The sequence below is a fragment of the Antechinus flavipes genome, chromosome 2 (assembly GCF_016432865.1).
Source record: "Antechinus flavipes isolate AdamAnt ecotype Samford, QLD, Australia chromosome 2, AdamAnt_v2, whole genome shotgun sequence".
Classification (NCBI taxonomy): domain Eukaryota; kingdom Metazoa; phylum Chordata; class Mammalia; order Dasyuromorphia; family Dasyuridae; genus Antechinus; species Antechinus flavipes.
Window position 1 is genome coordinate 4564730 of NC_067399.1, and position 70915 is coordinate 4635644.

The 70915-nt window shown below is 47.2% G+C and overlaps 1 protein-coding gene and 1 long non-coding RNA gene across 2 annotated transcripts; both read left to right on the top strand.

The window, feature by feature from the left end:
• Nucleotides 1-25101: 25101 nt before the first annotated feature.
• LOC127552320 (uncharacterized) lies at nt 25102-31911 on the top strand. The gene is made up of 3 exons (XR_007951328.1): nt 25102-25314; nt 27272-27519; nt 31517-31911. It is a non-coding gene; the product is annotated as an uncharacterized LOC127552320 (long non-coding RNA).
• Nucleotides 31912-39744: 7833 nt separating this feature from the next.
• Nucleotides 39745-51020, top strand: OSR1 (odd-skipped related transcription factor 1). Its single transcript, XM_051974105.1, has 3 exons — nt 39745-40065; nt 48147-48829; nt 49634-51020. Exons 2-3 carry the CDS (start codon nt 48168-48170, stop codon nt 49767-49769), a joined length of 798 nt encoding a protein of 265 aa, XP_051830065.1. The 5' UTR covers nt 39745-40065; nt 48147-48167; the 3' UTR covers nt 49770-51020.
• Nucleotides 51021-70915: the final 19895 nt, after the last annotated feature.

Genomic DNA, 70915 nt, shown 5'->3' on the forward strand with positions numbered 1-70915 from the left:
CACTTTTCATCATGAATTTGTTGGACTTGTCTTGGTTTTTGATATTGCTGAGAATAGCTAGATTATTCACAGTTGATGAGATGATCAAATTTCTGTTGCAATGCACAATGTTCTGGTTCTACCGATTTTCTTTTGTATCAATTAATATAAATCTTTCCATGTTTTTCTGAAAGCATCCTGCTTTTCCTTTTCCTTTTTTTTAATAGCACAATAGCATTCTGTCACAATCACATACTACCTCAATTGACCAACAAATCCTTAATTTCTAATTTTTTGGCACCACAAAGAGATCTGCTAGCAATATTTTTGTACAAATGGATCTCTTTCCTTTTTCTCTGATCTTTTCTGGCATACACATCTATTAGTGGTTTTCCTGAATCAAAGGGCATGCAGGTCAAAGGATATGTCATTTTTCTTTTTTGTCATGTTAGCTTATCTGATAGATTTGAAGTGATGACTTGGAGTTGTTTTAATCTTCATTTATCTAATCAATAGTGATTTAGAGTGTGATTATTGATAACTTTGATTTCTTCTTCTGAAAAATGCTTGTTCCTATCTTTTGACACTTATCAACTGGGGAAATGGCTCTTACTTTTTAAAAACAAATTTGACCAGTTCCCTACAGATTTGAGGAATTAAACCTTCATCAAAGAAAAGTCCTTCAAATCCCCCCAAATAATTTCCTGTTTTTCTTCTAATCTTAGCTGCATTGATTTTGTTTGTGTAAAGCCTTTTGAATTTAATGTAATCCAAATCATCCATCTTACATTCAGTAATGCTCTTTATCTCTTCTCTGGTCATAAATTCTTCCCTTATCCATAAATCTGAAAGACAAACTTTTCCATGATCCCATAATTTGCTCACGGTATTACCTTTTATGTCTAAATCATGTAATCCACTTTACTGACTACTTCCATTTTATGGATGAGTTCATCCCATTCATATTCACAGCCATGAAAATTGATTGTATTTTCCTTCATTCTACTACCCCCTCTCCATTTATTCTTCTTTATCTTTACTTTTACCCTTTCCTTCCTCAGGAATGATTTGTTTCTGATCACTGCCTTCCCTAATCCTTCCTCCCTTCTATCAAACTCCTCTCCATCTCCTTCCTCTCTTACTTTCCTGTAGGGTAAGATAGATTTTTAAACCCAACTGCATGTGTCTGGCCCTCTTTGAGCCAATTATGATGAGTAAGATTCAAGCATTACTCACCACCTCTTCCATCTTCTCCTCCATTGTAAAAACTCTTTTGTGATACTTTTATATGATACAATTTACCCCATTCTACCTATCCCTCCCTACTTCTCCCAATACATCCCTCTCTTCTCACCTTTCATTTAAATTTAAAATTTTTTTTTAGATATCATCCCATCATAGTCAATTCACAGTCATGATCTCTGTCTATGTACATTTTTTCTAACTGCTCTAAAAATGATAAAGTTCTTAAAGTTACAAGTATCACATTCCCATATAGGAATGTAAATAGATTAACCTTACTGAATCACCTATGATTTGTCTTTCCTTTTTATCTTTTTATGCTTCCTTTGAGTCTTGTATTTGAAAGTCAAACTTCTTATCCAGTTCTGTTTTTTTCATCAGACATTCTTGGAAAGTCCTCTATTTCATTAAAAGATTATTTTCCCCCTTAAAGCTTATGCTCAGTTTTTGCAGAGTAGATGATTCTTGGTTATAATTCTTTGTCCTCAAAAATATCATAAATAAAATATCATATTCCAAACATTTAGATCCTTCATTATAAAAGAGTCTAAATCTTGTATGCTGTGGCTCTGTAATATTTGATTTGTTTCTTTCTGGTTACTTCAATATATTCTCCTTACTTTGAAATTTAACTATAATATTTCTGAGTATTTTCATTTTGGACCTCTTTCAGGAGGTGATTGATAGATTCTTTCAATGACTATTTTACTCTCTGATTCTAGGCAGTTTTTCTTGACAATTTTTTGAATTATGATACTTAGGTTTTCTCTCTCTCTCTTTCCTTCTCTTTCTCTCTTTCCCCTTTATCATAGGTTTCAGAAAGTGGTTCAATAATTTTTAAATTACGCCTCTTGAATCTAATTTCCAGGTCAGTTGTTTTTCAATGAAGTACTTCACATTTTCCCCTATTTTTTTTATTCTTTTGACTTTGATTGTTTCTTGTTGTCTCGTGGAGTCATTAGCTTCCACTTGCCAAGTTTTTGTACCCTTTCTATTTTGCCAATTCTACTTTTAAGGGAATTTTTTTCTTTAGTGAATTTGTATGCCTCTTTTGACCATTTAGTCTATTTCACTTTTAAGATGTTATTTTCTTCAGTATTTTTGTGCCTCCTTTACCAAGCAAATGGTTCATTTTAAAAAATGATTCTGCTACATTACTCCCATTTCTTTTTCCAATTTCTTCCCTACATCTCTGATTTTTAAAATCCTCTTGAGATTTTTCTAGGAATTCTTTTTTTTTAACTTTAACTTGAGACCTTTCACATTTTTCCTTGAAGATTTGTATGTAGCTGTTTTGACATTTTTGTCTTCTGAGTTTGTGTTTTGATCTTCCTTGCTACCATACTTACCATTTATAATCAGGTTCATTCTTTTTTTTTTCTTTTTCATTGTTTATTTTTCTCATTTTCCTAGTCTATTTCTTGACTTTTAACTTCATTAACCCATGCTTTAGGCTTTTTTATTGATGTTTTTAAAACCAATTCTGGAAGTTCATAAGTTTTCAATTCTTGAAAAGTGGTATGATCTAAGGAGAGGTTTGGTCATTGCTGTAACGATCCAGGCTCTGGTCTGTGAGTGACCTCGAGCACTTTTTTCTACTCTGTCACTGTCACCAGGGTCCCTGGTTTGTCTAGTGCTTTTTTTCATACTGTGGCTGTGACCTAGAACCATGTATGAACAATGCAACAGAGTCCTGCCCACATTGTCAACAAAAGGTCCTCCTGCAATCTTCTTCTGATCAATTGTCTTGAAACATTTGTGGGTTTGGTTCCCCTTATCATTTGTGGGTTGAGGTCCAGATGCCAATTCAGTCCCAAGGTCTGTTACTGGTTGAGGTCCGGCCTGCACTGGACCATACTCCACTCTCACCTCAATAAGATAGACCTTCTCTGCTGACTTTCTTGAGCTGGGAAATTATTTCACCTCATTCTTTTGTTGATTCTGCCATTTCAGAATTCATTTTTAGGCATCATTTTAAAGTTGTTTGAAGGGTAATTTAGGACAGCTCAGGTGAGCCCCTTTCTCAGCTGAGTCCCCCTCCAACTCCATCCATTGTTTTTCATCAAAATCCTATAGTATTCACAAGCAAATTGTAAATTTCATCCTTCCAAGGATCAATGACACTTCGAAGATGGAATATTCACCATTGGGTCAGGATTGCCTTGTTTATTATTGATTCATTTGTGAGACCCTGGGTTTGATAGTTAGTTCTGTTCTTAGATGGTGTCTCTTATGAAATATTGGTCCTTTGCCCTGAGATCCTTCTGCCTTTGCTCTAATTTACACTTTCTATAGAACCATGCTGGGCAGTTCTAGCTGGTAAGGTTCATCCTTCTTGCTCTCAGTTGACTATTCACCAGTCTGCAAAAATTAGCTGACAAATAGGGTTTTAACCTATTTAACAATAGCTTATGGTAGAAGTTGTACATATCAGAACTTCAGACTAGAGCTCAGGACTTCATGGGAGTTAGCAAGAGCATATGGTTAAAGTGACACACATTGGTTTGTGTGTGTGTGTGCATGAAGCTAAAAATAATCCATGTTTGGGTCCTAAATCTTCTTAGAAGGTGTTACTCCAGATACCATGGGCATATATTGGAGGACATTTGCCAGTGAAGCCAGATGAGAGAAACAAGCCTTACTCAGGTCTCCTAGTATATGGTCTCCAACCCAAGCAAAGCCTAGACATGGTTGGCTGGCTTTGAGGTACATTGGAAGATGCTGTCCAGACTTTCTGTCAATATTTCAAAGGCAGTTCCATCACCCAGCCCTGAGCAGTGCTAAATTAGTTTGGATTTCTCCACTCACTGAGCACAGGTCACCTTCTCCCACTCCTAGTGCTTCCAGATAGGGATTTAGCTCTCTTTCCAACAGAAGTCCAGCAGCTTCTTCCTCCCTGATCCCCTCTGAGATCTGTGACCTCCAACAATCATTCCCAGTTAGTGATAGCCACAAACTTCCCTCCTCCAGTTTTCCGGGGCCCCTGTTCTTAAAATAACGAAAGCAGCTCCCGAGCCTTTCCTTACCATAGTCTTGGAAAGTCAGTCTGGGAAGGATTCCAAGGTACCCTCTCTTTTGCCTCCCATGTGCTACTCTCTGGACTGTGTCCAGGAGGACAAAATCCTGTGTCCCACCAAGAATAGGTTCTAGAACCTCGCAGCTGGAAGGACATTCAGAGCAATGTTCTGGGTAAAGCAACTGGGTCTCTGAAAAGTTAACTAAATTGACTGGTAGTGATAGAGATTTCTATCTTTTTTATTTCTACCTTATTTGGGAAATATTTATATTTTTTGGCCTATGTCCTTATCAGCTCAAGGGAAAGCATAGATGTTGTTCTTTTAAAAACTATTTTAGTTATTACTGCCAACATAACCCCTTTGCACATAGTGGGCATGAAATAAGCTGGGTTTTTTTTTTAATAGAATGAGCAGTTTACACAAACCTAGCATCAACTGGACATTTTATAAGGCAAATAAATTGGAGTCTCAGTTACCTTCTCAATATTGATGGGGTTGGATGAGATCATCTCTAAGGTTCCTTCCAGATGTGACAGTTTATTTTCTTCATTCTAAGGTCTCTTCCAGATGTGACATTCCACATTTTATGTTCTAAAGGACTCTGCATTTTTATCCCTAGCATGTGGCACAATGCCCTAGCACATGATAGGAAGTGAAAAATGTGTTTTAATTTGATTGCACGAGTATATGGTCCCTCCCAGTCGTGGGGTACATTCTACATTTTCCTTTCATCACAGCCTTCGTCCCATGCCCTAAGATCCCTCCCAGATCTGACAGCTAGAAATTGTTGTATGGCTAAACCTTAAACCTTGACTCCATCAAGTATCCATTTCTGTGTTTTGGAGGTGGGGGTAGCATTTGTCTTCCTCCTTTTCCCTTAGTAGTCATTTCATTGAAAAACTCAGACCTCATCTTGCAGAAGCTGAGTGGAAATGGAAGGAAGCCCCATCTGCTGTAAAAAGTCTCCAGCTGAGGTAAGGAAAGCCAAGCTAGCAGCAGGACGTTGTGTGTGACCCGGGGGGAGCACTGGTCCTCTCTGAACAAAAATCGCCCCAAAGAGGAGGCGGGAGGAGGAGCAGGCTTTCATAAGTGTTATTGAGGGGTTCTCTACATCTTTGTCTCTTACGTGGAGGCTCCATCTCACTAGTCATTTTGGTCAGAGATAGAAGGGGATGGATCGGTGACCCCTGGTGTTTGAGCATGATGGCAATGACCCAAGTTTCACATAAAATATGTTGGGATGGGATGGGAACAAGGATGGGAAAGAAGAAAAAGTCAGGAAGGAGAGATTCTGGGTCAGCTGGGAAACTATCTCTTTCTACCTTGGGCTGCTATTCTTTTTTAATTTTTAAAAAATTTTTTATAAAGCTTTTTATTATTTTTTTAAATTAAAGCTTTTTATTTTCAAAACGTATGCATGGATAATTCTTCAACATGAATCTGTGCAAAACCTTGTGTTCCATTTTCCCCCCTTCCCTTGCTCCCTTCCCTAGATGGCAAGGATCTTGAGGAGGTCTGGGATTGTTTGCAGTAGTTTATTTTCAAAGAGTAGTTGAGAATATCTTATTAGCCACCTGGACTGGTGGGGACAGGGAGGAAGAAGACTAACCTCTTTAAACCACCCCCGGGGCAGGGAGGGGATAAGTCACACAATGTCCCACCAGGGGATGCTCAGCACAGGAAATACTGAAAATCACAAATGATTTCTAGATTCCAACCTAGAAGGGATGTGGGGATCAGACCCAATTCAATCCACTAAATATTTATTAAACACTTAACGTGTCACACACTTTACAAATATGATCTCATTGAATCCTCACAATAACCCCGTGAGTTGGTCTCATTATTTCCCATTATAAGGATCTCCCATTTTGCAATTGAGGAAATGAGGCAGAGAGAGGGATAGGGCCTTGCTCCGTGTCACACAGCGGGGAAGTGTCTGAGAGGGGATTTGCAACCAGGTCTTCCTGCCTCCGGTTCTAGTGCTGTACCCACGGGCCTCCTAGTATTTATTACGTGTCTCAGTGTCAGGCTTTCAGAACAAAAGCAAGGCAAAAGCCCGAAGAAACAAACAGCCCGTTTTCAAGGAGCGTGAATTCTAATGGGGAGAGACGGCTCGAGCCAGCCACGTATGAAGGGGGGGAAGCTCAGTTGAGTTAAATGGTCAGGAAGGACCCTGACGGTGAGCCCCATCCCCAAATAATAAGAGGGAGAATGGACTTGCCCTCGTTGGAGGTAGAGACCGGTGAGCTAGATCACAGAAAGGAGGCTTGTTGGGGCCTGAGTCGGGAGAGACGGCCTCCGAATGTCCTTCTGGCGCTGAGGTTCTAGAACTTATTCTTGGTGGGACACAGGAGTTTGTCCTCCTGGGCCTTGGGACCGCAGGACAGAGAGTAGCCCATCAGCTATGGAAGAGGGTCCCCCGAGCTCCATCCCCCAGGACCTTGTGGGGCTCCAGCACCCAGAGGGCAAAGTTCCTGAACCTGGTTAGGCTTCTGCCGTGGTATGTGAGGGAGCTAGATGGGGGGGTTAGAACCTAGATTTGGGGCTCAGAGGCCTCTGGTCCAAGCCCTCCATCGCCCAGAGAAGGGAGGATCTCTACAAGTAACTTTCATTCTGCTTCCGCCATTCTGGGGCATAAAAGCCACCCTGTTTTCCTGCCCTTGCACTGGGTATGTAATAGCGGCATGGGGGGTACGGAGGCTGGTCCTTGGTTCTGATTCCCATCCTTGCTGGGATATGCTGAGCCTAAGGGGCTCCCCCTCAAAAAGGGAATAAGCCACAGTGAATGCGTTTGCACATTAGGTGCTGGCTGATCACTAAGGGAGGAAGTCCCAAGGACCTTCCTCCCCCTCCCGAAGAGCCAGAAGAGACTCTTGTCCATCTTCAAGCCAACAAAAACCTCCCTGAGCCGAGTAAACAAGCTTTGGCAAGCGTGCTTCGGAGCTTCCTGCCCAGAAACAGGGGCTGATGGGCCTCCTCTCCTGCGCTAACACTGTGCAGGCTCTGAGGGCTCTGGGAAGGGTCTGACTGATTCCCATCCAAGATGTGGGGAGAGAAATCAAACTCTACCAAGAAAACCGTCTCCACGAAGCAACTTTATTTGTGTTTGTTTTGACCTGGCTTTCAACTCCCTCTCCTTCCCTGGCTGTGATGAGACCCCGGGGACCTGCCTACAAGCCCAAGAATCTGTGTTTATTGATATCTGGCCTCCGCGTGAGAGCCGAGCTCCCACGTATCCGATGGGGAAAGCTGGAGGGGCTTGGGGAGTCTTCATTAGGGAGACACCCCAGGCTGCGGAATGCTTCCAGAACTAGAGAATCATGGAAGCCTGGGACCCGAAGGGACCAGAGATGGCCAGGGACATCCCCCTCATTTTACAGATGAGAACACTGAGGTCCAGAGAAGGGCAGTCTTCTTCCCAAGGAGCTACGGGGCATAAGGAGCAGAACTTCTATTCATACTTAGCTCCTAGAAATCCAAACCCAGTGCTATTGCTCCACATAGTTTCCCCTTTTTATTTCTTTTTTCTTTTTTCTTTAGCACTTCAAGATAATGGTAATTCACCAGTTTTATTTTTCAGTGAATTTTAAGTCACCTCCATGACTCCATTTGGGGTGTTCTTGGCAAAGATTCCTGAGTGGGTTCCATTTCTTCTTCAGCTCATTTTGCAAATGAGGAAACTGAGGCAAACAAGGTTAAGTGGCTTGCCCAGGATCACCCTGGTGTTTGAAGCCAGATCTGAATTCAGGAAGGTGAGTCTTTCTGCTCTCTACACCGTGGCACTTCCTAGTGTCCTATCAGCATTATTACAATTGGGCTAATTGAATTTAATTAATGTCCAGATCTAGTCTGAATGGGGAGTCCTTGGTTATCCCCTTTTGTTCTGTGTTTCCCAGACCCAGCACGCGGCACTGACTGATTTCGTCACAGGTACATCGCACTTGGAGGCCAGATGTACGGTTTCTTCTCCAAACTCCTCGGTCTTTCTTCCTTCTGGCCCAGAGGTTTATTCTCACAGCAATATTGCTCCTGTGGCTCCTTCCATGGGTCCTCGTCCAAAAGCTCTCCACCGCCCTTCCCTGCCACGCAAGATGAGACGGCTGGAGCAGCCCGGCCCTCGCAGTGGCCCCCCAGAACTCAGGGCTTCGCCTCCGGCCTGGTCAGCAGAGCTCTGACACAAAGGCCTCATTGAGACCAACGGGAGAGGTGCTCTGGTCGCCACGGAGGGGCCGGCCCTTTGCCACTGAATAAATAAGCTTCATTTAGAATTAGCCCACGAGCTGTTGATAGGTAAAGGGGCTTGTTAACCTGCTTCAAAGTCCTTACAAATTACTCTGACTAAACACTGCCCCCGCGAGCTCTTTGGCTCTAATCAGAGTGGCGCAGACCCCCTCTTAGGGCACATGTCAGACATTAGCTGTCTGACTATCAGAGCTCCGGCCTTAATGGGCTCCAGATGAAGGAGTTCGCACGCTATCTCCAGGCCGGCAATGACAGTTAGCCACTGCGGGAGCCATTTGTCTTCTTTTTAATTTCACCGTCCATGGCTGGTGCCCTCACAACCACACGGGCTCCCCTTTCACAAGCAAGTATTGGGCAGCGAAGGTCAGAAAATGAGCCCAGGGCTGCCTTCACACGGCTTGAAGCCCGCTGAGGGAGGCGAGAGGCGGGGAGGAAGCGGTAGCTTTGTCAGCAGAGGAGCCGGTTCAGGTCCAGGGTCCCTGGGACCCAGGAGGACTTCACTTTTACATCTGTGAAATGGGAATGATGATGCTTTCAGCGTCCACCTCCCAGGCTAGTGAGCATCCATCACACTGAGGATCCAAACTTGAAGGGGGGCTTGGAGAACAGTGAATGCACCTCCTGCTTCTAAGCATGAGGAAAGGAGTGGGGAGTGTGCTGTCTGGGGTCCCACATGGGGGGGCTGGGAAGCCATTACAGGCCTGGGCGGCAGATCCCGGCTCTTACCAGGAGTGGCTGAGGTCAGCACAACTGGGCCCGTCTGCCTGATGCTGCATCCCAGGGACCGGGGGAAGGGCCCGAGGTCACCCGAGACTGGGGCCAATGGGATTTCCCAGCTGGTCAGCTCTTTTTATGCATTTAGGCAATCTCACAATGAGGTTTTCAGGAGCTGAGAGAGGGCAGCAGGGCAGGCTTCGGGGCCTTGAAGCGGCCGTGAGCGGAGGTCTGCACTTTACCCAGGGAGCGTGAGACATCACCGTTCACCAATAGGAAGAAGCCGGAGAAGGAGGCTGCCAGAGGAACGGGCGTCTGGCTGAGGGCCGACGGTGGTGAGAGCGCCAGGCCTGGGCTCCGGTTCCGTCCAGTCTCAGGCACTCGCTGGCTGTGTGATCCCGGGCATCACTTCACCTGGTTTGCCTCAGTTCCCTCAAGTGAAATGGCCGGAGGAAGCAATGGCCGACCGCCCCAGGATGTCGCCAAGAAGACCTCGAGAGCAGTCACAGAGCAGGACGTGACTGAACAACAACGTGTATCCTGGACTGAGCTAGAGCAGAATTGTGGAGGCACATTTAGGGGCCTCCTGATGGGAGCTGCCCCAAAGGGAAGTGGGTGGCTCTGGGCTCCCTCAGAGGCAGTGCTTCGGGCCGAGGCTGGACGTTCATCTGCGGTTTGTGCTTCAGAAATGCTTTGGACCGAGCCCGAGCTTCTGGGATTCTTTGGCTTGGAGAGCAGAAGGTTTAGGGGAAGGAATGGCATCCCAGGCAGGAGACACAGCCCGAGCAAAGGCACCCTGCCTGGGAGGGGTTTGGGGCAGGGCAGGAGGTTACCAAGTCCAGGGAGGAGGAAGGAAAGGGGGACAAGCTAGAACAGTCAGGACAGACCTGACTGAGGAGGGACCTGCAGCTCTGGCCATTCCCTTCCCTCCCATTCCCTCCCTTTCCTCTCCCCTTCCCTCCCCTTCTCTTCCCTTTTTTCCCCTTCCCTTTCCTTCCTTCCCCTCCCCTCCCTTCCTCTCCTTTCCCCTCCCCTTTCCTTCCCTTCCTTTTCTTCCCCTTCCCTTTCCTTCCCTCCTCTCCCCTCCCCTCCCCTCCTTTCCCCTTCCCTTCCCTTCTTTCCCTTAGAGACAAACTAGAACATCCAGGACAGATCTGTGTGAGAAGGGATCTGCAGCTCTGGCCATTCCTGTTCTTCCTCCACTTCAGCTGGCAGTGAAACTCTGCTCTCCAACCCTTCTCCCTGCCCCTTTGCTGGGTTGGAGATCCTCAAGAGAAAACATAAGATCTGGTTTAGCTACATCTCCCTCCATGGTCAGACAAGTGAGTACATGGCCACGGTGCTCGCACCTCTTGTGTAGGAACTGCAGGGTGGCAGGCAAGCGGCTGCTCCGAACTCAGTAATTTTTGTGGCCTTTGCGTATGGTAGGTGCTCAATGAAAAGAGACTCAGGAAGGGCAATGGCCAGAAGGGAGACTGAGAGACAGAGGGATAGATACAGAGACAGAAAGTCAGAGAGGGGGGAGGAAGGGAGGAAGAAAGAAAAGGAAGGAGGCAGGGAAGAGGGAGGAAAGAAAGGAGGGGAGGAACAAAAGAAGCAAGGAAGGAGGAAAGAGAGAAGGATAGGAAGGAAAGAAGGAAGGAAGGAGAAAAGAAAGAAGGAAGGAAGGAAAGAAGGAAGGAGAGAAGGAGGGAGGGAGAAAGGAAGGAAAAAAAGAAGGAAAGAAGGAGGGAAGAAAAGAAGGAAGGAAGGAGAGAAGGAAGGAAAGAAGAAAGGAAAGAAGGAAGGAAGAAAGGAAAGGAAGAAGGAGAGAAGGAAGGAAAGAAGAAAGAAAAGAAGGAGGGAAGAAAAGTGGGAGGGAGGGAAGAAAAGAAGGAAAGAAGAAAAGAAAGAAAGGTAGGAGGAGGGAAAGAAATGAAAGCATACTCTCCTGAAGGGCAGGCCAGTGCTAATGTTGACTCGGTGTGGGACTCCCAGCATGAGCTGCGCACAGCGGGAAAGCATTGGGACTGAGGCGTCCTGCTGCCTCCCTTCTCTTGGGGCAGCCCACTGCCCAGCCTCGCTGGGAAGGGCCTCCCTCACAGGCCGTGGCCATGTTGCTGTTGCCTGGGGTGGTTGCCATGCGAACTTGGCTGCGGGAGAGCGGAGGAGCCGGCTCCAAACCCCAAACACCTCTGCACATGCTTGTTTTATGACATGGTCTCCAAACGCCAACATCACAGTTTCCCAGAGCGTGTAGGATGTGGCAGGAGACTAAAATAACACCGAGGCCTTTGAACCCTTTAATCTGAGTTTCACAATTTTAAGGCTTTCAGACATTTGTAACTTAACCTGTGGGCAGAATCTCGCGGTGAGGGGACTTGGGTAAAGACGTTAGCAATGGGGCTCAGAGAGATTGGACTGGATCGAATAACACAGGGTTTCCAAAGGAAACGAAATCTTTTTAAAACCCTCAAACATCAGTTTAAACTGTTCACTTCAATTTTATTTCCAATTCATGTTGGAGTAATTGCCTCAAGATGGGATGAGGGACAGTCTCCCTTGGGCTGCCCACAGGCCTCTGAAGCCATCAGTTATAACCATTTCACCAGGAAAGATTCCAATCTCTTTGTGATTAAAGTGGGAGGGGGGAGAGCTAATGCTTCCATTCCATTTGTCTTAGAAAAACAAAAGCCCCCCTCTCCTGGACTCGGCCTACTAAAGGCCCTGAGCCTACGGAGAGGAAGGGAGAAGGGACAGACCCCATCTAGGGCAATTACTTTGTGCAAAGACCCCGGAGGAAAAAGGTGAAATGGAGAGTCTCTGCCAGCCTCTCCCCGCCACCTCCTTGGTCTGGGAGCGTGTCAGTAATTAGAACCTCCCCCCACCAGGCAGATAAAGGACTTATAGCTGCAGGGGGTCTTGGCCCTCATCTGGCCCACTTTTGTTTCATAGAGGGAGAAACTGAGCACAGAGACGTGGGATCGGGTCCCAGTCACACTGGTAATTAATGGCGGAGTCAAGCTTAAGCCCAATGCCTTTCACATGAGAAGCAGTCTTCTTTCCAGTCCGTCCCACTAACAGCCTCTTCTCTTTGGATTGGTTTTCAATAAGTGAAGACATCTTATTATTTATACTGCTGGATAAAGGCTGTCCCTTACCCCAGCAGGGAAGCAAGACGTTGAGGAGTTAGCAGAGGAGATGAAAGCATCCACCCAAGGTTCCATGATGGTGCTTTCCCAAAGCACCTCCTTGAACTCAGATCCACGCAAACAGCAATGATGGGGGACTTGGCTCTCTGGAAGCAGGAACGGTTCCTTTGACCTCCCAGGATCTCATTCTCTGTACAAGCAGGAGTTTGGACCATAATCTCCAAGGTACCCCCAACTCAAACATTCTCTGATCTCTGTTCAAAAGTCCTCCCCTTGCTCTGACATTCTATGCTCTATGATCTTTGATATTTCACCTTTTTTCCAAAGTCTCCCTGATGATGGTACTTTGTGTTCTGTGTTCTCAGGCCCTTCTCAGCGCTAACATATTTTTGTTCTAAGCTGTTCCCCAAGCCAAACATAACATGTTCTATGTTCTGATCCCTCACCTACCTCTGAAGTTCTATGTTCCACTCTTGAAGGTCTCTTGAAACACTTATATTTTGTGATATTTGCTTGAAGATTAATAATAATAAATGTCTGCTCAGCACGATTTCATGTAAAAAGCATGTAAATCTTTCCAAGCCTTTCTAAAATCAGCTTGTTCATCATTTTTCAGAACAATAATATTCCGTTATTTTCATATATCATAAGTTATTCAGCCATTCCCCAATTGATGGGCACCCACTCATTTTCTAGTTCTTTACCATCACAAAAAGAACTATTAACAAACATTTTTACAAATGTGATCCTTTTCTCTCCTTTTTGATTTCTTTGGGATACAAACTCAGTAGAAACTCCTCTGGATCAAAGGGTATGCACAGTTTTATAGCCGTTTGGGCACAGTTCCAAATTGCTCTCCAGAATGGTTGGATCCGTTCACAATTCCACCAACAATGTAACAGTGTCCCAGTTTTCCCACATCCCCTCCAACATTCCTCACGATCTTTTCCTGTCATCTTAGCCAAACTGAGAGGAGTGAGTGAGAAAGGTTTTTCTCTTTCTGTGCTTCCCTTTTAATCTTGTTTATATTGGTTTTATTTGTACAAATACTTTTCAAAAATTTAATGTAATCAAAGTTGTCCATTTTGCATTTCAAAATGTGCTCTGGTTTTTCTTTGATCATAAATTCCTCCCTTCTCTAAAGATCTGATAGATAAACTATCTCTTGCTCTCCTAATTTGCTTATGGTATCGCCCTTTATGCCCAAATCATGTACCCATTTTGACCTTATTTTGGTATGGGGTGTGAGATGGAAGGCTATGCCAAGTTTCTGCCGTATTATTTTCCAGTTTTTCCAGAAATTATTGTGTGAAATAGTGAGCTCTTATCCCAGAAACTGGAGTTCATGAAATACTAGATTATGTTAGTGATTGATTATTGTGTCATGTGTATCTAACCTATTTTATGGATCTACCAGTCTTTTTTTTTAGCTAGCACCAAATGGTTTTGATGATTGCTGCTTTATAATATAGTTTTAAGTCTGGTACTACTAGGCCAATGTCCTTTGTATTTTTTCATTAATAACCTTGATGTTCTTGACCTTTTATTCTTCCAAATGATTTTTATTATTATTTTTTCTAGTGCTATAAAATAATTTTTGGCAGTTTGATTGGTATGACATTGAACAAGTAGACCAATTTAGGTAGAATTGTCATTTTTATTATCTTAGCTTGGCCAACCCATGAGCAATTGACATAGTTTTTAATTGTTTAGAACTGATTTTATTTTTGTGAGAAGTGTTTTGTGATTGTGTTCATATAGTTCCTGGGTTTGTCTTGGCAGGTAGACTTTCAAATATTTTATTTTGTCCACAGTTATTTTAAATGAAATTTCTTTTTCTGTCTCTTGCTGCTGAGTTTGGTTAGTAATACATAGAAATGTTGATGCTTTATTTGGGTTTATTTTATATCCTGTAACTTTGCTAAAGCTATTAATTGTTTCAAGTAGGTTTTAGGATGATTCTCTAGGATTCCCTATGTATACTATCGTATTACCTACAAAGTGTGATAATTTTACCTCCTCGTTGCCTCTTTCATTTCTTTTTATTTTCTTATTGCGAATGCCAACATTTCTAGTACAATATTGAATAATAGTGGTGATAATGAGCAAGCTTATTTTACCCCTAATCTTATTGGGAATGCATCCAGCTTCTCCCCATTATAAATAATGCTTGCTGATGCTTTTAAATACATGCTGCTTATCATTTTAAGGTAAATTCCCATAAATTTATCCCTATGCTTTTTAGTGATTTTTAATAGGAATGGGTGCTATATTTTGTCAAATGCCTTTTCTGCAGCTATTGAGATTATCATGTAATCTCTGTTAATTTTGTTATTGATAGGGTTAATTATACCAATAGATATTGAACCAATCCTGCATTCCTGGTATAAATTTCACTTAGTCATAGCATATTATCTTGCTGATAAGTTGTTGTTATCTTTTTGCTAATATTTTCTTTAAACTTTTTGCATTAAAATTCATTAAGGAGATTGGTCTGTAATTTTCTTTCCCTGTTTTGACTCCTCCTAGTTTAGGTATCAGTACCATATTTATGTCATAGAAGGAATTTGGCAGGCTTCCTTCTATACATATTTTCCCACATAGTTTACATAGTAATAGAATTAATTGTTCTTTAAATATTTCATAAAATTTGCTTGTAAATCCTTCTGGCCCTAGAGATTTTTTCTTAGGGAGTTCATTGATGGCTTGTTCAATTTCTTTTTCTAACATGGGACTATTTAAGTAATTTATTTCTTCTTTTGTTAATTTGGGCAATTTATATTTTATAAATATTCATCCATTTCAATTAGACTGTCAAATTTGCTGGCATACATTTGAGCAAAATAGCTCCTAATTATTGCTTTAATTTCTTCTTTATTGGTATCAAGTTTACCCTTTTCATTTTTGTTGCTCATAATTTGGTCTTTTCTAAGATTTATCTATTTTGTTGGTTTTTTCCTCCATAAAACCAAATCTTCATTTTATTAATTAGTTCAATAGTTTTTTTAGTTTCAGTTTTATAAATCTCTCTTTTGAGTTTCAGAATTTCTAATTTGGTATTTAATTGCAGTTTTTACTTTGTTCTTTATCTAACTCTAAGGTGTTTTCTATTCTCTCTTCTTGGCCACTTGAACACCTCAGTTCCCCTAGTAAAAAAGAGACATAGCTACCTGATCCCTGCTCATAGGGTCTTTGTTAATACAAAAAATAGTGATAACAGCTTCTTTCTCTTTAGTCCTTTAAGGCTTCCAAGGCCCTGTTCTCCTAAGTGTTCTTTGAGGAATATAGGGAAAAGAGTTTTCCTCCTATTTTGTAGATTGAAAAACTGAAGCTCAGGTAGGAGAGGTACCTTTCCTGAAGTCACACAGCTAGTAGACATCAGTCAGAAATCACATTCAGATTGCTGACTCCTAATCCAACACTTTTAAAATTTAAATCAAGCTATAAGTATTTATTAATATATTATACTGCTTAATCCATCTACCTATACTTCCGCCCATTCATCCTTCTACCACCCCATCCATCTATCCATGTGTCCATCCATCCATCCATCCGTCTATCCATCCATCCATCCATCCATCCATCCATCCATCTATTCATCCATCTATCTATTGTAAAGCAAATATTAAGTGTCCACTGTATCCAAAGCTCTATCCTAGGCCATGTGGGAGATAGAAAAAAAAAGGACAGAGATTCTTACCCTCAGGAAGCTTCTACTTTGGTTAGGGAGTTAAGCCCTAAGGATGCCGTGGAGGAGAGTGGATGAGTTGGCAGTCAGAGGACCAGTATTAAATCTCCATCTCTGATACCGACAACCTACGTGGTCTCACAGTCTCCACACTTTGTGAGCCTCAGTTTCCTTCAGTGTAATGGAGACCAACAGAGGCTTGGGAAATCACCAGGCAAAGCCCCAGAGGTCCATGCAGTGGGAGCTGCCCTTGTCTGGTCTATCACCAGCTGAAGGTGCCAGAGGAAACATGGACCTGATCTCTTCTCCAGTTTGCTTTGACCCTACTTGTGGAAGCCATGGGATATGGCTGATGCTTCAACCAAGAGGCTTCAGGACAGCCCAGCCTGGTGCCTCAGCTGAGGCAGGCAGGTAAGCGTCCGGCTTCGTCGGACTCAGGACACCTGAATTCTTGAGCTGGTCCTGTCACTCACTCTTGGGGAAATGCACAGAACACCAGACCTGGAATCAGGAGGACCTGAGTTCAAATACAGGGATACCTTCTTGACATCTGCTGCTGTTGCCCTACATGGCTTTCCTTCTCCCTCCTGCCCAACCAAAAGGCTGAGTCAATCTTCTTGCCATGGGAGTAGGTTCCACTCTCCATCCTGCACCTATGGAGATGAAATCTTTCCTTCTTCCCTCCCTTCTTTTCTCTTCTCTTTTCTCTCCTTTTCTCTATTTTTTGCATCTGTCTCTGTGCTTGTCTTTCTGTTTCTGTCTCTGTCTCTATATCTCCCTCATCACAAAATTATTTTCCACTCATTTAGAAAAGCTCAGCTGCTGGTCCCCATTACCTCAGGCCTTCTAGTGGGGCTGCCTGTCACAAATGCTCTTTCTAATCCATCCTTCACTGAGCTGCAAAGTAGTCTTCCTATATAGCTCAGGGCTGACCCCCACTTAAGAACTGCCCTCCCTCCCCCCAGCCCCGGACTCCCTGTTTGGAGTTCAAAGCCCTTCATAATCCATGTTCCCTTATCTTATCAATCTTTTTATACCTTAGTCTCCTGTTTGCTCCAGGGAGGATGGCCTCCCGGCTGTTCCTTAATCAGAGGCCATCCCCCAGTGACAGACAATTCCCTGCTGGTCCACCCTGCCTGGAAGGCTCTCCTTCCTCATCTCCACCTTTTGGTTTCTGAGGCTTCCTTCAAGTCTCCTCTTCTATAGGAAGTCTTTCCCAAACACAGTTGATTCAGGCGGCTTCCCTCGCCGATCACCTCCAATTCGGTCTACATTTTGTCTAGGATTTCCCTCTATGTCTCCCATGTGCCGTCCCCCGTTAGAGAGCTACGGCAGGTGCAAACAGAAAATTTTGTGTCCATGAGACTTAGCACAATACCCTCCCCCCAGAGACATCTGCCTGCTGGGATGCTACTGGGCGGATTAATGGGGATGGGAGGAGGGGCAGGAAAATTGGGTTAATCTGGGGAAGGGGCAACGGGGATTGAATTCAGAGTAATGGACACTGGAAGAGAGGCGGGGACGAAGGAGAGAGACGGGATGGAGAGGGAACTGATTGGATCTGTGGCTATCACAATGAGGAAGAGAGAAGTATCCAGAATAATATGCAGGTCTGAGACTGAGGGGAGATGGGAGAATAGTGAAATTGTCATCATCATCATCGCGGCACCGACAAGCAAGAACCAGCCGTGTGCCCGGGACGGCACAGGGCTGTGGACGTACAAGAAGACAGAAGCCAGTTTCTGCCCTCAGGGAGGCCACATGTACACAGAGAGGTACAAACACAGCCTAGGCGGGATGCAGAGAGGTAAGCAGGGGGATTAAAGGGGATTGGGAGAGGCTTGGTGCAGAGAGCTGGACTTCCGAAGTGGCCATTATCACTGCCAAGCCAGGGTCAAAACGTGGAATATATGAGGTCCCTGAGGACATACCTTCCCCCTCCCTTACACACCTCCAACAGATGACCCCAGACCCCTTCTCCTCTTGCCTAAGACCATGCAGGGAAGGAGCACTGGACTCAGTTAGGATGCCTAGGTCTGGAGTGTGGCCTTTGCCAAGTCACTGTACTTAAATTTCCTTCTATCTAAAATGCTCTGGTTATTGTTTTCATGTGAGGAAATATGTTACAGAAGCTTGCTATTACTCTTTATCCACATCTCCTGCCCTTCATCCTTCCCTCTTTGCCTGTTCAGTCCTTTCTCATGCTTTAAAACCCAGCTCTCAGGCCCCTGACCTTCTGCAACGCTATTCTAGTTTCTCTCCATCCTCAAAGCATGTGCCATTGGCTTTGGCAGAGGGTGTTTCCACAACGGTGACTGAGGCTCATCTCGGACCCTCTTCAGAGACTGCTAAGGCCCAGGCAACGGGGCATCCCGGTGCAAGCCTAGCTTCAGGAGGAAGGACTGGGGGCAGGGCAAGTGGGGGCCAGAAGGATCACGTGGTGGAGAGAAGAGATCCTTGGGAACTGGAAGGGGAAAGGCATGGGAGCGTCAGAGACAGCGCAGGGAGGAGCCCCAGTGGGCCGAAATCCGGGGTCCAAGGAGAAGGCCAGCGGATGCATTAATAATAAATTCCAGCGCTGGATCTGACCTGAACTTTCTGTGTGGCCTTGGGCAGATCCCTTTACAAAAGCCAGGTCTCAGCCCAAGACACAGCGTGGGTGTGATCCAGATTTTAGAGCTGCTGCTACCATGGAATTGAAATTCATTCGTTCATTCATCGAGGTACGTGTGACCTGCCTGGCACTGGGCTAGACATGGGGGCACAAAGGCAATAAAAGAGTCCTGGTTTCAGGGGGCCGCTGTTCTACTGGGGAAAAACAACACACAGAAATGTGAAGGCTCAGAGACAGAGATGGAGAGAGACACAGAGAGACACAAAGAGAATGAGAGACAGACAGAGACAGAGACAGAGACACAGAGAGAGACAGAGACAGAGAGACAGGGACAGAGAGACAGGGACAGAGACAGAGAAGATAGGGATAGAAAAAGATAGAAATGGAGAAAGGAAAAGGCAGAGAGACAGAGAGAGACAGAGACAGAGACACAGAGAGAGACAGAGACAGAGAGACAGCAACAGAGACAAAGACAGACACAGAGAAGGATAGGGATAGAAAAAGATAGAAATGGAGAAAGGAAAAGGCAGAGAGACAGAGAGAGATAAAGAGACAAAGTAAGGATAGAAAGAGATGGAGACAGAGATAGAGGGAGAGAAAGAGAGAGATATATGGATATAAGGAGAGCTCCTCCCAGACTCTGCTCTAAGGAGGGCAACCAGAGAACTGACCTCATTTCCCACTCAGCAGCTTTCCTGGATTTCACAATCTTGAGAAACTCATCATTCTGCAAGATGAGATCCCTGAAACTTTCCCTTCTTCAGATGATTTTCCTTAATCCCTCGCCAGGCTGGGCAGCTTCTTTCTTCCCTCCCCCTTCCCCTCTCAGCTTCCTTTTGTGTATAGTTTTCTTCTTTAGACTTCAAACTCCTCGAGGGAAGGGGCTGTTTTGTGCCTTTCTTTCCACCCCCGACCCCGAACGCAGGGCCTGCCACATAGTAAGTGCTGGACAAATGTTTCTTGATCCTAACCCTGAGATTAGGTAGATGGGTGATAGATAGATGGCCTGGGACTGCCCAATATGGGGTACCCTCATCAGAGGAGGGGCTGCGCTCTATGAGCCCAACAGACTGGAGCTAGCCAAAGGGAAGGTGAAATACGCAGAACTGGAGAAGCTCCCAAACGTGCTCAGGGACTATTTGTGTCCCACCGGTGGTGAAGCATTCTGAGCCCATCGGCTTGGTCAGCCGCAGTCGGACACGCCGTGATGCGATTCGAACAAAGTGGCGTCCCTTTGGTCCTCTTTGAAAAATAAGGACAATGCCAAGGTGTCTGCTTATGTGTGTGTCTGTGCACCTATGTGTGTCTCTGTGTATAACACACGCACACACGCACACACAATCCCCGTATCACAGCACAGTCAGACTCTGTCACTCATCCCGAGCCTCGGAGGATAGACCCTTGTCCCGCTCTCCTCCTCTCTGAAGTTCCATCTCCCTGTCAGCGTGCTCATGCCGTGTTTCTCAGTCATGCTAGAAGTCTGGAGTGATGAGTTTGGAGTCTTCGTCCCTCAGCTTTATGATCAGGAGCAAAACCCTTCACTTCTTGGGTGCAGTTTTTGTTTTTGTTCATTTTGAAAATAAAGTGTCCCCTGAGGTCCCTTCCAGTTCTAAATCTATGATTTATAATCCATCAGGTGAAGAAGTGGTTAGAACATTAGGGCTGGAGTCAGGAAGACTCATCACCACAAACTCAAATCTGGCACTTACTAGTGATCCCGGGCAAGTCAGTTAACCCTGTTGCCTCAGTTTGCTCACCTGTGAAATGAGCTGGAGAAGGAAATGGGAAACCACTCCATGACCTTTGCCAAGAAAACCTCAAATGGGATCATGAAGAGCTGAATGTGAATGAAAAAATGATTTAACAATTGAACTATCCAGGGTACTTATCATCAGGATTGATTGAGGCTAATCTAAGTATTGAAATAATACAAGAAATATTAAGGATAGAAAAAAGAAGCACCCAGAGGAGAGTTTCACTTGGAATCTCTGTTTGGCCTCAGAGCATCAAACCAGGGCAACAGGTTGCAAAGGGACATGGTTAGAGCTGCCATAAAGGGAGCCTTCCTAATGATCAGAGCCATCCAAACAGAAAGAATGGAACAATCAGGGGCAGTTACAAAAAAGCCAATTTTATCTGCTTGGCAGGAAACCCCTCGAAGACTGGGAATGGTGAAGGAAGTGGAAAAGGGGCCCACTTGGATTGGTAGAGAGAACTTCCTTATCTGATGTCCCCAATGCCAATGAAACCCCAGTTGTAACTCCTATCCCTACGTCCTAAAGCAAAGCTTCTAACAAGAGCTGTTGGTCCCAGAGGTGATGGGGCTGCTTTGGGAGGCAGTGGCACTGTAGTCCAGTGCGGAGGGGTTCTGGCTCAGGAAGGCTTGAGACTTCATGGCCTTCTGTATCCCTTTTGGGTCTCTCTGATATTCGAAGGTTCTATGACGACGAGTTTTCAGAAATCACCAAGATTTCTACCTCAAGCTCACTATGGACTTGTCACTGGAATCCAGTCCCTTTCACTCAGCTCCATCTAATTAATCCACATTTATTAAGTTCTGACTTCATGGGAAGCTTGGGGTAGATCAGAACACATTGTATGGGAAAGGAACCTAAGCATAACCAACTAGTGTGCATGGAAGAGCGTGATGGTACCCGCAATGGAGGAACCTCTGGGCAATGGGCTGCATCTGAGCCCCCAGAGCAGAGGGAGAATATGAAAGAAGCTGTTCGTGACTCAAAGAGGCTAAGCTTTTCATAGTTTGCCTTTTCCCAGGACACCATGGCAACCCCCAGCTCAGGAACGTCATGAAGGGAGTTGGGCTCACCTGAGGTCTACTGTCCTCCCTAGAAAACAGGGAGTCTCTGGAGTCACTGAGCTCTTCCTAGGTTAGTTCTCTAGACATCTGGCTTTTTTAGAACTGACAACCATGGGGGATTTTTTAAAAAAGCAAAGCATAGGGAAAGACCAACTCCAGGTGGATGAGTTTCGTCAAGGTCTACTTTGATATCTTGAATTGAGCTAATCTGGCTGAGATCTTCCAGGGCTTTTTCATAACTTGACCTGGGTTTGTGTTGGGGTGTGTGTAGGGGAATAGGGTATCTTCATAAAAAATCTTTGTAGAGATGAAGATGGAGATAGAGGAGGAATTTGTTCTAATGCCCTTCACCTTTGAGATGGAGCATCTGGATACAGACTTTGGAGTCCTTGTGATGAGTATAGATCTATTAGTGGATGGAAGAGACAGAGACATAAAAAGGAGAGTGAGAAATAGTAAAAAGGGGAAAAATATGAAAAAAAGAAAAATAGGTGAGAAGAAGCAGGAGCAGAAGGAGGGAGAAGAGAAAGAGAGAAGAAGAAGAAGAAGAAGAAGAAGAAGAAGAAGAAGAAGAAGAAGAAGAAAGAGAAGAAGAAGAAGAAGAAGAAAGCGAAGAAGAAGAAGAAGAGAAGAAGAAGAAGAAGAAAGAGAAGAAGAAGAAGAAAGAGAAGAAGAAGAAGAAGAAATAATAGTAGAAGTAGTTGGAGATGGCAGTGGTGATGGTAGTGAAGGAGGAGGAAGTGAAGGAGAACAAGAATAAAGAGAAAAGGAAAGGAGGGCCATATAAACATATAGACAAGAGAGGCAGAAGGGGAGGGAGAGAGAGAGAAAGAGAGAGAGAGAATGAATATGAATGAGAATTTGGCTTCCTTCTACAGCAAGATGTAATTCTTGGATAATAGGTGAGTCCACAGGGGAGTAAAATCCACACACCCCAAAAGTCTATAGATATTCTTGGCTGCACTGAGCCCTTTTCCATTGGAGCCGAAGATAGAGGGCAGCTGAGCTTGTATTCTTTGGAAAAGCTGATGCTGAGATGGGACTCCAGTGAGGAATTCACCAAGTCCCAAGGGAACAAGGAGGATAAATGCTACCAGGCGCCTGGAAACTCGAGAGAAATTCAAAAACAATAGGACATCCACCGGAGATCACAGAGGGCCCCGGCGAGCATGGAAAAAATCAGGCAAAATGTCTTCGTCCTGAGACAAGTTGAAATGTGGATAATCAGTGGTGGCACTACAGACGGCGCTTGGAAATGGCTTCGAATGGGAAGTCAGCAAGTCCAGGGCCCTCCCCGATCTCCCGGCTAATTGAAAGGAGAGGGAGCCTTATGTGCGCGGTTTGGCGGCCTTCCCTCCTCCGAAGGCCCCTGCCGAAGCCTTCGCCCTCATTTCCTGAGCGGCTCGGGAAAGGCAGGTACGATTTCCTCTGTCATGTCACTGTGGCTGCAGAAAAGGCCTTCGAGCCCGGGAGAGTGTCTGAGGCTGTCGGAGCCTCCCCATCAAGCCCGCAGCTGGTACCACTTACTCCCGGGAACATCTGGCCCGAAGATTGCAGTAAAAGTGATCCTCGTTGACCAAAAAGGGGGGGAAAAGTTGAAGTTTACATTTTCGACATGAAGAAATAAGTAATGACATTTAATGTTTTCATAAAGCGGCTAAACTGAGCAGCGATCAATGCTCCCCGGTAGAAACCATGTGCTCATTTACATATCCCCCCAAATCTACAGGAGAGTCGACTCTTTCTGAAGAGCCGTTCTTTTTCAAGCTTCCCACACAGACCCACGGTGGTGAGCAGAAAGAACCCTCCGGGCTCCTGAGCCCAAATCTCTACCTTGATGGTACAGGAAACTGAGGCAGAGAGAGATTACGCTGGCTCAATAAACATTTATTTAGACACTGAACCCAAACCTGGGGATATAAAAGAAGGAAGGATGGTCCCTGCCCTCAAGGAGCTTACAGTCTAACTAGGGACATACATGTACAAACAAGACTTAAATGGGATAAAGTGGAAATGACGGAGAAAAGACAAAAATATCAAAGGAGAGCTAAAAAGAGTTCTCTTTCCCAGGGAGGTGAGGGAAGCCAGGAGCAGAGACAAGGAGAGCTTAGTGTTCCAGGTATAGGGGACTGTTAGAGAAAATACTGAGTCAAGAGGTGGAGGATCTTTGAGTCTGGATCTGGGTGGGAAGGAGGGTATAAAAAGACTGGAAAAAAGGGGACAGGGCTTGGCTATGAGACTTTTAAAGCCAAAAAAGGACTTTTCTTTATTCTGGCCATAATAGGAAGCCACTAGTTTTTTGAATAAAGCGACAACATGTCACACCTGCAATTTAGGGAGATTATTTTGGCAGCAGAGTGAGAGGTTTAATGCAGGCTGACGGCCCAGCAGCCCGAGTCACAGTCCAAGTATAAGGTGAGGAGGGACCACACTGGGAGCTGGGAGCCTCAGAAGAGACAAGGGTGTGTATCCTATATATGTGCAAAAGCCGAGAGCTCTCGACCCCTTCTTGGCTATGGGACAGAGAGGATGAGCGTTAAGGAGGACGCTGGGAGATGGGGAGACTGTGGCATCTTCAACAGTAATGGAGAAGTTAGGAAGAAGGGAGGGTCTTCAGGTAAGAGAAAACCCTGGCTTCAGATGTCGATATGACGGCCAGTTTACACGTGCAATGGGCAGAGGAGACGCAAGCTTGGAGGTCAGAGACAGATTACTGCTGGACAGAGAGATCTGAGAGTCACCTGCACAGAAGTGGTCATGGAATTATAGCAGCAGATGAGATAGGGCATCAAGGATAACAGAGGCTGCTCGGGAGGAGTCAGCGAATGCACTCATATTTGTAAAGTTCTTACATGCCTGGCGCATAGTAGGCACTATTCCCTTGTCTCCTTAAGTGACACTCATGATTAGTGTGACCTCGAAGTAAAATTGTAACTTGCCCAAGATTGTACAGTTCATAACTACCTGAGGTGGGATTTGAATCCATGTCTTCCTGACTCCAAACCCCACAATCTTCTCCTGAAACATCTCACTCCTTTGATTAAAAAACAAATGACAGTATTGGCTAAAAGTTCTTTGTTCCTTTGTGGTGTGGGGTTCATTTGCATGATGTGTCCCAGTGTCTCCTGGGAGAGAAAGCTAAAGGGGGCCTGGCAGCCTCTGGGGATCTGGAATACAGTCTTCCTAGGAGGCACTTCCTAGTTCCCTCTGAGAAGGGTTGGAAGGACAACAGGAGTCGGGAGGCATTTACTGGATCCCATCAGGCGGTGAGATTCAGTGACGCCCCATCCCCACGCCAGTCAGTAGCTGAGGCATAAAGAGGATCTGAGGGAAGGCTGAGGGATGCTCCCCAGTCGGGCAAGCGTCATTCCCAGTTGTCCCATTAGTTGCCACAAAGGAAGCTGGGTAGTGCACTGGATAGACGGGGGTCGGAATCAGGAGTCCTATGCTTAAATTTAGCATATTCTTCCCAGCCTAGGCAAGTCACAGCTCAATTTGCCTCAGTTTCCTCAGATATACAATGGGACAGCTAGTTCATACTTTAGAGGGTTGTTGTCTGAAGTTGTATATGTTAAGGGCTAACTATTAGTATTAATCATTTACTCTCCCAGTTAGTCTTTCTATTCTTTCTTCCCTAGAAAGCAGATCTCGTCCACTTTGTGGTCTGGTCGCGTGGCCCAACCTTCAAATGTATGATCTGAGTTTTGGTCACTTGCAACAGAGAGAGGGGATCCTGCCCCGACCAGAGCTGCCCCAACAAACCAGGGTGGGTGAAGGAGAGCAGCATTTATTGGGCGCCTACAGTCTTCCAGACTCTGTGCTAAGGATCTTTTGCACTTCTTTGATCCACACCACAGCCCTGCAAGGTACAGTTCTTGTATTTTCTTCTCAAAAGTTTTTTTTTCTTATATGTCATGGAAATAAATCTAAGGTATCACAGCACTGAGCCAGGAATGAATGAATGGGCAGTGGCCCAGGCAAATTGGTTGTCTCTCTGGGTGATTTCAGAGGCAGCCTTAAGGCTTCTGATCCCAAGACATTTCCACAATTTGTGCCTAGGACTCATTCATTCATTCATTCATTCATTCATTCATTCATGTGTTCATCCATTCTTTACCTTACTCATTCATTTCATTTTTTCCCAATCTTCCCATTCCTCCCTCTTCAGCCTTCCCCTTTCTCTTCCCTTCCCTTTCCTTTTCTCTCTTCTTTCTTTTTCATTCTCCATTCATTTATTCATTTGTTGCCCTTTTGTTTTCTGCCTGCTGTCTTCCTTCACTCACTATACAAAAAGAATGAAATGGAACCAATAGAACTAAAGAAGCCTCTCTGGAAGTCTCAGATATCATCTGCTCAAACAGTGGGGAGGGGTGGAGGGAAAAGGCAGTCCCACTGAACAAGTTCTGTGATTTTTAGCAGCTAGCAAGCGCACTATGAGCTGGCAAGGATTCGTTGTTTGGATGCAAAGAATCAAAACCTAGTGGGCTTACCAGAAGCTCTGGGTCCCAGGCAAAGGGATGGACAGTGTGGCTTTCTTTTATTCTGATCAGAAATACTAATACTGATAAATAATAACAACTTCCACTTGTGTCTTATAATGCTTTAAGTTTTACTCTGTGCTTTATCTATACAACTCCTCTTTTTATGGGACACAGAAAGTCAGGAAGTCCTGAGTTCAAACCCTGCTTCAGCTACTTAAACCTTCTGGGCCTTGAAATGCTTATAAAATGCTTGTCATCCTTATTACTCCCTTGGGGTCCCCCAAGATCCTGTGAAACAGGATTGTTTTAATTCTCATTTTACAAATGGAAAAAGAAAAGCTGGCAGAGGACATCATAGATGACCTTGTTGAACCTTCTCCCTCTCTCTACATATGAGGAGGAAAGGGCTTTGCTGGGAGATTGCAGAGCCGTGCAAGCCAGGGTGCCTTGTCCAAGACCCCTCCTCCCATATTTCCAGTTTTTTCTGATGTTATGGATTTCCTGCCTCAGGGAATTCCAAAGATCAGCTCTAGCAGCACTTTCTATTTTGGGCCTTTCTTTGGGATCCAAGATCGAACGGTCACCCTCATCTCTTGCATACACCCCCTTCTCAGCCCCATAGACCCTCATTACTTTCCCCTGGGACTATTGCAATGGCTGCTGGTGGTCAGCCCGCCTCAAGTCTCTCTCCGCTCCAGTCCATCTTCCACGCAGATGGCAAGAAAATTGCTCTGACTCAGGTGTAAGACTGATCACGTCACCCCCTCTTTAATAAACCTTTAGTCATCCGCTATTGCTTCCTGAATTAGACATCCAGTTTTCTGTTTGGCTTTCAAAGCCGTTCATAAGCTGCCCCTCACACCTTTCCAGACGGCTCACCTCCTTCCCCATTCTCACCCCCAGTCATTGCTCAGCTGCTGTACTTGACAGTGACGTTGGGGTTGAGCTACAGCCCGAGTGGCTGACGGCACCCGCGTGCGCTCTGAAGGTTCTGTTGCAGGTCAGCTACAAGTAGTCCGATGGAGTGGACTTGTCTCTAAACTTGTGCATTTCTTTTGAATTGCCGTGATTCTGCTTAGCTCTGATGCTAGCCAGTCTCCCAGGTCACTAACCACTTCCAGAGTTCTTAGAGAGACCTTGAGCGTGTCCTTGTACCACTTCTTCCCCGCTCCATGGGAGCACTCGCCCAGAGTCCTCTGTACAATATTTTTATAGGCAAACACATAATTAGGCGTTTGTCCGACGTGGCCGGTCCATTGGAGTCGGGCTCTGCAGCAGAGCTGGAATGCTTGGAGGTTTAGTTTGGGAAAGGAGCTCACTGCCTGGGATCTCATCTTTCCAGGGGACCTTCAGAATCTTTCTAAGACAATCCAAATGGAAGCAACTCGGTTTCCTGGCCCGGCCCTGGTAGACTGTCCAGATTTCCCAGGAATGTGACGATGAGCTCTATAGACCTTCAGCTGGATAAAGAGCCTACTAAGCTCTTCTCTCCCACACTTTCCTCCGCACCCTCCCCAACACCGAGCTAGCTCTGGCAATGTACGCGGCAACCTCAGCTCTCTGTTCATCCCTGGAAGGCGTTCTTCCAAGGTAAGTGAGCTCATCCCCAGCCTTCCAAATCTGATCCCGCAAGCGTCAGTTCTATCTATGGAAGACGAGGTGCTCTCTGGTGAAGAACCCGTACTTCCGTGGAATTAACTGCCCCGCCAGAATCAGTAGCAGTGGCAGAGAACCGGTCTAGATTTTGCTGCCTCTGGGTTTCAGAGACCACACGATAATCTGTGAACAAAGCGTCAAGCACCAACCCTCCCTCCATTTTAGGTTTGGCTTGTCAACTTTTCAAGTTGAGTAATTTGCCCACAGACCTTGAAGCCCTTTTCTTTCTTGCTGAAGGCTCCTGGTGACAAAGGCCGAGGGTTGTTTCTTGAGCGAACCCTCCGTCCCTCCCACCCCTGGGCATTTTCAGTCCCCCATTCCTGGAATTTTTTACCTCCTCCCCTCCCCATTCTGGCTTCAATTCCCTTCAGTTCCTCCAGTTCCCAGCCAAAGCTCCCCCTTCTTCCAAAAGCCTTTGCCACTGCTCTTAATGCACCCTCCTTCCCCGTGATTATTTCTGCTTTATCCTCTCCATATAAAGTTGGTTGTGCGTAGTCTCCGTCATTCAACTTCAAACTCTTTGAGGGCAGGGGGTGTTCTCTGGCCTTTCCCCCTACTCTTAGCGCTTCGCACCCTGGCTGACACATAGCAGGTCCTGAATCGGTGGTGACTCAGTGGTCCTCAAATGAGAGGAAATAAGTTCTGGACCATCTAGAATTCTGGTTTCTTCCTCTAGTTTTATGTTCTGTTTAGAATCTGTCAGAAATCTGCAAAACCATCCGCTAACTTGTGGTTAGGTGCAGAGGTTCAGTGCCTAGGGCTGACAAGTGTGGGAAGTGAAGGTCAGAACGTGGCTGGGATACCAGGTGCCGGACTTGGAGCTCCCCACATGGCTGAGCCAAGCCAGCCTGACGGAGTGGACGGAAGAGACCCTGCAGAATGTCTGCTTTTCGGTCAAGCAAAGAACCCTCGTCTCCTCTTGCCTCCTGCCTGGAAAGAAGGGAGGCCTTTTTTGGTGAAAAGAGACAGCAGCAACTACTGGGCTTATACCCCAAAGAGATACTAAAGAAGGGAAAGGGACCTGTCTGTGCCAAAATGTTTGTGGCCGCCCTGTTTGTAATGGCCAGAAGCTGGAAAATGAATGCATGCCCATCCATTGGAGAATGGCTGGGTAAATTGTGGTATATGAACGTTATGGAATATTATTGTTCTGTAAGGAATGACCAGCAGGATGAATACAGAGAGGCTTGGGGAGACTGACATGAACTGATGCTGAGTGAAATGAGAAGAACCAGGAGATCATTATACACTTCGACAACGATACTGTATGAGGATGTATTCTGACGGGAGTGGATCTCTTCGATAAAGAGAGCCTTAATTGATCAAAGATGGACAGAAGCAGCTACACCCAGAGAAAGAACACTGGGAAACGAATGTGAACTATTTGCATTTTTGTTTTTCTTTGGGTTATTTTTACCTTCTGAATCCAATTCTTCCTGTGCAACAAGAGAACTGTTCTGTTCTGCAAACATATATTGTATCTAGCATACATTGTGACATATCTAACATGTATAGGACTGCTTGCCATCTGGGGGAGGGAGGAGGGAAAGAGGAAGAAGGGAGGGAGGGGAAAAGTCAGAACAGAAGTGAGTGCAAGGGATAATGTTGTAAAAAAAAAAAGTTATCCAGGCATGGCCTTTGTCAATAAAGTTATACTTATTAAAATAAAATTAAAAAAAAAGAAAAGAAAAGAGACAGCAGCAGCACCTTGAATCTGGAGTTAAAAAGCCAATCAGCTGCTCTTATTTTCTGCCTTTGGGACTTTGGTCAAATCCCTGCCCCTCACTGGGCCTCAGTTCCCATATCTGTAAAAAAGTCGGATGGGGTGGGTTAGAGCTGGGGTTCTTAAGGCCACAGCCTATGAAATGAACATGAGTTATTTAAAAGATATTTTGATAACCATATTTCAAAGTAGCTGGTTTCCTTGTTAATTTTATGGGAACTGGGGCAGCGAGTTAGTGTAGTGGATACAGCATCAACTCTGAAATCAGGAGGACCTGAGTTCAAATCTGCCCTCAGACTCTTAACACTTCCTGGATATGTGACCCTGGGCAAGCCACTTAACCCAAACTGCCTCAACAACAACAACAACAACAACAACAACAAAAAGAAAAGGAAAAAAAGAAGAAAAAAAGAAAAAAAATTCTGTGGACCGCTTACTTTACTTACACTTGGATAACATTTTATGAGAAGGGTCCTTTGAGATTTCCTGACTACAAAAAGGGTTCAGGGCACTAAGAAAGCAGAAGAACCCCTGGCCTGGAGGATCTGTGAGGTCCCTTCTAGGCCCTAAAGCTACAGGGCCTGAAGTCCTGGAAACTTCAAAAAGTTCTGAGAAGCAAAAGGGGATGCTGACATATGGGCCCTAATGTTATTGAATTTCTAATGATTTATTATCCGACTCTGGTTTGATTTACTGGATGAAATATCCTGTCTGCGTGAGCTGTGTCCTGACAAGCTGACGTTATCCATGACCCGCTGACGCACCCATATCCTTACGGTGGGGATCGCCCTGTCATGCGGCCATGAGAGGCAGATGAAGGACGGCCGGCCGCCGTGGGAGGTCAGGGAGCTCGTGCTGGCTTTGCTCGGCCGTGGGAATCTGAGAGTGCTGAAGGTGGAGGTAGACAACAACAGAAATCCCCTCTCGCCGCCCCCCGGGGTGTGGAGCCTCACACCCGTAAGTGGCCCTAGCAGCATGGGGAAATCCAAACTATTTGTCTTACTCACATGATAAATTGTCTGGGACAAAATGTTGCCCTAAAACCCTTGTCACTTCAGCTCAGAAATTCAACAAACATTCTGGCTGTGAACAAGGTGCTGGAGCCCTTGTCGGGATGATGGGAAAACTGGCCAGTGAGGATCCATTCTTTGAAGTATGAACAGATATTTCATACTCGCTACCAGGCCACTTCGAGCTTTGGGGAGCTGATTTACAGTCGTATTAACTCTGAGTTAAAACTGTTGGGCGACTGGGTGGTACAGTGGATAGATCACTGAGGCTGGAGTCAGAAAGACTCATTTTCCTGAGTTGAAATCTGGTCTCTGGAACTTACTAGGTGTGTGACCCTGGGCAAGTCACTCCACCCTGTGTGCCCCAGTGTCCTCATCTATAAAATGAATTGGATAAGGAAATGGAAAACCACTCAGTATCTCTGTCAGGAAAACCTCTAGTGGGGTCACAAAGAGTCATTCTCGACTGAAAGAACTGAATGATAACAAAAATACCATGTTGTGATGCACAATAACTGGCTGAAGAGCTGTAAGAACCTATGACTCGGGAATTTGGTGTCCATAGGCAAGGATGGCCTGATGATCTCTCAGTAACTTAGCTTTGCATGAGGACGGCTATTCTCTCTCTCTCTCTCTCTCTCTCTCTCTCTCTCTCTCTCTCTCTCTCTCTCTCTCTCTCTCTCTCTCTCTCTCTCTCTCTCTCTCTCTCTCTCTCTCTCTCCCTTTCCCCCTTCCTTTTTTCTTTTCCCCTCCCCTTCTTTCTATTTTCTCCTCCTCCTTGTCCTCCTTTCTCCTTTGCCTTTTTCATCTTTTTTCTCATGTTTTCTTCTTGTTGCTCTTTCTTCATCTCCATCTATAAATGTATCTCTATAAAACAACTGACATTAATATGGCACTTACTGCATGCCAGTGTGCCAGGCACTGTGCTAAGCCCTTTCAGTGGATCCTCACAATACCTGTTGGGGATAGGTCCTATTAGTATCACTCCCATTTTACAGATGAGGAAACTGAGCTTGAGTGACTTACCCAGGGTCACACAGTAAATGCCTACGGTTGGATTTGCTCTCAGGTCTTGCTGATTCCGGGCCCAGGTCCCTTATCCTTTTCAGCACCCTTAGCATTTCTCCAATTGACTGCCGTAGGTCCATGGGAACATGACAACTGTCTTTCCTTGGTGTTTATTCCTTCCTGATTTTAGGTGAATTTATTGCACTGAGGAATACATATCTAAGCATCCACCTGTGGAGTCTGGGAGATCCAGAGTTCTATCAAAGGCACCATGAAGGACCAGCGGCCATGACAGGAGCTGCTGGAGATGGTAGCAATGGCTGCCGGCATGTTACTGACCAATGGCAGATGAAGGACTTGAAAAGGACCAGAGCACAGTAGAAGCTTGGGAGATTTTGACAAGATAACATAGCAGCATTCAGTGTGTGGACTCTAGAAATACACAGCTCCTGGGAGCCCAGCCCACAGTCAAAGGAAAATCATGAGGACCCTGGAGAGGCAGAAAAGGACTGCTCGTGTCAACACTTCCAAGATACTCTTTGCCACCAAACTTCCGCGTGGACATGTCTCACAGGTGGAGTCTACTGCCCCCGGGGAGCTTGTTGCAGAGGGGTGGGGGTGGGGGTGGGGATTGATTTGCCACAGATGTTTGTGCCTTAACTTTTCAGTAAATCCTTTTTCTAAAAGCTACGAGAGTCGATTGGCCATGAGGGACATACAGAAGCTCGGGGTCACCCCAGAATCCCTGAGGGGAATTGGAGTTAGCTTCCCATGGAAGACCCCAAGCGGGGAGGGCTCTGAGGGGGAAGGAAGCCTAGGGAAAGAAGCTAGAGTGCATATGCGAGGGCAAAATGAAACAACTGGCCTCTGGGACTTAGAGCTTACTCGGGGAAGGCTGGGAAAATAGGAATGGACAGAGAGAAGGTGGTTTGGGGAAGGAGAACTAGAGGCCATGTAGGTCATAAGACCAGAGACCTCAAAGGCTGCCTAGTCCAACTTGTCTCATTTTCTGGAGCAGGAAACAAAGCCAGGGAGGTGTAAGTGCTCAAAGACACTCTGAGCTTGAAAGGGGCCAATTAAGACAAATCCTTATTTGACTGAAGAGGAAACTGTTGCCCAAGGGAGTCATTTGGCTTGCCCCAAATCACAGAGCTCTAGAACGAGCACGATGGGGAATGAGGCTAAAAATGTAAGCGGGAGCCAGAGTGGAGGGTCCAAGGCTCAACCAGAAGCATTGATGTTTTTTCCTGAAGGCAATAGGGAGCCACTGAAAATTTTCTGAGCAGGAGAGAAAGCAGTCTGGAGGATCACCTTGGGAGAATTGAGCTGCTGCCCTTAGAGAGCGTTTTGTACAGTCGCTTTGTTCTTTAGAGTTGACGGTGAAAGCTCAGGAAGGAAAACAAACCTTTGGCAGGCTCCCTGTGTGATGAGGGGCAAAGCCAGGACCCAAGCTTGGGCTGTGGAGCCCGGGATCTCCCCTTCAGGTGTGCTCTACAGCAAGCCTCTGAGCTCCCGTTCAGCTCCCATTCTGGGGCTCCAGCCCTTCTCTCCCATCCAGAAATAAATAACCATGCAAGTTCTTCCAGATTCTTGTATGATTAAAAAGCAAAACAAAACAAAAACCCCAAAGCCACAAGTCTAAGTGAAGGCGAGCTCTGGTTTGGAGCCGGGACCCAAGAAATGGAATATCTGGGCGTTCCTGGAGAAGGGTTTAACTCGGGGCTGGTGGGGGTTGGGAGCAGAACTCATTTCGGGGCCCAGAGATGTCCCGGATTGTGGAGGGAGTCTTGGCTTAGAAGGGCCCAAGGTCCCCTCAGTGAATGGGGAATGACCAAACCCGGGCTAGGTTGGGAGTTGAGAGGGCGTCATCCCATATGTGCCTTTGCTGTGCACACGGCTCTCCAGACCTTGACTCCCCCCCTCCCGTAATATGAGGGGGATCGGACCAACTGGCGTCGGAGGGCCTTGCCTCGCAGCCCCCGCCAGCAGGGATTCGCCCTCCCTTTGGCCCTAGTTCAGCAGGGCGCGCAGGTTGCAGAAGGATGTCCCTCAGTGGCCAGCAGGTGGCAGGTTTTCTTAAGGATTGTCCCTCCCAGGCTCCCGCCCAGGTCATCTTTCTCAGAACTAACCAGTGTGGGGCCAGAAAGAGCTGCAAGCCCAAGCCAAGGGTCCTTGATGACAGTCAAGGCTCCTGCCTCCCACAGCCTTGCTCCTTCTCTGCCCTCGGAACGCCATGGCTCCCAGTGCCAGCCCGTGACCCCGTCCTGCCCCAGTTCCTGCAGCCCCATGCTCCGTAATGCAGGTGACATCCCCTCCCGGTCCTTCCCAGCCCCTCTCTGCAAGCCCTTCACCTGGACTGGTTTCCTCTCCCCAAATTTCTCAGGTTTTGAGTCCTAACCCCCCATATCCGTGTGGGCTCATTTTTTTTCATCATCACTTTGCCCCGTTTTGTGTTCTGTGCATCTATGCACGTCTTTGGCCAGGCCATAGCCTCTGATTTAGCCTCAGTTTCCCTTCTGTCAAACAGAAGAATAATACTCTCACAAGGAATTGGCAGGAAAGGAAAATGTCAACTTGAGAGAGCGATGCGAGTTTGGCGGCTGGAAACAGTTTCAGATTTGGAGGCTGGGGGTCTGAAGGGGATTTGCAGCTCTGCAGCGGAGGTCCTGGGTGAGCCCCCTCTGTGCCTCTGTTTTTTCTGGTGTAAAAGGAGGCGGGTGGGCTTGCTGTCTACAGTTCCGTGCACGTTCTGTGAAGTGGAAATTCACTTGGTACAGTAGACAGAAAGCTGGCCTGAAAGGCGGGAGGACCTGGACTTCTCGGGGTGGCTGGCTGAGGGGGACCATTGGAACCAATGAGAACTGGTCCTGGAGGACCTGAGTTAAAATCCAGCCTGAGCCATTAAGTAGTTGTGGCAAGTGACAACTTTGATTTGCCTCAATTTCCTCATCTGTAAATGGGAATAACAATGCCTCCCTGAAAGGCTGGGAGGATCAAGTATAATTGTAAAATGTTTAGCGTGACCATCACACAGTAAACACAATTTGCCTTTCTTATCTTAATTAGCACCAGTAGAGCCCTCTCCAGTTACTGGGTCAGCACCGTCTCTTTTCCTCCTCTGAGGAGTGAGAGCCCGGCTGAGCTTTCCTACCTCTCGGATGGCGTGGCAAAGCACAGTCTGACCAAAGCAAGACCTCCATCCGCTGGCTTCCGGCCTTCACCGGGCATCTCTTCTCCCAGAGACTCCGGCAATAGTCAGGAAGTCCTCGGTCTGACCGAGCCAGCGGGCTCCGGATCTACCAGGAAGCTTCCGAAACTGGGATGAATGGGGAGAGGACACTGGGACACAATGGGGAACGTCAGCCCCGGAAGCCCCAGGTGACTTCAGTGGCCCCGTGGAGCCTGTCCAATCTCTCGTCACAGAACCCCGAGGCTGGGGCTTGGGGGCAGAGCCAGGATGTGCCAGATGCTCCCCAGCCCTTCACCTCGAAAACATCCTACCACCCTCCTGCAGGAAGTTACCGTCTCCCTGGCCTGGAGCCAGTTCAGAGACAGGCCTTTGGGGAGCTCCCATCAGCCTCGGAGCTAGCAGGAGTCATGTCAGAAATGGCGGCTTGGGGCCCAGGCCCGGGACCGTCCTATGGAAGCCGCAGGGCTCCGAGGAACGGCAGCCGGCGGACACCGGGGTCGACTTGCGGGCACCTGGCTGGCATCCTACAGGGCTCCAGTGTTTGCCAAGAGTTGCCAGAGCGGCTTCTCCCCGGAGCCTCATAACAACAGAGTCGCTCATGTTTCCGAGAAGGAAGCTGAAGCTCAGGAACACGGGGAACCCGCCACAAAGCTCAGAAAGTATCAGAGACTGCATTGAAAGCCTGCCTCCTGACTCCAAGGACAGTCCCAGCTAGTCCTCTGTCTGTCAGTCAGTCAGTCAATACACATTAATTAAATGCCTGCTGTGTGCCGAGAACAGTGCTAAGTCTTTTGGGATACAGAGGCAAAAGAAAATCGGTCCCCACTCGGAAGGCGCCCACATCCCAGCGGAGAACCCGTGGCCCAGCCAGTCAGAGATGGCCACAGCCCTGGCCGTGCGAGCTTGGCGCCTGAGGGAAGGCTCCGTCTTAAGGGTGAGTGAGTCAGGCTTCCTGGGGAAATGAGAGGAGCCAGGTGAGCTGGGAGGCCGGGGCAGAGCGAGGCCAGGAAGCCTCCAAGGAAAAGCCCTCGTGGGCTCAAGGCAACGGCCGAGCGAGTCCCGTCCGAAGCAGAACCTGGATGGAGTTTGGGGCAGAGATCCCAAGAGCAGGAAAATGCTCTCTCTCTCCCCTCCCCCCACCACACACACATCTCAGGAGCACACACGCCCCCCCCCTCCACCACACACCATATGCAGAACAGGGGGCGCCTGAGACCTGGAACTGGAGGTTGGGATAGAGCCTTTCCCTTCTCTGAGCTTGGGCAGGGGGAGGGGTGCTTTCTACCCCAGCCAGCCGGGTCCCTCCCTTGGTCCCATGGGCCGCCTGCTCTGGAGTACCTGTGCCGGAGGAGGGTGGCGGGTGCCGAGCACTGGTGGGCCCGGAGGGGGGGGCTGCTGGAGGGGAGGGGGAGCTGGGGAGATCCAGCTTCAAGCTCCTTTAGAACAGTAGAGAGGCTCAAGGCCACAAGCCCGCCTCTGGCTGCAGCTCTGGAGCCCGAAGCTGCAAATGAAAATTAGGATTGCCGAGACTTTTCTCCTGGCCAACCCCCTCTTCCCGCAGACTCTCTAAATGAATCTAGTCCCCAATAATACTCATAATCCCCACAAACTAGTGGTTGGCACTTTCCAGGAGCTCTTCAGTTCTTAACGTTCTTCGTGCCTTGATGGGTCCTTTTCGTTTAGCTGGGGAGTGTGTGGGGTGGGGAGACCCTGGGGCCACCCAGTTGGAGCCGCAGTTCTTCAGACTCAAAACTCCAACACAAACAAGACACAAGTAGTCCATCCCTCCCGTTTTACAGAGAGCAAAACTGAGGCTTCGAGGTCTTTCCAAATTACACACCTTTACTGTGACCCTATTGATTCCAGGATGGGAAGGGTTTTCTTCCGCCTCAACAGAGCTGGAGGGGAACACCCAAGAGAAGAAAAGAGCCAGCTTCCAGTTTCTTTTTTAACGGAACCGGCGGGATTGGGCTGGAGGATTCTCTGCTCTTTCTGAGGAGAAATGGGGCACAATGGGGGCCCCTCAGACAATGTCTCCTCAGCTTCTGCAGGCTCAGAGCCCCCAGACAGCTGCGCCTGGGCTCCGGGGGCTGCAGCCGCCGCTCCAGAGTGGCCCACGGCTGCCAAGATCCCCCTGCCCCACAAGGCCAGGGGGCCGAGGGCCTCCACCCTGGTGGCGGCAGGCCCGGGCCAGCTTTCCCCGGACAGAGCCGCGAAGCAGGCCCGAGAGCACGAACTGAGGGCCCGGATCCCAGCCCAAGCCCGCATCCCCTGCTGCTGGCTCTTGGGCCAGGCTGCTATGGGGCGTCTGGCTTTCTGCAGAGAGCAGAGCTTCAAGGGCTGGGGCTGGACGCCCCTTACCCTCAGCCCCCCAATCCTCCCAACTCCGGAGCCTGGAGGCCCCTGTTGTTAAACAGCCTCCAATGGAGCATTCTTAGGTTTCTCAGGCCCAGACACCTGGTCTATCATCAGGGCGAGCCTGTAGGGATATCCGTGCTTTGAGTTCCCCAAATCCCTTTTGATCTTTTTTTGTGTGTGGGGGTCATAGGGGACCCCTATAGCTCTGGGTATAATTTACAAAAGAAATTTCTTTTTAAAAGGGGGAAGGGTAAAAGGAAGCCCAAGGGAGAACTCTCAGAAGCAGGGGTTCGAGGTCGGAAGGGACTCCCCTCCTGCTGCGATCTAGAGGGAGCCACCCCCTTGCTCTGCTTGTGGGATCACTGCCCAGAGAATTTGGGCCGGAAGGCCCGGAAAGAATGAGACCCCCAGGCCGGGCGGGGCAGGAGGGAGAGCGGATGGGACGTGTGAGCCGGGCCGGACCCCGAAGGGGCGCTCTGGGGAGACAGAGGTGGGCCTTGCCCGGGATGGGGGAGGAGAGATCCGAGATCCTGAGTGCCGGAGGGGGCAGAAGGATGAGAGTTCAGAAGCTGTTTCTGCACTTGGACCAGCTCTGGCATCTGCCTTACTCTAAGAGGATCTGCCTCAGTTTTCCCACTCGGCCCCGGATTCCGGATCCCCGCTGCCTATGGCTTAACCGGCCCAGGAAGCAGAGGAGCCAGGGCCGGGCCTTCAGAAAGTTTTCTCTCGCGGCCTCCAAGCTTCCGAGCTGGGTCCGAACGGCCCCGGGGCCCCGGCACCACCGCAGCGGTTCCCGGGAGCGGGCTGCACAGCCCAGAAGGAGCCAAGGCAAACTGGCTCTCAGATCGTTGTCCCGCGCCCGCAGCCTGGGCCGCAGGGGAAGGAGCGGCCCCCGGACCCCACATTCTGCCGGTTCCCTTTTTCACCATCATTTTCACTCCTCCAGCTCAACCAAAAGAGCTCGGCTTAGAGGTGACCCCAAGGGCGCCGTCGCCCGCAGAGAAATGGGGGCCTGTCCTGGGCCTGGGGTGTGGCTGGTGAGGGGAGAGCCCGCGGCCTTTCGGGAGCGCTCCCGAGTCACCGAACGCTGGGCTTCCCACAGCCACGCAGCGGCCTAGATAGGGCCGGGGCACTGAGGCCGCGGCCCCCCTCGTCCTGGTGCAGCTCGGCGGTGCGGGGGAGGGGGGAGGGGATGCACCTAGAACGGTCCGCGGGCTCAGCCGCCGGCCCCGGCCCTGCCTCTGCTCCCCCGGCAGGTGCCCTCTGCAGGCAGGCAGAAAGACAACGCAGAGGCCGGCGGAGGAGCGCCGCCCGCGCCCAACTTGGTTCAGACAGCCCCGGGGCGAAGCCCTTCCTCCGGCCGCCGCTTTGTAGGCCCCGCGGCTGGGGACCCGAGGAGGGAGGACGCCACTGTTCGGCCGGGGTGGGGTGGGGGCGCCAGCACAGGGGCAGGCTTAGGTGAGGGGAAGCAGGAGGCTGGGGAGAGGGCAGAGCAAAGGGGGACGGGGGAGATCGGAGGAGGAAAACAAGTGGAGAGACAGAGAGACTGCAGAGACGGACCAAGAGAAAGAGGAGCAGGGAGACAGAGACAGGCAGGAAGAGGCGATGGAACGAGAATCAGAAGCGAGACGGAGAGACGGTGGGAGGCCCGCGGACAGGCAGAAGGACGGGAGAGCGCCCCCGGAGAGGAGGCGATGACCGCACATGTGCACACGCACTTAGACATGCACACGTGCGGAACACGCACACGCACGCACATTCTTGCCCGAGCACACTTTGGAAAGGACTTCGAGGAGGCTCTTCGGAGCCCCCCACCCGTAGCCAAAAACAAGCCCCCCGCCCCCAAAGCAGGCGCAGCTTCGTTGGGCGGCACCCCGGTCTTCCCAGCCCTCGCTTTCCGAACTCAGCTTTTCTGAGCAGCCGGGGCTCGTGCAGGGGCTGCCCAGCGCGCGCATGGCCCCGAGGTCGGTCTCCCCGGGCTCTTGTGCCATCTCCCAGCGGACCCGATGAGGGGGCGGTCCCGGGAGACAAACCTCAGCCGGGGCCGGAGCACTGGGGCCCTCCCGAGGCCGCCGAGGGGCCTGCTCAGCCTGCACCCAATCCGGCCCGCGCTCCCAGTAGGGGCCGCCCTGTCCTTGTGAGCCCAGCCGGGACTGCACTCTCCAGCTCTCTGCAAACTCCAGGGGCACCGAAGGGGTGGAGGCGCCCTTTCCCCCGGGGAGGGCTACGGCTGCGCCTTGGACCGCACCCCCCTCCGCCCCCGTTTAGCCTGGCTCTGCTGGGAATGGCCCGATGCGGTACTCCGCAGCTCCGGGAAGGCCAAGAGCGGCCTGAGCTCGGCGGGAGCGAGCCCGGAACGGGTCGGGAGGGACGGGCTCGGGGCTTTCCCTGCGGAGCCGGCCGCGGCCCAAGGGAGACCAGCACAGCCCGAGCAGCACCTCGGGATGCTGGGCGGGACGCACTCGGGGGCTCTGTTTCTCTAAGAGGAGGAACCAGGCCCCCCCGGGAGCGTGCCCCCAGGCCTCCTAGCTGCCCCTGGGCCCTGAGGCGCCCCCGAACAGACTCCCCAGTCCAGGCAGTCTTGTGTCTCGAGCTACCCAGCCCAAGGGTCCGGGCTACGGAAAAGGAGGGAGGAGAGGGAGGATGGGAACCGGGTCTGGCTGCGGCGCTGAAGGCCTCCCCACTTCGCGTTCCTTCCTTTCCTATCCCGGGGAGTGCTTGGGCAAAGAAACTTTTCTTCCCAGTGCGCAGGCGCGGGGCAGGGTTTTGGGACCCGGCAAGGAAGACGAGAAGAGAGGAGGGGAGGGGAGGGGAGTGCTAGGAGGCGGGAGGGCAGGGGGCGGGGGAGAGTGTGGATTAAAATAAGGAGGCGGCTCTCAGTGAAAGCACCAGTGCAGTCTGAACTCCACTCTCCGGGCCGCTTTCCCAGGTGCTCTGGACGCGATCACTCTTAGTCACCGAAAGGCTCGCGGGCTTTGGGGCTGGAGGGATCCCCGAGCAAGCTCGAGCCCCGAGCCGTCTCAGGATCACGGGGAGCCCGAGCCCGCTGCAAGAACGCATACGGGACCCGCGCGGCCCCAGGCTGCTCTCTCGGCCGAGCCAGCCGTCTGTGCCCCCTGTGCCCAGAGCCGTCGCCTGCCCAGGCGGGATTGGCAGAGAGTCGAACGTCGGGAGATCGGGGTTCCTAGAGGGTAAGTGCCCCCGCGATTCTCTGCCGCCTGCCGAATGCCGGGACGGGACTCGGCTCTCGGCGGCCACAGCCTTGCCGTGTTCTGGGCAAGGGGAGCTTTTGGGGAGGGGGGGACTGTTCTGAGTATGCCAGTTCTGTACCCCCGAGGTTTCTTTGATACCCTCCAACACCAGCGCGCGCGCGCGCATACACACACACACACACACACACACACACACAGACACACACACACACACACACACACACACACTCACACTCCTTATCCCGCCCGGCTGCTAAACTCCGCGTCTCCTCCCTTCCCAACCTCCGAACGTTTAGGTTTGGCCAGATTGAAAGGGGTCCCACGAAAGAAGGCGAGATCCCCGCTCCCGGCACGGGTGGGTCTGTGCCAAAGAGCATCCAGGACTAGAGCCAGGGAAATCGAGCTGCTTTCTGGGGTCCCAGGACGTTTCACCCTTTCCCAAGTTGCTGCCCCCGCCACTCCGCAGTGCCTCCGCCACTCGAGCAAGAGGTCCTTGCAAAAAGGAGACAGGATTTTCAGATTAGCCCCAACTTTGGAAAGGGGATTCCCCCTTTAAAAATCAGGCAGCCTCATAATTTCCGCGCCACAGGGGTCCCGAAAGTGTGTCCCCCTAGAGAGCGGTGGGCCAGGAGCTAAAGCACCGAAGGCAGGCGAGGCTCCGGGCTTCCGCTACACCGGGACAGGTGCATTCCCGAGCAGCCGGCAGAGGGATGGGATTTGGGTTCTAAGTCCGAAGCACCTAGAATTGGAAGGGCCCTGAGAGAACTTGTAGTGTAGTCCCCTAATTGGACAGCAGTGGAAACTGAGGCCCAAGACTAGGGGGGAAAGAACTGACTGAATCAAAATTTTACATCAAGGATCACGCCTAGATCCAAGCGCCGGCTCTCGAACTCCGAACCCAGGGTCTGTGGCGTCGCTTCGTTTGGTTTCCCCCCAGGGCGCCAAGACCGAGCTCCCACCTTTCCTTCCCCCCAATCTCTGTCGGGATCGCCCCTCGGCACTCGGTTTCGCTCTCTCCCCTTGCTTCCAGCTCGGCCCTCGGAATCCCCGGAAGGAGTCCGAACACAGCCGGCGGCCCGGGCGCCTCGCCCCGCGTCAGAGACCGGTGGCCCAGCGGCCCCGAGCTGAGCACCCTCCGCCTCACCGGACCGGGGCGTGGACATTGGGAGAGTTAGAGCCCGGAGAAGAGAGCCGTAGGTAGGGGATGCCCCACTTCGTTCCCCGTTTTTCGTTAGGTCGGGTTAAGTCAGAATGTCCCACATTTAGTGCGAAGGAAGAATAGGGCTTACGGTTCCAGAAGAGCGGGGAGCGGATCGCCGGGCTCGGGAGAAGGGAGCGAGGGCGAGCTCCGAGAGCCAGGGCAAACGGACCCCGAGCCGCGGAGCCCCGCGCTGTGGCCCGGGGAGGGAGGGAGCTCCAGCGGCCCTCCTGGGAGATCTGCTGCCTTGGCCTCAGTATCCCCGAGGGAACTTATAGAAGGAAGGAGGGAGTCCCGGGCTCTTGGATCCACGCGGGAACGCTCTCCGGGAGGCTTCGGCGGGCGGCCGAAGATGCTGACTTGGCCCAAAGCTGGCCGACATCCCGCGGCCACCGGGGGCTGCGACTTTTTCTGCCGTTCTCGGATTCGGAGGCCGGACGGCCGCGGTCAGCTTTGCCCGCCCGCCCCGCCTTAGCCTCCCGGCAGCAGTTCGCTGCAGGAGGGAACTGGCGGCCTTGCCCGGAGCTCGCTAGCCGGGGCCCCGGGTCCTAGCCGGGTTTACGCAAGCAATTAAGGCTTCCACGGCCAATTAGACCCGAAAGCCTGTAATAGATTCGGCACAAGCCATTAATACCCTAATACTGACGCTGCTGGGGCTCCCGGGGCCTATTTGTTCTGTAGGGCCCGCCTCGGACGCCCACGGGCTTCGGCACTGGCGTGCGGTCACCCACGGGCGTCCGCGGACACCCAGGGGTGTCTCCAGAAAGCCCCAGGGCAGGGAAGTTGCTCTTGGCCCCAATTCCGTTGTCTGCGTGATAGGAAAACGGGGCCAGTTTTCTCCATTCCCTGCACAGGAGATTAATTAAAATCAAAGCGGGCCCATCCTCGCGGAGCTAGGAATAGAAAGAGCACCCTCGAGGGGGAACCCTGAGAAGGGCCGTGGAGGGGGGCGAAGGCCGATTCTAAGTTACCCCGAGCCAGGGCAGGGTCTGGCTATTATTGAGACTGGGCGGGGGGCGCTGGTCTCCTCTCTCTCTCTCTCTCTCTCTCTCTCTCTCTCTCTCTCTCTCTCTCTCTCTCTCTCTCCTTTCTCTTTCTCCCTTTCTCTTTCTCTCTTTCCTTTGCTTTGGGTGGGGGCGTTAGTCCAAAGCTTGGAGCACTGGGCTCTCCCTTCTTTTCCCTCTCGGTGAAAATAACGAGTTTCCCCGCGCAGCTCCGAGCCCAGGGGCAGCATTTCGCCGCAGGTCTCCGAAGCTGGGGAGGTGGCGGAGGGGACCTGCTAACAAGAAAGTCCACAACCGTTTCTCTGGTTCTTGGAGAACTAAACTTCCTAGCGCTTTCCTCAACACTGGCCTGGGATGGAGTCAGCTTCTTGCAGTGCGTAAAATGGGGGTGCGAAGTAGTCCCTCCTTTGTATAGCTAAGGAAGGTGAGGCAGAGAGGGAGGGAAAACGAGTTCTCCTGGATCCGTTAACTCAGAGCCAGCATTCGAACCCGGGTCCTTCCCGACTTCACTCGCCTTCGTTTCAAACCTCCGTCCCCCACCCGCCTTGCTCGGTCTGGCAATCTCGCCTCCCCCCGGCCTGCGCCGAGGCCTGCAGCCCGGACTCCCTTAGGGCCACCGGGAGAGGTTCGGGAAGCTCCAAAAGGAATCTCCCAAGCTAGCGTTTGCAAGCACTTTAGCGTTCACAGAGCGCTTCGATCCGAACTCGTCCGGGGTCCTCCAGGGCTGTCCCCTTCACTCGATTTCCAGCACCCAAAGCTTCAGTGCTCAGCTCCAGGCGAGGCCCGGACGGGCGGAAGGTTACCAAGGCAGAACGCAAAAGGCTTTCAGGGGCCTGGGGCGGTTAGGCTAGGGCAGAAGAGGAAAGACTGATTGGGGAGGGGGGTGGGGAAGAGACAGAAACAGAAACAGAGAAACAGAGACAGAAACAGAGAGGTAGAGAAACAGAAACACAGACAGGTAGAGACAGAGAGAGAGAGAGAGAGAGAGAGAGAGAGAGAAGAGAGAGAGAGAGAGAGAGAGAGAGAGAGAGAGAGAGAGAGGTAGAGAGACAACGACAGAGGTAGAGAGAAAGAGAGAGGTAGAAAGACAAGGACAGAGAGGGGGACAGAAAGGGAGGGAGAGAGAGAGAGAGAGAGAGAGAGGAGAGAGAGAGAGAGAGAGAGAGAGAGAGAGAGAGAGAGAGAGAAAGGTAGAGAGGTAGAGAGAGAAACAGAGAGGTTGAGAGACAGAAACAGAGAAAGGTAGGGAGACAGGGACAGCGAGAGGGAGAGGACAGAGAGAGAAAGACAGAGAGACAGACGACAGAATGTCAACTGGAATTCTAACCTGGGGCTCTTGCCCACCCCCACCCCAAGCCGTGTCCCGGATCTACTTGGACGTGCTGTCGCTTCCCTCGGGACATCTCCACATCTTCTGAAAGGACCACAATTAGGAAGCCCCCAGAGCGCGGCTGGAGGCCCGCAGCCAGGGGCTGCGCTTGGGCCGAGGGGGCCGGGCCGGGTCAGCTCGGCCAGCCTTCGCTCGGAGGCTGCAAGGCGCGCGGCGGGGCTCGAGGGCAGGGGCGCGGGCCCGGGCTGCGCCGGAGGCCCGGAGCGGGCGGGGGCTTCGCTGCATCCCCCGTGGCCGGATGCCACGGCTTTCCAGGCTCCCTCGTTCAGACACCGTTGACAAACGGCTGGGACGGAAGAGGAGTGGGGAGTGCTCGGGCTGGGCTAGGCTGGAGACAGAGATAAGGATCTGTTTATCCGTGCTTGTAGTTAATGTAGAGGTAAGCCCCAAATCAAAGAGGAAGGATCTTCGGAGCGGGGTCTTTGATGTCCTCGGAGGGACCCTCCTTCCCCCGCTCCCCACCCCCACCCCGTTCCAGGCCGCTTTCGGGGGAAGCGAGCACACCGGCGAGAACCCAAATCTCTTTTGGCCTCTGAGATTTCGAGCTTCATCTCCCCCGGGCTTCCTCCGCCCCCAAGCGCCCCGACCCACCGCTGGCCCGATTCTAAAGTGATTGTTTTCCTAGGAACGTGGGCTGTGCAGCAGGAGAGGCTCTCCTCCTCGTTCAGAAGGGGAAACTGAGGCTCAGAAGAGGCTTGCCCACTGTCGCACCCGGAACGTCAGAGGCAGGGCCAGGTCTAGACTCCGGGACTCCAGGCTCCCTCTTTGCTTGACGCTGAGTGGATTGTTAAGACATTGCGTTTGGTATAGCGTCGTTTGCGTGTGGTGGGCTCCGCGGGCGCCCCTCCCTGCAGCTCCCTTCCATTCAAACTGGGCCAGTTACCCCGGGCGGCGCGCAGCGGAGGGGAGGGGGCGTGCTGCTCTTCGCCCCGCGGGTTTCCCGGCTGAACGCTCCTGCATCCGAACCACTGTTTGCCGGCTCAAATTGTGCGCTTCCCGGAGGCTCCTGTGGCTCAGGTCCCCCTCCACCTCTCCTTTCCTTCTCTCCCTCCTCCTCTCCCTGGGTGTCTACAAAAGACCCTCTTCCTTTTTTGTCGGTGCTCACGACTCCGACTCCTCTCGTGCCGTCCTAGCTGACCTCAGAGGGCCCCTAAGAACCCGACACCCCCCAGGGTCCCGGGATCGTTACAAGCAGAAAGCGGCTCACCGGGAAAGAGCGAGGGGGTTGGAGGCTGGAGACCCGGCTTGGAGACGCACTTTAAACATCAATTGACTACGGGCTGCGGTGGCCCAGGCCTTCCTCTGTGTGTTTCAGTTTCCTCCTAAGCACAGTGCCTGGTCAAACAGTAGGAGCTTAATAAATGTTTATCGATTGAGGGGGCCAGATGAAATGACCGCAAAGGTCCATGCTCCGAAATGGCTTCCTCCTTTGGGAGACTGTTTTCCCTGTTGCCACATAGGGGTAAAAAGATTCCCACAAGGATGGAAGCCAAAGGCATGGGTAGGAAGAGCTTTTTAAAATATGCAAATGAACTGCACTTAACAGCCGTCTTACTCAGGGGGCTCTGTTCCCCAAAGTTTCTGACACTGGGGAGGGGGGGAAGGCACCCAAGCAGAACAGCCATAAGGCCTTCCGTTAATTCTGAGGCAAGGAGGGAGGGAGGGATGGGCTCTCTCATTTCAGATAGCTTCGGGCAGTCCCTTCCTCTTTTCTTTGAGGTCTAGGCATCCTTTAGGGGAAGGAGCACCCCCTCCTTCCGGAGGATTCTGGGGGTCTCCACAGCCTGGCCAAGTGTGTGGATGTGAAACGGGGCTTGCTCCTGGAGGTGTCTGGATGCAAGTGATGAAGGCTGGGAGGTCCGGGTTCTACCTACTGGGTTTTTTTCTGGAACGATTTCCATTTTAATAACCGTGGGCCACCTGCCTGAAGTGCCCTTAGAGGTACAAAGTTGTGCTCTCTGTGTCTCTGTCTCTGTCTCTCTCCCTCTCCCTCCCTCCCTCCTCCCCTCTCTCTCTCCCTGTTAAAGAAGGGAGCGCGACCCTTTTTGTGATCCCCACCCTGCCTTCTCCGACCTGCAGTTTCCGAAGGGGAAACCTGGGGCGGGAGCAAAGCCGGGGCAGAAGTAAGTGGGCTCCCCCTCCTCGGCCCAGTTGCCAGGATGACCCCACAGCCGGGGAAGGGGCTTGGGCACCGCCGGGGCTTCTCTGGGAAGCAGAGGAGGCAGTGTGTGGGGGGCTGGGGCGCTGGAAAGGTCCCGGCGGGCCGCTCCGGGCTTTATACACTTTCTGGTCAGCCTAAGTCGCGTTCCCGCCCTGAGATTCAGTCCCAGCTTCTGGCTAAGGTAAGGCTGGGCTGGAGAAGGTCCCGTTCGGGGCCGTCGTTCTCCGTTCTGCTGCGTCTGACCCAAACTTCGAGGACGTCCCATGTACAAAGTTCGCCCAGCTGGGACTCCTAGGGCTGGCCGGCTAATGCTGGGCTGCCAGGGTGACAGAGCCGCTGGGGCTGAGTCTGGGAGGCTCCCCCGGTTCAGGACCCAGAGAGTTCTGCAAAGAAGGGTGTCTTCTGCCATTGTCTTTCTCTGCCTTCAGGCAGCCCCAGCCTCCCCTCCACTCTCCACCTCCGTCCAAAAGACCCTCTTGGATGCACCGGAGCGGGGCCAGGACCTGGGGGAGGGGAGGGCACGGAAGGATTCCGAGTCTGGGTGACCCAGGGCCAGCGGGGGCGGGGGAGCGCCAAGATCCCCCTCCTCCGCCCTCCCAGCTGCGGGATAGCGAGCCAGGCCAAGGTGTTTACTTGCTCTTCGGCGAGAGGGAGGGAGGGAGGGAGGGCCTGCTTGGCGTGCCCCGAAATGGAGGGGGTAGGAAGGAGCGTGAGGGAGGGCTAGGACACCAGCGGGGCTGGCTCCGCGTTCTCTGCTGGGAAAACCAAGAATGAGGAGGCCCGAGGAGAGCGAAACACAAACAGACTTGTCATTCAGAGTCCGAGGAGTTGCAGTCCCGTCCCACTTTTGTTAGCTCCTAGCTGGGGAATGTGGGCAAGTCTTTTGGCCCCTCGGGGCCTCAGTTTACTCCGATATTAAAACGAGGGAGTGGCTTTTCCGACCCTGCCCGGGGTCCTTTGGCCTTGGGGTTTCTGTGTGGCTCGAGCCGCAGGAGGGTCTTTGCGCCTTGGGGAGTGGGGGTGGGGCAGAGTATGTGTTATCCCCCGCCCACCCACCCCCCAGCCTCCCAGGGTGAGGATTCTGGCTTTGTTAAAGTCGAATGTGACACTGTACAACTGTGAGCGTCTCAGCGCCCACGCCTCCGGGTGACTTTCCCGGCTTGGGCTTATCTCTTCAGCTCCCTTTGCTCCCCAGTCCCTCCGATCATTGATTTCGGTTTCCCGGGGCGCTGAAGTGTTCGCCGGCCGCTCGGCCCGGCCGCCCCCTCCCGCGCTGCCGCCGCCCCCGCTGCGTTCCAGCGTCTCCCCTTCGCTGGGCTCAATCCCGGCTTCGGGGTGTTTGTTTATCCCGGGCGAGGCGGCCCTTTGGAGGGGCGGCTCTTTGTGTTCGAGCGTGTTTGTGTTTATCCGCGGGCCCGCCCCAGCGAGGCTCTGTGTTTGTGTTTCTCGGGGGCTGAGTGTTTATTGCCGGGGTTTGTCTGGGCGTGAAGGTGTGTCTGTTTGGATCTCTCCCGGTGTGTTTGTTTGTCTGTACGTGAGACCTTGTGCGTCTATGTTTACCTTCCAGGGCCAATGTGTTTCTTGTTTGCTCTTCTCGGAGTGTGAAAGTTTATTTCTGTTTGGACGCCGTACGTACGCGTGCTCTGGAGGGGCCCTAGCTATAACCCCCCCTTCCCAGATCCGTTCCAAAGTTCCTGGCCCGGGAACGGAGGAATCGGGCGGACCCCGGGGGTCAGGGTGATTGTCGTGACACGGGACGCGGGGCTGGGGGCGCTCTGACAAGGAAAAGAGGCGCCCTCGGGCTCACGTCGGCAAGGTTTGCCTGGGGGCGGGGGGAAGTCACTCAGAATCCCCTCGGCGCCTGCGGCCCAGGAGTCTCAACCATCAGTCAAGGGGGCCGAAAATTTGGAGGTCAGAGATCTAGGGGGCAACAGCACCTCTGTCTCACTGCCACTGCCTCTGCCTCTGTCGCACCGCCTCTCTGCCTCTGTCGCACGGCCTCTCTGCCTCTCCCTCCTTTCCTCAGTTTCTTCTTGTGCTCCCGTGGTCTCTAAAGTAGCTCCCGAGGACTACGAGACCCCGGCATCGTTGGCTCGAGGAATCTCGGGGCTTCGAGCTGCCTTTGGCTTTGGGCACTGGCTGGTCATTTCCAGGCGGTGGGTGAGGGTCGTTTCCAATGGGTTCATCCTAACTGTCCAGGGGGCAGCGGCGGCGAGGGAACAGACGGGGAGGTAACCCGAAGGTGAGGTCCAGTTTCCCCTCCTATTCACCGCCCCTTTTTCTCTGCCCCCCCCCCTTTCCCCGCAGGTAAATCGTGTCTCGACCGCCATGGGCAGCAAGACCCTGCCGGCGCCCGTGCCCATCCACCCGTCGCTTCAGCTCACCAACTACTCGTTCCTGCAGGCCGTGAACGGGCTGCCCGCCGTGCCCTCGGAGCACCTGCCCAGCCTCTACGGCTTTAGCGCCCTGCACGCCGTGCACCTGCACCAGTGGACCCTGGGCTACCCCGCCGTACACCTGCCGCGCTCCTCTTTCTCCAAGGTGCCCGGCGCAGTGTCCAGCCTCGTGGACGCCCGCTTGCCGTTGCCCGCCTTCCCCTGGTTCCCGCACGTCATCCAGCCCAAGCCTCAGGACGGGGGGGTCGGCGGGCCGCCGCTCAAGGCCAAGCCTCGCTTCGACTTCGCCAACCTGGCCCTGGCCGCCACCCAGGAGGACCCGGCCAAGCTCGGCCAGGCCGAGGGCCCCGGCTCGCCTCCGCCGGGGCTCAGCGCCCTGCTCGACGTGACCAAGCTGTCCCCGGAGAAGAAGCCCACCCGCGGCCGCCTGCCCTCCAAGACCAAGAAAGAGTTCGTCTGCAAATTCTGCGGTCGCCACTTCACCAAGTCCTATAACCTGCTGATCCACGAGCGAACGCACACCGACGAGAGGCCCTACACTTGCGACATCTGCCACAAGGCGTTCCGGAGACAGGACCACCTCCGCGACCACAGGTGAGGGGCCGGCCGGGGTGAGGGGGAGGGCAGGGATGAGGCGGCCCCCTGGCCCCGGCTCAAGCTTTCCCCAGCTACCCACCTCGCGCCCACGAGGGACCCCGAGAGCGCTCCGGAGAGCTGGGGAGCCAAGGCTTGGGGGCAATGACGTGAGCTAGAGCCTCGCGAAGCCTGGCTTTGACTCCCGTCTCTGCCACGTGATTGAAATTAATCTTTAGGGACAAGCTATCTCCTCTCCGAACCCCAGCTTCCTCAGAGGAACCTCTAGGGGAAAGGGTGGGGGGAGGTTTGTTCTGCCCTCCAGGGGTTACACTTTTACTTCCCAAAGGAAGACAAATCCCCGGGCTGAAATGGCCGCCCTGAGGGTTATTCTCCAGAGCCAACGCTCGAGACATCGCGGCCGCGCAGTCCCAGTCCCTCCGGCCAAAGTCCTTCGGCTTTATTCTAATTATTAGCCAGATACTGCCCCACTCCCGAGCCTGTTATTTGGTCCCTTTTATTAGTAACCGTTGCTCCCTATCCCAGGGCCCGGTATAGATAGGTCTCTCCAGCCGCAAGCCCAGATTTTCCAAAACTCTTAAGTTCTGGGAATCTCCCCGGGCCTCCGGACTGCACAGTCTCGGAGCTCGTTGGGTCTCCACTGCAGAGCGTCCCCACGGGCCCCCCACGCGGGATTCCGATCCCGCTGGGGATTTGGCCGGGAGATGGGAGGCGGGTGCAGGCGCCTGCCGAAGCAGCGTACACTTGAAGCGCCTTGGGGTTTGAATGCGTCGGGTTACCAATAGCGTCTTTTTTCCGGCGCAGGTATATACACTCCAAAGAGAAGCCCTTCAAGTGCCAGGAATGCGGGAAGGGATTTTGCCAGTCCAGGACTCTAGCCGTCCACAAGACGCTGCACACGCAAGTGAAGGATCTCAAAGTCAACAAAATCAAATGCTGAAGGCCCGCGCCCACCAGGGCCCGTCGGCAGAACTCGGAGGAAGCGGCCTCCGCCCCTGATCCCAGGCCAAAAGCCCGAGACCCCTTAGCCTGGAGCAAAGAAAGGCGGTGCCAGCCCCTGGCGAGGCCGGGAGTGAAGGCCAGGCTCCGTCTCCCTCTGACCCTCACGCTCAGGCTCCCAGGGGCGCTCCCAGAATGGACTGGACCGGCCTGGCCTTAGGGCTGTGGACTTAGGGGCGGCGGCCAGTCCACTCCCGGCCTGGACTCAGAAACTTTGCGCCAAGAGGTGGAGCTCAAGGGTCGGCCTCCAGGCTCAAGTGGGAAAGGGCTTCCCAGCCGCCGCCGAGGCCGTCGGCTCCGCCCCCAGGGTTACTGTGGCATTGTTCCATTGTTCCCGAGTTCCGTTGTTGCGGCGTTACTTTGTTGCTGTTACGTGCCCGCGGCGCTACATTGTTGCGGCTTTATATTACGTTACAAACTTTTTCTGTAAGTTTCCTTTCTGGACTGATTTCTCTTTCTCCCCCGAGTGTGCCTAGAATTGGCCCACGGCGGTGGGAGAACGGAGCGAGGTTATGGAGAGGGGAGAGGGTGTCGTGGGCTGCTCCAGAGCGCCCCCTTGCAGACTGAAGCGACCCCGGAACCCCAGGGGATGCTACAAAAGTGGCTTCCGTTGGAATAAATACCCCAGCCATCTCCGCTACCTCCAACAAAAGTCGGCAGATCTGGGGGCCCGTCCTGTGGGGTCCCGCAGGGGCCTGGACCTCTCTTTTCCACCTTTCCACTCGCCCAGCCCGGGACTCCCTCAGCTATGATAACTGGGACCGCGGAGGTCCGGGTCCCGGAGCCCATGGACACGGTCTGGGGGAGCCAGCGTAGAGAACCTTTACAAGACGGAGGGAGCAGCGAAAGTAAATCCCAAGCTGGCCCCACCCGCTTCGCCCGGGCCCCTCGGGAGGCGGCCAGGCGCGCCTGGGTTCACACCTGGACAGAGCTCTTTAACGGAAAAGACCAACAGGCTTGTTAATGTGTATTATTATTATTTTTAAATTTTTTCCTAACAGTGTAAAAAAAAAAAGTGTGTGAGAGAGGTCGGTCACATTTACTTGGTTTCTGTAAGGCGAGAGGCAAGAGGCGGGCGTGTGGCTGTTGGCACTTTAGGCTGATGATTGGGAAAAGGACATTTATCACTGGAGTTTGGGCTGTTTGTTATTGATGTTTAAGATATATTAAAATAAATGGTTATTTTACAGGCTGCCGAGGCTGCGGGAACAAGCTTTCGCTTCTAGACTCGGGCAAATCCGAGCTTTTGTTTTTCCCTCTGTTAGAGATGTTTTCTCCCAAATTACTGCTCTGTCCGTGTCCTAGGGAATAAGAAAAGAGGAAGTGAATGGGGCTCTTATTTTTTCTTTTCACTTCTTTCCTCTTCTTCCTCTCTCCTTTCCCCTCTCCACCTCTTTTTCACATTTCTCCTGTTTTTCCTCTTCCTCTTCCCTCATTTTCTTTCTTCTCCCATTTTCTCTCCTTCTTACTGCTTGCTCTTTATCTTGGTGACTATCTTGTTTCTCTCTCCTCTCTCCTCTCTTCTTTTTCCTCTCTCCTCTCTCCTCTCTTTCTCTCTCTCCTGTCTCTCGCTGTCTCCCTCTACTCTGAAGGACACCAGGGTCTTAAATTTTGAAGGGTGAATAAAAACAGATCCGGGAATCTTATTGGGAAAAGATGGCCCTTGTCCCGGGTGTAGAAATCCCTTCTGCCTCCTCGGGGCCCCGCGGGGGCTGGATGACTAACCTCCTGAAAATTGGTTGCTCGGTTTGGTGAGCCTGGGGGGGGGCACCCTTCCCCTCAGCCCTCCGGCAGCTGGCTCTGGGTGCTGGCGGGACTCGCGGCAGAGGCGGGGGCTGAGTCTCACCAGCTGGCCCCTCTTTTACCGAGTTTACGCCCAAACGGGGGAGAGGGCTTGAGGCCGCCAAGGCTGAGTTGGTTCACCTGCAGCTCGCTCCCAGCCCCTTTCTCAGGGTTTTTCTCTGTGGCTTTTCTTGTTCCCTCCTCTCCCCGGAGTAAGAGTGAGTACTATTCTTCATCCTTTGGTTCCTTGATCCTGCCCTGTTATCCTCCTTCCCCTCAAGGAGAGACAGAGCGCTTTACAGAGGGATTGGGGGAAGGGAAAGGAGGGGTGCAGAATCTTCCACTTCCACAAGCTTCCTTTCCATAAACAGTCCGTTCTTCTCTAGTGACCTGGATGGACTCTGTTTCCAATCAAATCAGGTAAGTTCGCTCTGAGCCCCAAACCACACGTGTGCGTGTGAGAAACAATTCCAGTCCCAGCCATTTCCCTCTTTCCCCCCCTCTCCTCTCTCCAGGGACTCTGGACCACAAGAGAACACGAATTTTAGGATTTAGTCCCAAGAGAAAGCCCACAGCAGGCCCACACACAGCCCCAGAGCCGGAGCATTAGCTGAAAGAGAACCACTGGGGTCTAGCCTGAGACGTCCCCTCCCAGCTCCCACACTAACTTTGGCCAGCGCCTCTCGGGCGCACCTGAGCTGCCTTGGCCACATTTCCCTTCTGTGTTTCATGGCTGGGATCCGGAGAAACCTAGGGACCTGTCGTCACAACCCCGGGTTCTGCTTGTGGTTATAATGGATGGGAACGTTTCCTTTAAAAGGCAGTGGATATATAAAGATTGACACCCCCCCCCAATGTCCCAGACACCTGCCCCATCATCTGGCCACCCCGAGTTAAAACCCCTTCACCCCATGATGAGCCTGACATTTTGCAGATGGGGAAACCAATACCTGGACGGTTCAGGGAGGCTCCGGGAGCAGTCTGTGAATTTGCGTCCTCTCCTCGCACCCTTTGGAATGGGATTCTGATCAAAGCTGGCAGCCTCCTGCTGAAAGCCAATTACCAAAGCAAATATTTGCTGCCAATTCCCTGAACCGGGACCCTTTTAATACAAAGATGCAAAAACCGGTTCTGTCCATGGTGGGATGTCTGGGGAACCAAGCAAACTGGACTTGGTGTTGGGAGAACTGGGTTCAGATCTTGACTGTGTGGTCTTGGGCAGGCCTCTATTTCCTCATCTGGTTAAAACAAAATGGCTCCAAGGATGCCCCGTTGTTGACTCTTGTCATCCTCGGTTATTTAGCTTCAGATAGACGATGACTCCTAGCCAGCACTTGTATGATGAGTACTTTACAAATGAGCCTTTGTGGGGGGGGGGTTGTTTTGGGAGGGAGGCCTGAAAGCAAATTGGGTGTTGAGGTGACGACTCTTTCCCTGGCCACACCCACTCACCCTATGGACCTCCTCTCGACCCCTAGAACTGGATTCTGAGTTTTTAAAGACATCGAAGGCAAATTATGCTCCTTTGGAATCCTGACCACATAGGGAAACATTCCAGCTGGCCATTCTGGGGCTCCAAGTAAGGCCTATGATCAGCTATTTATTTCTCTGAGGTCTGGATTAAGGCTTGAAGAGGAGAGGGCAGATCATCCACTCCTCCCTGACTTCTCTCCCTTCCCCCTTGGGATCTGACCAGGAATTTCAACAGAGGCTGGGGAGCGTTCCTGATTCACCCTCCCCCACCTCCATCCCGAGCCTCCCTAGGCTTCCTTTGCCCCCTAACTGAGCTGGATCTCTTTGGGGCATTGTGGAGGAGAAGGCTAGTCAGGGGAACATTGATAAAAGTGAATTTTTCTATTGGGATTTGGCGTCTGAAAACTATTCTGCATATACCAGAGGCAGAGACCAGACTTTACATAGTGGAAATCTAGGACCCAGGCAGGAGTGGGAGTTTCCCTAAAATAACAAGAGGAATGAAACCTTTTCTTCTCTCTGGCACACACCAGTTGCACAACCATGGCCAGATAACCCTCCTCCTCTCTCTCTGAACTGTCCTTTCTTCATCTGTAAAATGGAGGGCTAGGTAGGATTGGGGGCATTTCATTCATAAAATTCTAGCATTTTAGTGGCTAGATTGAATAGGTTGGTAAGAAAAGAGAAGTGGAACCTACTGGCACCAGCCTGGCAGGCTCAGCCTGGAAAGCAGAGAAGGGAGGACGCGCTTAGGCCCTGCAGAAAGAGAATGGAAGGAGAGGGGGTAACAATGAAACCCAGGATGAAACAGCTGGTATTGTTCCCAGAGAAATCTCAACATAAGCACTGCTCAGTTCTTAGCTGTTGTAAAAGGTCACCTTTGGCAGGCATTTTAGAGACCAGGGAGTCCAATTAAGCTCTCATTTCACAGAAGGGGAAACTGATCCCCAGAATGGAGAGACTTGCTCATGCTTTCTCCGGTACCAAATTTGAGTGCTTGGACTCTGGCTCCGAGCACAAAACCCTTCCCACTGGACCAGCCTACCACTTTTAGGCAGGTGTGAGGATGGGGGTAGAAGCTTCTCAACTCCCTTGGCGAGGGCTGGTATGTGTGGGGAGGCTCACATTGATCTCACAGACCCTGATCCTGGTCTTAGTTCTCAATGACTTCTGGGAGCTCAGGACTCGATGGCATGGGGATTTTGTGAGAGTCCCCAGGGCTTGGCTCTTCACCTCCCTGAAACAAAATGTCTACCTTCAAGGCTCTCAGGAAAATGCCCTAAGGCTCCCTAGACTTTGGAAAGATTGATCCTCTTACTGTCCCCCTCCCCCTAAACTGCCTGGAAGAGGACAGAGTCCATTTTCTCCTAAAATAGAGCAGTACTAGGCTCAACCTCGCACCTAGAGAGAGATTGCTGCCGATTCAGCAATGTGGACACCATGTCTCCGAAACCCTCAGCCTTCCTCCTGGAGAAAGTGGGGAGTCCTTGACAATTACAGCTTTTCCCAGCATCCTTCTTGGAGGAAATGCAAATACCAGGCCTCCTCCGCTAATGGATGGTAACCACTCTATTCATGCATCCATCCACATGCATTCAGCAGACCTTTAAGCCTCCTTCCCAGGAGCTGAATCCTTGCTAGGTACTGGTATGCCTACCATTCAGTCTGTCCTTTCTTTTCCTCCCACTCCCTTCTCCTTTTCCTTCTTTAGTCAGCCCTTTGAGGAGGCCATTAGCTCCAGTGCCCTTGTTTTAGACTATCTTTGTTTGAAAAAAAATCAAACAGAATCCTAGAAATTTAATCTCCTTCTTTGCGAAATGGACCTTGACATATATTTTCCACACTTCAAGTATCCTTGATTTGGAATTATAAATTTTGGAGTTGGAAGAGACTGATCTAGCTAGTAATACACTACACTGGGAACATGTGGGGAGATTGGGGGCCAGAGAGGTGAAAGTTGTCTTGGTATGTTGGAAAGATTATGTATTTGTAATCAGAAAGCCTGGTTTGACTCAGCTCCTCCAAAAAGTATTGGATGTTATTGGAAAAAGTAAGAGACAAGAAATGTGAGTCCTAGTTCTAGAAGTGGAGCACCTCCTTTTATGGGTTGCCTCTGATACTATTCCCTGGGTCACCCTGGGAAAGTTGCCTGGCCCCTCTGGGCCTCAGTTTCCTTATAAAATGGAGACACTGAATGATTAGGTGATTTCTGACATCTTTTCTAGCTCCACATGTATGATACTGTAAATTCCCTTCCTTTCTGAGTCTCTGCAAAATCATGGAACAGAACCATGATTTTAAAGATTCCTTCCAAAGTGAACATTCTGGACTAGCATCTTTGGGGATTTTCAGAGAAAACAGAGTGATAAAGTGTTCCAAAAGGCCTTTCTTCAAATTGAATACAGCTTCCAGGGAGGAGATGAGGTCCTATTGTCAAGCAGATGTCCTGGTAAATTTCTCCAGAGTGTGGCCATTTTGTGTTTTCCTTAGTACTCTCAGACCCTACTATAGTGCTCAGCACAAAACAAGCACTTCTGCTTGTGGACATTTAGTTGTTGGTTGATTGGAATGGTCCCGTATGACTTGTGAAAACACTATCTTCACAGTCCTTGGAGAGTGGCCCAACAGACACATTCCCTACAATTCTGACACCAACCTGCTCTTAGAAAATGAATTCAGTGAAAGAAAGGAGTTTCAGACACTTGATTGTGAGTCTTGGTTTGAGAGAATAGATGACTATACACATTTCTATGTTCTGGGATGAGAGATAGGGAACTTCTGTGGTGAGATGGTTCATATGCTATTAGGTGAGTTCACTTTTAAGCTTGGTTTAGCGTCTGAGTTTTTCTTCGTTGCAGAGAGAGAGCTTAATATTGTGAGAAAATGTCAGGAAAAAATGTGTTTAAAATACAATGAAATTGAAAAAATGTGAGGAATTGGAGGGATAAAGCAGTTTTTTAGTGAGATGGGCAATGGGACAGAGAACAATTCATAGAGGTTGAAACTTCCAGATATATCCAATTCCTATCTCAACTTTGGAAAATAACTATCAGAGTCATCCTCCAGCTTTTCCAGGAACTGATTTTCCAGATTATCATCATCCTCACCATCACCGCTACTGTCATTATCACCACCTCCTCCTTTTCCTTTTACTACTCCTTCCTTCCTTCCTTCCTTTTTCTTTCTTTCTTCCTTCCTTCCTTCCTTCCTTCCTTCCTTCCTTCCTTCCTTCCTTTTCTTTCTTCCTTCTTCCTTCCTTCCTTCCTTCCTTTTCTTTCTTCCTTCCTTCTTCCTTCCTTTTCTTTCTTTCTTTTCTTTCTTCTTTTCTTTCTTTTCTTTCTTTCTTTCTTTCTTTCTTTCTTTCTTTCTTTCTTTCTTTCTTTCTTTCTTTCTTTCTTTCTTTCTTCTTTCTTTCTCTTTCTTTCTTTCTTTTCTTTCTTTCTTTCTTTCTTTCTTTCTTTCTTTCTTTCTTTCTTTCTTTCTTTCTTTCTTTCTTTCTTTCTTTCTTTCTTTCTTTCTTCTTTCTTTCTTTCTTTCTTTCTTCTTTCTTTCTTCTTTCTTCTTTTGTATAGGGAACTCCCAAAGAGTGAATTCCCTTTACCAAATATGAGATCAACTCTTGCTCTGCAGTGTAGAGTTCTTAGAGATTAGTTTGAAGGCACCTTTTGAAAGGTTGGTCAATTGTCCTAGAGTCTCACAATAGTTTTTTTTTTTTGGGGGGGGTAGACTTGAATTCAGGCTTCCCTGAAACAGGCTTCCCTTCATTCACTTTGATAAAGCCAAATAATATTTGGGGAATCTCTTGGTTGACAAGACTGGAGTAATAGGTGAGGAGATCAGATTACTAGGGGAGATAAACATAAACCTTAAAGGTATTCAAGGTGGTTAATAATGATGATGATGAAGGTAATGATGTTAACAATGCAGCAGCAGCAATCATACTTCATTTCTTCAAGGACTTATGACCTAAACCAAGATACCCTGAGGAAAAAAATCCTCCATCCAGATCCAAGTATCTGGTGCTGAGCTTCTTTCCATGTGCAGAGACTGGTCTCTAAGTAACATACATAATCTATCACAAGGACCAAATTCAAAGTCTTTCTAGATTAGTGGGTCAAGTCAGAACTTCTACTTTATTGACCAATTTCTTTAGAACTTCAGCTGAGTTCAGCTCCATTTTACAGTGAATCAAGGGAGGACTTTAATGGAAAATGAAAATAATGAAAGTGAATAATAACATTATCAAAAATAATGATATTAACAGTAGTAGCAATGAAATGAAAAACCTGTTACCCTGGGGCAGTTTTGGAGAGAATAATGCTTTCTGATGAAGAAGCACAAGGATGGATAGATACTCAGAACTCTTTGGTAAATGGGCTAAAGACTTATAGAAATACTATTGACAAGAGGCCCAAATCAATGATTTTGTCAAGTGTTATCTGAAAGTGATCTCACTCTGGATGGAGCCTATTCAACAGAAGAGATCCAACACTGGTATCAAAGGGCCCTCTATAGGTGATACTGCAGGAAATGAACCAACAATAGGCTGATAAAGAAGCAATGAACAGATGACTGAGGCATAAAAATTTGGGTAGAGAAATTGAAGAATTTATGATAATTCAGGACCAGGCCACCTGAAACTCTAGAAAGGTTATCCTTAAAGTGCCTGAACTCAGTGATTAATATAGGTAATGCAATGAAACAAATAGAACCCACAGCAAATCATTGCAGAATGCAGACATTTAGTAAGACATGACCTAGGGCTGGAATTTTGCATCAGAGTGTTGTTCATCTCTCATAAACTCCCTCACAACACTTTCTCCTATCTTTTCTCAAATCCTTGAGACTTGAACAAACACATAATACTGAATCAGGATAATGACTAAACTCCTGGTCACAAATCCTTGGCTATAACATTGTGTCTATTCATACAAATTTAAAAACAATTTTGTTAAAAACCGTTGCCCAAACAATTCAATTCAAAAGACAATTTATCAGCACCCAGTATCTTGTCAGATACAGAGTTGTGCCAGCTGTCTGATCTTCTGTCTCTCTGCCATCTCTGTTTCTCCTTTTCCCTTGCTAGTCCTAGTTTTTCTTTCTCCTTCACCCCGGGAGAGCAAGAATTTGCAGTAAAAAAATTCCTTGCCTCTTCTTTTTATCCTTCTAATTTTATACACACACATTTTGAGCTTATCTTGGTATTTGGTGTAAGATATCAGTCTGTCTAGTTTTTGCCAAACTGCTTTCCAGTTTTCCCAGAAATTTTTGTCAAATGGTGAGTTTTAGCTCCAGAGCTTGAACTTTGTGTTTATCAAATAATAGATTACTATGCTCTTTAGCTACCGTGTGTTATAGAGCTAATCTATTCCACTGATCTACCAGTCTATTTTTTTAGCCAGTACAAAATTGTTTTGATCATTACTGCTTTGTAATACAGTTTAAAATCTGGACAACTAAGCCACTATCCTTCACTATTTTTTATTGCTTCCTTTGATACTCTTGACTTTTTGTTCTTTCAGGTAAACTTTGCTATTTTTTTCTGGCTTTATAAAATAATTCTCTGGTAGTTTTATTGATATGACACTAAATAAATCAATTTAGGTAGCATTGTTATTTTTATTATATTGGTTTGGTCTATTCACGAACCATTAATATTTCTCCAATTGTTTAGAACTATATTTATGTGAAAAATGTTTTGTAATTGTGGTCATATAGTTCTTATGTGTGTGTATGTGTGTGTGTGTGTATGCGTGTTGGCAAGTAGAATTCCTTCTATTTAATACTGCCTGTAGTTATTTTCAGTGAAATTTCTTTTTCTAACTTTTCCTGATGGATTTTGTTGGCAATATATAAGAATGCTGATGATTTATGTGGATTTATTCTATATCCTGCAACTTTGATAAAGTTGTTAATTGTTTTAAATGTTTTCTTAGTTGATTTTCTAGTTCTCCAAATAAACCATCATATCATCTTTAAAAAGTGATACTTTTTTCTTCATTGCATATTATTATTCCTTCGATTTCTAATTCTTGTTTTATTGCTTTTAATTAGCATTTCTAGTGCAATATTAGATAAAAGTGGTGATAATGTACACTTTTCTTCATCCCTGATCTTACTGGGAAAGCTAACATTCTATAAAAATCATTCTTATTTTAAAAATAGATATTACTTATTACTTTAAGGAAAGCTCCATCTATTCCTTTTTATTTTTATATATCTATGGTTTTATGATTACATTATAATTTTTTGTGGTTAATTTGTTGAAGTTATTGTGTATATCATTGTATATCATGTTGTGTATATCACTGCATATGTTAATTTTATTGGTTCTATTTTGTTTACTCTATGTTAGCCCCTACGAGCTCTCCAATATTTTTCTAAATTTCTCATTTGTCAATTTTTGTTTCAAGTTAAACCTTCAATCTTATTGCTTTAGGAAGTGCCTGGTGGGAAAATTTTCTCTATCGATGCAAGTTGGCATCTTCTATGAAACTGATAAGTCTTAGAAAATTGAGTGGGGTCCCTGAGAGGTTAAATGACTTTCCAAAGGTCACATAGCTATTAGGTGTCAGAGACAAAATTTAAATCTAAGTCTTTTGAATATAGCTATTATTCCACTACTGCCTTTCCTGCCATTTCTTTCTTTTTAAAAATAAAATAAGATTTCTTTTGGTTATTTTCTATGTCTCACATCACCACAATATCCCACGTATTCTTTTCTTTACTCTCACAGAAAACCATCCTATGCAACAGACAGTATTTTTTTTTAAGAAAGGGGGAAAAAGTCAGCACAACTAATGGATATAGAGACAAATTCTGAAAACATGCAATGAGTATCACCTATAGACTTAATTTCCACAAAGGGATAAGTTCGGGGTAGTGTACTCTTATTTATTTATTTATTTATTTATTTTTTCATTTGAATCCCATCTGATCTTTAAATTTTGTCACATTTACTTTTAATTTTTGGTTGTCTCATTCTTTCCATTTATATTGTTTTAATTGTGTTTATTGTTTGCCTTGCTGAATTCACCCTGTATCAGTTCATATAGTCTATCAATGCTTCTCTGTATTCATCACACACACAATTTCTTACAGCACAGTAGTATTCCATAACATTCATGTAGCGCAATTTGTTTAATCATTCTCCAATTGATGTATATACATTTCATTTTTAATTCTATATTAGTGTTCTGATATTATTACAGAAAGTGATGCTATAAAATATTTTGTCATATATGGAGACTTTTTTCCCCTTCTTATTAATGACTTCTTTGAAGAATAAATCCACTAATGGAGTTTCTGGTTGAAAGGGTATGGACTTTTCAATTCATTCAGTTATTTTGCATAATTCCAAATTGTTTTCCAAAATTGATGTACCACCCACAGCTCCATCAATAATGTATTAATATGCCTATCTTCCCATAACACCTCCAAAATTGGCCATTACTATTTGGGGAGTCATTTTAAAAATCAATTTATAGGATGTAAAAAGAAACTTCAGGGTTGTTTTGATTTGTATTTCTCTTATTAGCGATCTGAAACATTGTTTTTCCCAAATAGTCATTATCCCATTGGAGTTCCTTTGAGAACTGTTCATACTTTTTGACCTCTTAACCAGGAATGACCATTAATCATACACACACCTATGTCTATCTGTCTGTCTCTCTATATGTATAAACATATGTAAACACATGTGTGTATATATATATGTATTGTTTATACATCTTGTATACCAAAATCTTATTAGAAAAAAATTGATGCAAAGATTTTTCTGATTTGACCTTTTCTTATTCTAAGACAATATTAATACTGTCTGTATAGAAGCTTTTCAGTTTCAAATAATCAAAGTTAATCATTTTATCTTTTTAATTGCCTCTATCTTTAGTTTAATTAAAGATATATCTTCAACTCATACCTGTGAGAGGTATATAAATCTATTTTTATTTTTAAAACAGTATGATTTTAATACTAAAGTCATGTATCTATTTAGAATGCATTTTGATATATGGTATAAAATGGTAGTCTACCCCTCATTTTTGCCAGACTGCTTTCTTTTTTTTTTTCTAGCATTTTTTGGTGAAATAGTGTTTTCTTCTAGGTGATGTTTTATACTTTATAAAACATTAGGTTATTGAGTTCTATTGTTTATTGGTCTCCTTTGTCTAGTTCCATTGATCTATCTGACTATTCTTTAACACCAGATGGTTTTGATAATTACTGCTTAATAATACAGTTTGAGATCTGGAATTGCTCCTCCCCTATACTTCTTTTCATCATTTCCCTTGACATTCTAGATCTTTTGTTATTCCAAATGAATCTTATTATTTTATATAAAAAACTGTAAATATTTTCTTGATAATTTGGTTAGTATAGCATTATATGTATACATTAATTTTGGTAGTATTGTCATTTTTATTATATGGTAATGAGCTAGCCACAAAAGCTGAATATTCTCTTAGCTATTTAGTTTGTTCTTAATTTTTTTTTGTACTTAATAACATTTTATTTTTCCAATTACATGTAAAAACAGTTTCAAACATTCATTTTTATTCATTTTTTAGCTTTTTTTTGATTTTCTATCATTTTCTTTCTTTTTTTAATTGAAACTTTTTATATTCAAAACATATGCAAAGATAATTTTTCAACATTGATCCTTGAAAAACCTTGTGTTCCAATTTGTCCCCCTTTTCCCCATCGCCTCCTTTTGATGGCAAGTAATCCAATATATGTTAAACATGATAAAAATATATAAACATTTATTTTGTAAGATTTTGAGTTCTATTTTTTTTCTCCCTCCTTCCCTTCCTTCCCCTTCCCCAAGACAGGAAGCAATCTGATACAGATTATACAGGTACAGATACATGTACAGTCATGTTAAATATATTTTCACATAAGACATGTTGGAAAGAAAAGTCAAAACAAAAGAGAAAAAGCAAAAAAAAAAAGATAACAAAACCAAAAAAAGATGAAAATAGTATGTTTCTGACAATTTCAGAATATTATAGAAAATGCCATCCATAATCAGAGAAGAAACTATAGAGTCTGAAAACCAGTATCAGTTTATGTAAGTCTGTCTGAAATCTGTCTGCTCATCATTTCTTATAGAACAGTAGTATTTCATTACATTTATATACCACAAATTGTTCAGACATTTCCCACTTGATGGGCATTCCCATAATTTCCATTTTTTCCCATTACAAAAAAGAGCTGTGATAAATAATTTTTGGACATATGGGTCCTTTCCCCCTTTTATGATCTCTTTGGGATACAGACCCATTAATAGTGTTGCCAGATCAAAGGATATGACACAGTTTGATTGGCCTTTGGACATAGTTCCAAATTATTCTTCAGAATGATTGGATCAGTTCACCATCCATCAATCATACCTTTGTATTCCAATTTTCTCACATCTTCCTCAACATTTATCATTCTCCTTTTTCTGTTATATTGACAATATTTTTTTTCTGTTATATTAATCTGACGGGTGTGAGGTGATGCCTTAGAGTTGTTTTAATTTGCATTTCTAACCAATAATGATTTAGATAATTTTTTTAATATGACTATAGATAGCTTTAATTTCTTCACTTGAAAACCACACATTCATATCCTTTGGTCATTTATTAATTGGGGAATTACTTATATTCTTAGTCATTTTTTTTTGTTGTTGTTGTTGTTGTTGAGGCATTTGGGGTTGAGTGATTTGCCCAGGGTCACACAACTAGGAAGTATTTAGTGTCTGAGGTCAAATTTGAACTCAGGTTCTCCTGACTTGAGGGCTGTGCTCTATCCATTGCACCACCTAGCTGCCTCTATTTTTAGTAATTTGATTCAATTCTCTATATAGTTTACATATGAGTCTTTTATCAAAAACACTAGCTGTAAAAATTGTTCCCCAACTTCCTGATTTCTTTTGAATCGTGGTTGCATTGGTTTTGTTTGTATAAAACATTTTAAATTTAATGTAATCTAAATTATCCATTTTCCATTTCCAATCTCCTGTTTGGTCACAGATTGTTTCCCTCTTTTCATAGATATGTAATTTGCTTATGTATTATCTCTAAATGGAATACATCTTGGTATAAGGTGTGAGATGTTTATGTATAACTAGTTTCTGCCATACTACCTTCCAGCAGTTTTTGTCAGATAGTGAAATCTTATTCCAGAAACTGGAGTATTTGGTGTATCAATCAGTAGATTACTGATGTCATTTACTACTGCCTTATGGATTTAATCTATTTTACTGATTTACCACTCTAATTTTTAGCCAGGATCAGATAGTTTTGATGATTGCCACTTTATACTATAGTTTTAGATCTGGCATGTCTGGACTACCTTCCTTTGCATTTTTTTTTTTTTTATTAATTCCCTTGATATTCTTGAGATGAATTTTGTTGTTAAATTTTTCAAGATCTAAAAATAATTTTTGGTGGTTTCATTGGTATGGCATTGAATAAGTAAATTCATTTAGATAGAATTGTCATTTTTATTATATTTTTATTTTATATTATGTATTTATATATTTTATTATATTAGTTTGACCAATGCATGAACAATTGATAGTTTTCCAGATCTGACTTTATTTGTGTTAAAAATGTTTTGTAATTATATTTAGATAATTCCTGAGTTTGTCTGGGCAGATAGACTTCCAAATATTTTATATTGTCTACAATTATTTTAAATGGAATTTCTCTATCTCTTGCTGCTGGACTTTATTAGTAATATATAGTAATGCTGATGATTAATGCGTATTTATTTTTTATCCTGCAACTTTGCAAAAGTTGTTAATTATTTCAAGTACTTTTAAAGTTAATTTTCTAGGATTTTTAAAGTATTATACCATCAGATCATCCTCAAAGAATGAGAGTTTTGTTTCCTCATTGCCTATTCTAATTCTTTCAATTTCTTTTTCTGCTCTTACTGCTAAAGCCAACATTTCTAGTATTTTATTGAATAATAGTGGTGATATGGACATCCTTACTTCACCTCTGATCTTACTGGGAAATCTTCTACCTTATCTCCATTACATATAATGTTTGCTGATGGTTTTAGGTTAAATGCTGTTTATTATTTTAAGGAATCTTATTTTTTCCCCTTTTTTCTAGCTTTTTTAGTTGTATGCCCAATTCATTTAATTTCTTTAGATATATAACATTTCCCCTAAGAACTTTAGCTGCATCCCATGAATTTTGGTATATTGTGTCATTATTTGCCCAATTCTATTTTTTAAAGAATTAATTTTTTCAGTTAGCTTTTGTACCTTCTTTTTCATTTAGTCAATTCTACTTTTAAAGGAGTTGCTTTTTTCAATGAATTGTTTTCTCATTTGGCAAATTCTATTTTGAGAATAGGGAAGTAAGAGAGGTAGAAGAAAAAAATTAAAATATTCATACATTTCATTTAGATTTCCAGTTTTATTGTCCTATAGTAGGACAAAGTAGCTTCTAATATCCTTTTATAGCTGAGGTGAGCATTTAGATATATAAAATTTACCTTACTACTTTGGCTGTATCCCACAAATTTTGCTATGTTGTCTCATTGTTGCCATTATTTTAAATGAGATGATTATTTCTGTGAATTGTTCCTTGACCCACTCATTTGTTATTTGTTTTCTAATTAATTTTTAATCATTGTTCAAAGGCCATTTGTGGAATACAACTTTTGTTGCATTATAGTTAGAAAAAGATGAATTCAATATTTCTGCTATTTCTTCATTTTTCATGGTTAAAGCCCTCATACATAGTTTATTTTTATAAAAATGTCCTGCACAACTAAGAAATATGTGCATTTCTTTCTATTGCTATTCAATACTCTCAAGAGGTCTATTATATCAAATACTTCTAAATTTTTATTCATCTTCATAACTTTTCTTATTTATTTTATAGTTAAAATTATTTGATTGTGAGAGATGAATCGAGGTTCCATTGTAATATAATTTTATTCTCTATTTCCTTTTGTAGCTCATACAACTTTTTCTTTGAGTATGTGGATGTTATGCAGTTTGATTTAAATGTAATCAATAGTGTTATTAATTCATTATGGTAACTTTTAGCAAAAGGAAGTTTCCCTCTTTATCTTTTTAAATTAGGTTTTTTCTTTGCTTTGATTGAGATCCTAATTGTCATTATTGCCTGTTTTACTTCAGCTGAAGCATAACAGGTCCTCCTCCATCTTTTTATTATAATTCTATGTGTATCTATCTGTTTCAAGTGTGTTTGTTTGTTTTTGCAAACAACACATTTGTGGATTTTATTTCTAGTCCATACTGCTATCACCTTTCATTTTATGGGTGACTTAATTCCATTTACATTCACAACAAGATTGTTATCTGTGCATATCTTTCTCTTTATAACCAAGTCCTATCTTCACTCCAACTTCTCTGTTGGATAAAATAAACTTCTATATCTAATTGTGTGTATATGTATTCTCCCCATCTTGAACCATTTCAGAAGAGAGAGGTTTGATGTTATCTTTACTTCTTCATACTTCTAACATAGTATAATCTTTTCCTTTTGTGTCCCAACTATGTGAGGTAATTTTTTTTCATTCTTTTTTCTTGCTCCATCTCCCAGTATAGTCCTCTTTTCCATGCTCCTATTTTTATTTTGAGACCTTTCACACATAATAGAATCACACCTAAGTCCTCTGTCTAATTACACTCTTTCTAAATCCTATCCATCCTTAAGAGATGATAAAATTCTGAAAGGTTACATGTTTTCTCTCCCATATAAAACATAAACAATTTGACCTTGTTAAATCTCTTATTATTTCTCAGTCATAGTTATCTTTTTATGCTTCTCTTGAGTTTTTTGTTTGAATGCTAGTTTTCTATTCATATTTGGTCTTTCCAACAGGAATGCTTGAAAAATCCTCTATTTCATTAAATTTCACCCTATTCTCCCTGTTAGCTGAATAGATGGTTCCTCATTGTAATCCTAGCTCCTTTGTCTCCTGGAATATTATATTCCAAATACAGTGTTTCTTTATACTGGTATCTATTAAATAGTATATGATTCTGACAATGGCTTCACTGTATGTGGATTCTTTCTTGCTGTTTACAATATTCTTTCCACCCACCCCCAATCTGGGGTTTCTGGATTTTCACTGTCATGTTCCTGGGAATTTTTATTGAAAATGTAACTTGCGTATTCATTCAATTTCTATATCATCCTCTCTAAGATATCTGCGTGGCTTTCCTTCATAATTTATTGAAATAAGATATCCAGACTTTTTTTTTGTTGTTGTTCATGACTTTTAAATAATGCAATAATTTTAAAATTCTCTCTCTCAATTTATTTTCTCGTCTTTTTTCCCCAGTCTTTTGATTTTTTTGAATTATTTTATTTGTTTTGTTATTGTTTATATTATTGCTTTATTATTTTTGGTATAAATAAGGCATAGTTTCCATTTGACCAATTCTAATTTTTAAGATGTTATTCTCTTCAGCAATGTTGTTAATTCCTTTTTCACAACTTTTTTTTTTTTACATTGCTCTCCTTTGTTTTCCCGTTTTGCTACTGATCTTATTTGTTTTTTGACACTAATTTTTTTAACTCTTAAAAAATTTCTTTAATTCTTCTGGAAATTTTGTTGAGTAATCTGCATTTTCCTCTGAGGCTTTGCTTGCATTTGATTTATTTTGTTTTTGTGTCTTGAGCTTCTCTGTCTTATTAGTAGTTATTATTATTATTTTTTTTGATGAAATGAGGCTCTTACTTCTCCCTCTGCCTTCCCTTATATAATTCTACTCTTAATTTACACTGTGACCTCCAGTCTCTTGACCCTTCAATTCATTTTCAGGTCATCTCCCTGTACTAGTTACTCTCTCCTGTTCATCTTGATCGCTTGACAATCAGTGAGTTGAACTCACTGTTGTGTGAGGATTGAACCATTTCAATTCTCTTGGCCAACCATTTCAACTATCCACTGTCTTGAGTCCCTTGACCCCTTTTTATATCACTGAGCCTTTTTTATATCACTGATCCCTTCCAAGCTTCAGTGTTGCATCACACCTTCCATTCACTGCTTCACTTTTCCATACATGCAACTGAATGAAGATGGAGAAAATCTTACCTGACTGGAGCCACTATAAATTTGTCTTAAACAACTCTTTCTGTTATCAGACAATCCTACTATATGTGCCTTATTAGCTCACTCACTCACTCTCAACTCTAGTTGTTCCAAACCTTTTCATTTCTCCTCAAATCTATCATGGCTCCTGTTTCTCTCTCACTGAGAACATTGCCTCATGTTATATAGGGGGAAAAAGGACACAATTGATTGCAAGCTCCTTCTTCTCCCCTCTTCCTCATCTTTTTATTCACATTCCTTCTGCCACGTAGGCAGCCACATGGTACAATGGAGTCTGAGCCTGGAGCCAGGACAACTACATTCAAATCTGGACTCTGACCCTTACTAGCTCTGTGATCTTCAAAAAGTCACTACATCTGTGTTTGCCCTACCTCCCAGGGCTGTTGAATGAGAATTAAATATAATAATAATTATAAAGCACTTATCACTGTTCCTGGAATATAGTAAGTATATTATTCGCTATTATTATCTCCTCCACTCATGTCTCCCTCAATGAAAAGGGCTTACTCTTTTTCTGAAGCTTACCCTATTCAAGGAGTCCTGTTCTATGCCATCTTCTCCAGTAGAATCTTCCCTCAGTCACCCCTATTCTATTACTTGTTCCACTGGCTTCTTCCCTACTCACTACAAATATGATTATATTTTCTCTCTCCTTAAAAACAAAGCAAGCAAACAAAAACTAAAAACCGTCCTGTACTTGATCCTTGATCCTTCTATCCTGGTTATCATCCCAGGTTCTTCTGACTGGTCTGTCTACACTAGATGCCTGCCCTTACTCTCTTCTCCATTCTTAACCCCTTACACTCTGACTTCAAAATTTATCAGATCCCTTTTCTCAATGCTCATCCTCTCTGACCTGTCATGAAAGTGTTGATGGCGCTTTCTTCATTGATCATCTCTTCTCTTTAGTGGCATTTTAGGACATCTGCCTCCTGGATCTCCCACTTCTCTGCTCCTTCTCAGAATCTTTTGTTGATTCCTCATTCAGATCATCACCTTTAATTCTAGCGGTCTCTTTAGGATTCTATCCTGTTCCCTTTCTAGACTATTCACTTGGTGACCTCATCAGCCCATTTGGATTTAATTACATTTGTAATCTAAGAGAGTATCCACAAGGCCTGTCTTGTGTGGGGATGGCTTTTCCTTTTGCTTTTTATGGTGTATGTGTGAGGGGATGTCATTGATTGTCTCGAAAAGAGGCAGAATAAATATCTCTAGCTTCTTCTTCAACCACCTTTCTCCAATGGAGACATTCATTTCTTCTAGGTGAGGAGGAAGGAAGTTGGGGCCGGAGGTCATTCTGCTCTCCTCAGAGAAAGAAGAAGTACAAGACTAGAATTATATATGTAGTAGTCTAGGGGACTTAACAACTAATGGCATCTAATGATTGGGTTCGATCTAAATTCTGATTGTGATTTCTCATCACTGGAGGGAATGGGAACCCCAATTTCTTTATCCAAAGTTTGACCCCTTTCCCACTTAATACCAGTTCTATAATGAATAGCAAATAAAATCCATTTTTAAGTAAGACAAATCTGAGCATATCTACATTGGAGAATATTTACCAGACAATACAAAGTGAGGGAGCTGTCCTACTTAAAGTGAGGTAACTCAGCTCACCCATTGGAATAGGTCCTAGATCTCCCCCAAGGGGAAATTCCCCATAGTTTTTATTGTAGCAGGCTGGGGACAGGGACATGACAGAAACATCTGATTCCTTCTCATGTTTTCTCAGTCTTTGCCTTCAGAGTCATGAAGTGTTTATCCACTGTCCATCTAGAAGCTAGGAGTATCCAAAGTAACTCAATACTCCAAGAAGGCTTGGAGCTTGAAGATTCCTGGGTGAAGAAGACTATACCTCTCTCACTCTTGCCAACTCTGTCCCAACCCCCCACAGGGGGAGGAAGCGATGCATTTCTACCCATAAGGAGAAAGTCTTGTCCAATATGGCTTTGGGACAGGGATTCCACACCTCTATGCTGATGATTGCCAAATCTTCCTATCTTGTCCCAATCTCTCTGCTGTCCTTCAGTCTCTCATTTCACACTGCTTTCCAATCATCTTAAACTGGACGGCCAGTGGACATCTGAAACTCAATGCACCCAAGAGAGAACTTGTCACCTTTCCTCCCAAACTCTCCCCTCCCCCTTTTGTGTTACTGCAGAGGGCAATAACATCCTCTTAGTTATCTAGGAGTCATCTTTGGCTCTTCCCTATCTCCTCCTCATATCCCTTCAATACACCCCCTACCCTCCTCTGACACAGCCGCCATTCTAGTAAGGGCCCTTATCAGCTAGATTATGGCACTAGCCTGTTGGTGGGCCAGCTTGCCTCATCTGTCTCCCCCTGCCATCCATCTCCCACTCCAAGCCATCCTTCATTCAGCCACTTAAAGTGCAGTATTGATCATTTTACACCTGGACTCAATAAAGTTCAGAGACTCCCCATTGCCTCGAGGATGAAATACAAAGTCGTCTGTTTGACGTTAAAAGCCCTTTCTACCCTGCCACCTCCTGGCTCTCCAGTCTTTTTACACCTTACTCTCCACTCCATTCTCTTTGATCCAGGGGTACTCAGATCTCTTGTCTCTGGGACTTTTTCTCTGGTTATCCCGCTGCCTGGAATGCACTCTCTCCTTAACTCTGCCTCACGACCTCCCTGCCTTCCTTTTAGTCCCAACAAAAACCAGCCTCTCTGGTAGTTACTTCCTATGTTGCCTCTCCCATTGGGTGATACATAAATACAATAAATATTAAGTCCCTATTATGTGCTTGTTTATTGTTTGTGGGATTTCTTCCTTTTTGGAAGGAGAATGGATCACCTGAGTTTCTGGATTAAAAAAAAAAAAAGATCTCTATTGTCTTCATGCAGCAATCTGGAGACATAAATAATTGATGTGCTTTGATCCAGGAAGGAGTCTGTTCATCCACCTCCTGGTCAGAGCTTTGTAAGTTCCTGACCTAGATTCAGTGTGCTGAATTGTGGGAATTTGAGTTTAGGAGACTGCTGCTGGACTCAGTCACTACTACTGCCTTGGGAAATTCAGGATCCCAGCAACTGATCTATCAGCTCTCCTTTGATTTGAGTCTCCTGGTCTGATTATTCCATAGCAGATTTATGTATGACCTAAGAGTTAGAACTGAGTCTCTACTCTGTTCCTGAGTTCAAAGCCCCACAGCTAAAATTTTGGAATTTGTACGCAGCTCGGGTCCCTCTCATTTGTGACTGTCCCTCTCTGCCCTGGAATTGTGACCACATATTGGGTGACAAATTTGCCAGTTGGAAGCCAATCCTGCTCCCAGGCTGGGGGTACCTGGGATCTCTTTCTGCTTGGTGCTTGCTGTCCTTGTGCTCATTCTCAGCCCTTTTGCCATCATTGGGAGCTGAATGCTCCCTGCACTACACTCCTGCTCAGTGGCCATCACAGGGTCTGCAGACCTCTCTGTTCTCCCAGTGCTTTCCAGATCAGGCTTCAGTTGGGTGCATTTTCTAAGTGGTTGTGGTGAAGACTGCTGCGGGAGCTGGAAGGAACCACTGACTGACTTCTATGGTTCTCTTTAATATTTAAAAAAAAATGGCATAGCCTTTACAATCTGAATGATATTTCCACTTTTCAGATTTTCAGCTTTCAGTTTTCTTAGCAATTATTATCAAATTAGGAGTTCTTCCCTAGATAATTTTTGCTTTCAGGCTTGTAAAACATTACTGAGTGATAAATAAACCTTTAAGAACAATGTA

Excerpts from the sequence above, each read along its gene's own strand:
- OSR1 (XM_051974105.1), top strand. The coding sequence starts at position 48,168 with ATGGGCAGCAAGACCCTGCCGGCGCCCGTGCCCATCCACCCGTCGCTT. Across the intron at positions 48,830-49,633 it reads GACCACCTCCGCGACCACAG|GTATATACACTCCAAAGAGA; the intron begins GTGAGGGGCCGG and ends TTTCCGGCGCAG.